Below are 56394 nucleotides of genomic sequence, written 5' to 3'. Positions count from 1 at the left end.
TCTATAGCACAAAACTATTTAAAATGTGAATAATATAATCGTTTTTCATAATCAACCAAAGGCCGGCTATCTGAAACATGAATATAGTTTACGGATTCGCTTGGAATTTTTTTAACCTAAATCATGTTTTGAACATAATCATCTTTATGTATTACGAGATTAGCCTGTGATATCTGAATCACTGCTAGAAAATCGTTGGGGATTAATTTAGATATACGAACTATCTCATGATAGGCAAAATATCCGAATGTTATATGTGAAAATAATGTTATTAGATTCGCCATGAAAACTGCTTAATTTTATGAATTTACTGCGTTCTTAATAATTTTTATGAGTACGTATATAATTACAAATACAATAAATAATGACCAAATATCTGCACCCAGTTATGTATGTATGTTTAAATCATGGATCGAAATGTATCTCTTTAACTCACCGTACTGTTCATGCATGTTCAAGTCATGGATTCAGATCTATCGTTTAGGTTCCGTTCTTCTTGTTGGATGAAGATTAAGATTTTTGTAGCAAGCTTTTCAAACTGCTAAACTGTACGTTTCGTGTGGAAACTTTCTATATGAAAGTTGTTCTAAAATATTATATTAATCTATTTTCAAGTTTGTTATAATTAAAACTCAATCAATCATATGCTAATATCACCTCGTTTTACGAAAAAAATTAATCTTCATCTTCATCTTTGGGAGAAAAGAATATAATCTTTTTGAAAAACAGCTCGGCACAGCAAATTTCTATTCGCTTTTGCATTTGTAAACCTTGGTTAGCATGTACCCATGTGTAGTAGTTTTGTATCTTAAATAGAATCCATGAAAAATATGCTTATAAGTAATTTCTAGCTGTTCTCAATCGATATCCACTAGAAATTATAGAGAAAAAAAAGGCAAAATAGAAGATGGATTTTAATCTCTCGCGAGAGAATGTGCATTTACACACCCATTTTTCTCTTCGATGCAGTACAAACAATGATGAAAGATTTCCTTAAAAAAATAACAATATAGTGTACAGTGATTATTTATCACTCAACAAAACTTATCTGAACATTGAGAAAAAGAACTAATAAATTCGTATGTACATGTACATTGTGCATGAACGTTTATATATATATGCTGGACTGCCCTTTTTTTTTTTGTCGATTTGCTAGTGAGCTTAACTTGAAAACTGATTTGTTGTTTTGGGGTTGGGGGGGGGGGGGGTGGAATACTGGAATATTACAATATATACATATATATATATACATATATATATCCTAATTAAAAGCTAAGTATTATCCTAATTGTGAACTAGTAGATGCGGTCTTCCCGGCTGAAGCGTCTCCGACATGGAAAGGGATTGAACATGGGTTGCAGTTGCTGAAGACAGGACTTATATGGCGAATTGGGGATGGGACCAAGGTCAGGATTTGGCGGGATAAATGGATTCCCCGAGCCTCCTCTCTCATGCTTATGGGAAGGAGCGGACGCTGCCGTCTTCGCTGGGTCTCGCAGCTGCTGAAACAAGGGGAAAAGAGCTGGGACGTTGATCTGATCAAGCACGTCTGTCACCCACTTGATGTGGAAGAGATCCTGAAAATCAATTTGTCGCCATACCAGGATGAGGATTTCCTAGCTTGGCACTACGAAAAATCAGGGATTTTCTCGGTGAGGTCTGCTTATCGTTTAGCGTGGCTGAACAAGTTCCATCCGGATGGAGAAGGCAGTAGTAGAGAAACGGACGGTGATCGCTCCATCTGGCGAAGAATTTGGAGTACACCTGTGCCACCAAAGGTCCGTATTTTCGCCTGGCGTCTAGCCCGAAATTATCTGGCTACCCAGAAGAACAGGTGTAAACGAAAGCTGCAAGCAGTTGCGACCTGTACTATCTGCGGCCAGGGGGAGGAAGACGAGTTTCACGCGGTGATTTCATGTACCCGGCCAAGGGCCCTCCGTGAAACTCTGCGGGCGAGCTGGAGGTTACCGGATAAGCGTTCCCTGTCGAAGCTAGGCCCAGGGTGGCTTCTTGGGGGACTCGATAAGCTGAGCGAAAACGAGCGGGCGCAGTTTCTCCTTGTCCTATGGCGAGCTTGGTACCTGCGTAATGACTGTGTCTTCGGTTCTGGGCAAGCGACGGTAAAGGGCTCTGCATCTTTCCTTCTGAATCTATGGAATTCCTTGTGCCCGTCTGGCAGTGCAACGCTGGAAAATGAGAAAGGAAAAATTGTGTCGGAGGGAAGACAAAGTGATGTGAATGGGTGCGGGGAAAGAACCCAAGTGGCAGGTGTGTGGCAGGCACCAGCTATGGGATGGGTGAAAATAAATTGGTAGCGTCGGCATTGTTATTCGGAACAGCGTGGGGAATGTTTTCACCAGCTATGGGATGGGTGAAAATAATCTATTTTAATAATCCAGCAAATAATTAAAAAAATAGAGCCCTTACTATATGTCACATATGCCAGATTACCTAATGGAACGTGTGCTCGTTAGAAGCTCACATGCCTTTAAGTTTCTAGTTCATTTCCGGTGTGTAAGCTAGGGATTTTTTTTAATTTTTTGAACCTTTTTAATTTTAAATTTTAAAAACAAACCCTTTCAAAATTATTTCTAAAATTTGAACCTTTTAGGCACACTAGCTCATCTAGTGTGACAAGATGACACTGGCACACCACCTGTAGCGGACGTGACGGTTTTATCCTGCCACGCGTGGCCAAATAACGCTGCCACACCAGTGAGTAGGGGTGGAATCATGAAAGCTTGGTGCAAGGGAACCTCGGCTTGGCTTGGCTCGCTACAAACAACGAGCTAAAACTGCAGCTCGGCTCGGCTCGTTTATGGGCTCGAGCCAGCTCGAGCTAGCTCGCGAGCCTGGCATCAAGTAAATCTCAAGCAGGACTAAGAGAAATTGAGCAATATTTTACCACATAGAATGTGTAATAAAGTGATATTTTTCTTTAATATGTCATCACAACATATAAATAGATAATATGACAATCAAAGTTATAATTTTCAACAAATAAATAGTTAGAAAAGGTGTAATTTTTTTTGCATATGACCCTATTGTACCGAGCCAAGCGAGCCTGGCATCAAGTAAATCTCAAGCAAGACTAGGAGAAATTGAGCAATATTTTACCACATAGAATGTGTAATAAAGCGATATTTTTCTTTAATATGTCATCACAACACATAAATAGATAATATGACAATCAAAGTTATAATTTTCAACAAATAAATAGTTAGAAAAGGTGTAATTTTTTTTTGCATATGACCCTATTGTACCAAGCCAAGCGAGCTCACGAGTGGCTCGTGAGCCAGCTCGGGCTTGGGTCGTTTCGGAAACGAGGTAGGAAGGAGGCTTGGGCTTGGCTCGTTTGGCTTTCGAGCCGAGCCGAGCTATGCGAGCCCAAGCCAAGCTTGAGCCGAGCTCACGAGCCCAAGCTTTTTTGTCCACCCCTACCAGTGAGGTCGGTCCCCGCCGGTGTGACCAGCGGGAGTGGCATGACGGTATTGTTTTGACACGCCAGTTTAGTTGGCGTGGTCAAATGTTCAAATCTTGAAAATAAGTTTTGGATGGATTTATTTTTAAAATTAAAAATGAAAAATGTTCATTTTTTTGGGTAAGCTAGGGTAGTAATAATAAAAAAATAGTAATAATAAGGTGGTTAATCTCTAGCTGGACTGACTCGCCTTGACTGAACCAAAGCTACATTTTTGTTTTGCTTGGGACAAGCAGGAGTTGAGGGGGAGAAACACCTGGCTGATGTTCTTATGTTTCCTCATTGCATCATCACTCATGCTATACAATTGTGCCATTCATTTTTGCTAAACTTGCTAATTATTCCCTATGCCCATGATGTATTTCCTCGTTGCGTTGTACAGAGAAGGACAAGAATTAATGGCTGGGGTGGTGTAGGGCCAAGCAGGGTTTACAAAACTGCGCGGCTATCACACGCGGTAACCTTTTTAGTTTTTGAAACCACGGTATGTCTCACGGTTACCACACGGTTTTTTGCGGTAACCATGTGGTAACCGCGTCAAAAACGGTAAGGGGAACCATGGGGCCAAGTGCTTGTTACATACGGTGAACTTGGTGAATGGTGATATAAGTGAGACAACCAGTGAGCATTTGTTCACCAACATAGATTTCTGGCAGTGCTTTTAATGTATTAAGTGATGTGCCTATATCATGCACTGTTTCACAATGTATATTCTTCATCTTCTTTTTCTAAAACACCATATCCTCTATTCTATATATGATCTCTTATATCCTTATCCTCCAATGTAATGCATGTGATGATACAACCTGTTAAAAGGTGCTTCCAGAGCAATACAATTGCATGAAATGCAAACATTAGTGTTGAAAGACAAATCTTTAAGTATTTATTGGTTATGCACTATTTGGAATTATTTGTTGTTCATTACGGATGTCTGACATGGCTTCAATTCAGTTATATGGGCTGTTGGGTTCACTAGCAATTCCTGCAGCTGCCATTGCAACCACTGCTATAGTGTATCAATTGTTGGGGATATAGTAATTGACATATGTGCTTCAAGTTTGTTCCTATTAGAATGAAAAGTTGGACTTGCTTAATACACTCCATTTGTATCTAATAGCCAAAGTAGCTTAGGATCAAATGCATGCACATAGTAATTGTAAAGTTCTTTGTGATGGTAATTAGCTATGATAATGCAACCTCATACATGAATGCTATTTAAATAGGTGATTTTATTTAGATTTATATGACATCAAGTTTCAACTGTCACGCATGATGATGCATGACTTTATTTTTAACATTTGAACCATTATACTATTACAATTCAGTACCAGACACCACCAACGGTGGGAATGCTCCTCGGAGCAATGTAGTAGTTAGGATAGATACCACATATGGATGGCAAGTTTAAGGCCAGCAAAGCTTGAGCTTGAGCTTGAGTCTGATCAAAGTAGACAACACCGACCTGCTGCAGCTGTAGTTGCTGCACAATCGCCTGAACGCTACTAATGGCCTGGTAGTGAGATTGTTGCGCTACCAGCCTGAGCTGTTGGCAACACTGTTGCTGCATGACTTGGTTGTTTATCAATTGAAACGTAGCTGGTTGCCAGAAGGGGGTTGCCACTATGCTATGCTGTTGCCTTACGAACTCACTGCATGGGCTGAGCACTTGTTGCTGTAGCAGGAGATGCGATTGTAGTTGATATTGTCTATAACTTTGACTAAGAGCATCAAACCGTGCAGAAGCGTTGCATGCAACAATAGCAAGGAGAGCAAATACGAAAATGATCTTCATTTTTGTAGGATTCTACTACTATGCTTCAACTATAATGTTTGAATTGTGTGAAGGATGAGGAGGGTTTTCATTATGCTTGTCTATTTATAGATGTTTCCCTATCGGTTGCTTTAGAGTGTTAGTTTTGCTTGATGCTATATTAGGATCTAAGTGAGTCATATTATTTGGATATTCTGTTAGGTGCACCTAAAAATGTTCTTTGATATCATCATCAAAGTAACTTTTATGCCCATCATATATACATGATGGTGAGCAAAAAAATAATGACATGACTCATCGCTCACTTTATGTGTCAATGTGATAAGGATTGCAACTTTTGAAACTAAGTTTGTTATGTTTTGTAAGCTATTATTTTGATAATGCACTACACGTGGAACTTTACGACTGTGTGGGTTTATGCTCTTTGAATTATATAATTTCAGTAAGAAAAAAAATTATAGTATGTTCAATGGTTTTCATTGTTCCATTAATACTCTTGTGAAAACTTGTTTGTGATACGAAATAAGTTAATGCAATAACTTTTAAATTAACTTTGCAGAGCTTTACAATAACTCACCAACTTACTCTAATTGTGGTTGGGGATTGATTTAATTCATACTTTTATAGACCAAATTGATATTGTGTTGCTAAATAAAAATTATAGTGGTGTTGCTACACCTACACAGACACAGAAGGAATCCTGATATCATCAGCTATCTACTGCTTCCTCCACATGGACTCAAGAAGCAGAAGCAAAAAAGAAGAAGGCATTTGCTCCAACAAAGTTTTCCGGTGAAAGGCAACACATTGTTCTGAACTTCCTGGCATGTATTATGTGAATCTAGCAAATTAACCAAACATTGACACAATGCGACACCTTGTAATGTAGCCGTGCCGAGAATTGTATATCTCACTTACCATTGTATATCACACGTGCCGAGAATAGGAGATTGATTTTTGCCAACCAAAACGCTCTAGGCAGACCAATTGGGCCACATCAAGGCCCATTTCAAGATTATTGTGGCTTGTTCGGTCTAACCGGGGACGGTTTAATGACCGGTTCATAGAAAAACCGACCGGTTCTGCCGGTTCAAAGCGGGTCATATGCATGTCCGGTCTTTCTTTTGAACTGAACGGGTTCTGGTTTTTTCCGGTTGAACTGTCGGCCCGTTCCGGTTTTTTCCACCATGTCCCCAACCCTCCATGTCACCTGGTTTCCATAGAATTAATTAGGCTGCCAACTAGACAAAAAGTTGATGTGGCAACGGAATAAAAGAAGAGAAAGAAGCAAAAACATAGAAACCAGGTCGCATGCGCGACACCGTTTCGGCGGCTGTTCCAAGGCACTGGAAACTAGCTAAATCCGCGTTGGGTTGGATGACTCGTTTCTCTCCCCCCACCCCACCCCCCCAAAAAAAAATCCTCGCATCTCGATCCGCTGCGCCCTACCCCGTCACCATGCCTGCTGCGCGCCTCCCCTCCCGCGTCTGCTTGCTTGCTTGCCACAGCTGACCCTCCTCTGTTAATGTTACATGCAAAGAGCTACTAATTTTTTTTTGCCTATGAAAACTGGTATATAAACGATGCAATGGGGAGGTAGTGTCCATATATGCATTTATTGATCTCTCACTGCTCTAGACACCACCCATGGACACCATGGGTTGGGGATGGCCTAATCGACCAAGGTGCTTTGTCGCTTCAAGTCCAACAAAAATTACTTCACACTTTAAATGTTGCACAGGTTCAACTAAATAGAAATTAATCTTGGTTGGCAGCATGCATGACATTGCACGATGCACATTTACTCTTTGCACAAATAAACAAAGAGACATTTTGTTAGATGATGATCATTTTGAGAAGACCCAATTTTCTTCTCTTTCCTAAGTTAATAAAATGGCACATCATGTTTTTTCCTACGTGGCATATCATTTAATGCTATGAAAAACCATTCTAAGTGAAGCGCTGGGATCACCCTAACGGCATATGTTTCTTTGAGAAAGAGAGTCATCATATTTGTTTGCAATTTGAATAATGCCAAATATATAAAAATTGGAGTTTAAAACATCCCCTGTGTGTTTCTGTGGTTGTCTTCTTTTGAATTACACTGTGCTAAATGTTAGCGCTGGATTGTTGGACTATTTCAAGGGTTTTAATAAATCTCATCTATTTTGTTACCTCAAATCCATCATGTCCTAATGACCATAACTTTTCGAAGAAAAACTTTCGTGATCTGTTCCAATCTAAAACATATGAGATATCGAAATTATCTCAATATTGGCATAATATACAAATGCTATGAAGCATTTTTAGTTTTTTTTATGAGAATATAATTACAACATATAATGATCAAATATCTGCGAATGTATGTTTAAATCATGGATCTATCTTTTTAACTCACGAGTGGGGTTACTGTTCATGCATGTTCAAGTCATGGACACCGATCTATATCTTACTGCATTACTTTAAAGTTGCATGTTCAAATCATGGATCCTGATCTATCGCTTATTACTTTGAAATTTAAATTATGAGAAATAAATGAGCGAACTGAAGTACCAAGAGAAATGACCTATATGGCAGTTCTTGATTAAGGAGTATTAATATTTTACTGGGAATAATGAAATGGCTACTCGAAGATGTTTATAGGGGCAAAGCAGTGCAAATGTGCAATTGCCAGCCAGTTAATTTTCTCCATGGAATTCAAAATTTGTTTTCCAAATTTTGGCCCATTCTGGAATGGTTTCTGATTGATGTTTCAATTTTTTAATCTTTGAAAACAGGTCGGCACAGCGAATTTCTATTTGTATTCGCATTCGTAAACCTTAAGAATTGCATGAGTTATATAGTGCCCATGAAAGGTGCTTAGTAAGTAATTTGTAGCTGTTCTCAATCAATAACCACTAGAAATTATAGAGAAAATGGGGCAAAATATATAGAAGTCGGATTTTAATAGAGGATATGCATTTACACGCCCTTTTTTTCTCTTCGATGCAGTGCACACAGTAATGAAAGATTCCCTAACAAAATGACAATATAGAGTACAATGACAATTTACTACTCAACGAAAAAACCAAGTTTAAATTGGATCTGAACATTGAGAAACAAAATAAATAAATTCGTATGTACATTGCACATGAACGTTTATATGCTGGACCTGTCCTTTTTTACTTGTCGATTTGCTACTGAGCTTAACTTGAAAATTAATTTGTGAGGGTGGAATATGTACACCACATAAATATTACGAAATTTCTTTACTATAACTATTTTCATGATGTTTAGAGAAATCCTAGGATGTCTCCTCTAGGATCAAAATAATTACCCTAAATAAAATACTTGACTTAGAATATGGAGCAAACATATATTTTAAAGCATGGAGCAAATAATCCATTTTAATAATCTGAAAAAAATAGAGCCTTACAATATATCATGTTACCTAGATGGAATGTGGGCTCGTTAGAAGCTCACATGCCTTTAAGATTTGAGTCCATTTCCGGTGTGTGAGCTAGGGCAGTAATCACAATAATAAGGGCGCTGGTTCATCTATAGCTGGACTGACTCCCCTTGACTTAACCAAAGCTACATTTTTGTCCTGCTTGTGTCAAGCAGGAGTTGATGGGAAGAAATGCCTTGAAGAAAGAGATAATGGCCAACACTGTGGCAGCTGGCGGTGCACACATGCATCCAGTTACTGATGTTCCTTCTTGTGTTCTATAGAAAAAAGCAAGAATGGATGGGGTGGTGCAGTGTAGAATGTTAGCTTGTTACATACCGCGAACTGATGATATTAGTGAGGCTAGTAGTAGTGCATTAGTTCCCCAGCATAAATTTTTTACAGCGCTTTTAATGTATCAAGTGATGTGCCTGCATCATGCACTGTTTCACAAAGTATTCTTGACATTATTAATCTTCTTTTTTCTAAAACATCATATCCTCTGTTCTATATATGATCACTTAAATCCTTCTCCTCCAATGTAATGTATGTGATAATACAACATCTGTTAAAGATGTGTTTCCAGAGCAATACAATAGCAGGCCATGCAAGCATTACAGTCGAAAGGCAAATGTTTGATTATTCATTGGATATGCACAATATAAAATTATTTGTTATTCATTACGGATATTTGACATGGTTTAAATTCAGGTATATGGTCTGCTCGACAGCGAATCCTCCAGCTGCGGCTACAACCGCTGCTATAGTGTATCAATTGTTAGGGGTATAGTAATTGACATCTGTGCTTCAAGTTCGTTCCTATTGGGAATGAAAGGTTGAACTTGCTTAATGCACTTCATTTATATCTAATAGCCAAAGCAGCTTAGGATCAAATGCATGCATATAGTAAAATTGTAAAGTCCCTGTGATGGTAATTAGCTACGATAATGTAATAGGATTTATCCTCATAGAGGAATGCTATTTAAATAGGTAAGATGATTTTATTTAGATTTATATGACCCTAAGTTTCAACAGTCACACATGATGATGTATGACTTTATTTTTAACATACGAACTATTATATTGTTACAATTCAGTACCAGACACCACCAACAGTGGCAATGCTCCTGGGAGCACTATAGTAGTTAGGGTAGATACCACATATGGATGGCAAGTTGAAGGTCAACAGAGTTTGGGCTTGAGCTTGAGTCTGATCAAAGTAGACACCACTAAATTGCTGCAGTTGTAGCTGTTGCACAATCGCTTGAACAATACTAATGGCCTGGTAGTGAGATTGTTGTGCTACCAGCCTGAGCTGTTGGCAACACTGCTGCTGCATGACTTGGTTGTTTATCAATTGAAACGTAGCTGGTTGCCAGAAGGGGGTTGCCACTATGCTATACTGTTGCCTTACGAACTCACTGCATGGGCTGAGCACTTGTTGCTGTAGTAGGAGATGCGACTGTAGTTGATATTGCCTATAACTTTGACTAAGAGGATCAAACCGCGCAGAGGCATTGCATGCAACAATAGCAAGGAGAGCAAATACGAAAATGATCTTCATTGTTGTTGGATTCTACTACTATGCTTCAACTATAATATTTGAATTGTGGTGAAGGATGATGAGGATTTTCATTGTGCTTGTCTATTTATAGATGCTTTCCCATCGGTTGCTTTAGAGTGTTAGTTTTACTTGATGCTCTATTATGATCTAAGTGAGTCATATTATTTGGATATTCTGTTAGGTGCACCTAAAAATGTTCTTTGATATCATCATCAAAGTAACTTTGTGGCTATCATATATACATGATGGGTAGCAAGAAAAATAATATTATGACTCATCACTCACTTTATGTGTCAATGTGATAAGGATTGCAATTTTTCAAACTAAGCTTGTCATGTTTTGTAAGCTATATATATTTTGGTAATGCACCACATGTAGAACTTTACGGCTATGTGGATTTATTCTCTTTGAATTATATAATTTCAATAATAAAAACAAAATTATAGTATGTCATATGGTTTTCATTGTTCCATTGACACTCTTGTTTGTAATATGAAATAAGTTAATGCAATAACTTTTAAATTAGCTTTGTAGAACTTTACAATAACTCACCAACTTGCTCTACTTGTGGTGAGGGACTGATCTATTTTATATTTTTGTAAAATAATAATAATAATAATAATAATAATAATAAAGTCGTGTTGCTACACCTAAGCCGATGTAGAAGGAATTCTCATATCATCAACTATTTGCTGCTTCCTCCAAACTGACTAAAGAAGCAGAAGCTGAAAGAAGGAGAAGGCATCTGTTGCCAACAAAATTTTCCAGAGAAGGGAAACATGTTGTTATGATCTTCCTTGTATGCTTTTGCGCTGGACTTGTGCCTAGGTATATGTATGCCTGGAGACAAGCCAAAACTCTGAACTCCACTCATGAATATATGTCACGTAGTATAACCATATACCCCACATGCTGCAAGTTCTTCCAATAACTTGTAAATAATCCTATCAACCATCCAAAAGTAGAATTTAATCAATTAGAAGAATATAATCATTTGTCAGTCTATATCCAAATTAAATAACCAACTTAAAACTATCGACTATTCATAGCATCAACAACATCTCCATGTCTGTCAACAAAACACCGTCCATTATCCAATTCCGCATTAGAATTAGGGTGATCATTTTAGACTAAAGCCATCATGTTATAGATTAGAAATAAATAATCTATGATTCTCACACATTCAAGCCATGAGCTAGAGGCCTGTTCTTGTGCCGCTGGTGATCTCTTGCTGCCTAGGTAGTGTACTTTGCTAGCTACCTCTTTGGTGGTCCCACATTGGGAACGGTATAATTGGTGGTTGAGCTCAGTTTGTAACAGTCCACCCTCTAGAACAACGTAGCCAGCCCATCTGACGGGTGGGCCTACTTATACATACTACCCATTTACACTTTCACCATCGCTTCATGTAAAAGGGATTATCCGGGAGTGATATGTTTGGAGGAACAAGTCGTTATAAGTTGGTTCCATTCTTGCTAAACTAGTGAGGTGGTATTAAACATGAGCACATAGCTCTCATGGGCCACAAATGCCTCATCCTAATTGAGCCAGGATGTCACAGTTCAACCTTAGTACAACCGTTCCTAGTTGATTTCTTTCTTTTAGTTTGAGAAAGAGTGGTGAAAGCCATTTTGTAAATAGGAAGCAAGTAAGCAACTAGGCAAAAGCAAAAAGAGAGACATGGAGAACGGAGGCTCAGAGCAGCTACACATAAAACTAATGATGATCTTGTTTGAGTTTCAAGTTGGTCGGTCTGCCACCACCAACTCCCTCAAACTATAACACGTGGAACTCACATGTCCATCCCTCTCGAAACCAAATACTTTTTAAGGGAGGAAGTTATGCATTAATGATTTAGTTGAGTCCATTTCAAATCTTTTATAGCTGAGATATAAAAAGATGAAAAAAAAACATATAATTTAATTCTAAATTAGGCTCTAAACTGAAAATAGATTTCTTTTTTTGCAATGTGGCGATGTGATTTTCTAAATTCTGTAACAACGTACATGCATTTTGCTAGCAACGAAAATAAAACAAGAACCAGCCAGCAACCAAACTTGGTGATGATTTCAGTTGACAACTTCAATTCTGTTCTCCTCTCATCGATCCCTCCAGCACATTGCACTTGTCCCTCCAGCCATGCTGAGAATTGTATATCTCACTTACCACTTGTCGTTCGAGCTTGATGTTCCTGTTTGAAATGCCGTACCAATTTCTCCTAAGATCCTCCAGGTAATGCGGTGCTGGTTTGTCTTCTTTTCCTCCATGCATCCCATTCTCACAAAACAAAACAAGATTGAACCCCAATGAAGCTCAGTTGAAGCTGTATCCACATTATCTACTCCTTATGTCTTGATTCCTCTCCCATTCTTTTGTAATGGTTCAACAGTTCAATTTCTGCATGGTATCTGCTTCAACTTTGGTGCTTGCAGGTGTAGAAAAAGGAAGAAAACAAGTGGTTGTGGTAAAAATCAAAGCGAAGTGTTTGGTTATTTATAACTGATGAAAAACTTTTTCCCCCCTGTAACTACTTCCCTTTCAATACATATATAAATGCTAGGGAACATATCATGTGCACAAAGTCTTTTCATGTACATACTATGCACACCAACTAACAAATTTTACCAAAAAAATCTAGAAAAATTTGTACAAGTACTTCCAATAATAATACACTTATGTGAAGTCTTAATCTCAAATTCATTATATTTTAGTCATAAAAAAAGATAAGAATTCTGAGTTTTGAGAGTATAAATCTGTTATAATAAATTTGAAGATGGGACTTAAGATATAAATTTAATACTATTAAAAGTACATGTATAATTTTTATAGAATTTTTGTTGATATTTTCTAGTTACTATGCATAGTGTATACATGAAAAGACTTGTGTGCATATGATACGTTCCCTAATTGCTAGGCATAAGCTATCATATTTTTTGTAAAGAAAGAGTCATGTGGTCACCTTCTACATTATATTCATATAAGTGGAAACCCTTATGGCACCTGTTCCTTTGATATAAAAGAGCTATAATATTAGTTTGCAGTTTTCATGCAAATAGAAAATTATTTAAAACTTACAGCTCTGTTCAAAACTTATGAAAATTAGGTGCATCCCTTGTGTGTTTCTGTGGTTGTGTGTCTTCTTTTGAATTACACTGAACTAAATGGTGATGATCATTGAACCCTTGCGCTTTCATTCTGACTTTATACAAAAGGATCAACCGGAAAGAGTTGTATAGTTAAAATGCATTGGTTAATATGCAGTCTCAAGCTATCTATGCAATCACTGCATCTGAGGAGACTAATCCATCAATACTCATTAGGCCGTGGTGTTAAATTGAGTCTCCTCTTATCCTTCTCGATGCATCTCATTCCTACACTACGACATTCACGTTAACTTCTATCCTCATGTGCTTTAAGCTGATGCAATGGTGTGCTACCACCTCTAGCTTCTGGTTGCACTATTAATGATGCATGGGAAGGAATACATAGTGGTTTAGACCATAGGAGTTTGCTAGCGATCTACTCCTTTATATGATATATATGTTGGTTGGAGTCTTGGAGCATTGTGCAAAGTTTCTATTGACAGATTTCCAACCAACCCAAGCATGCATCGATGAAATTGACAATGTAATCACTAAAGCCGTTGATGAAAGCTCACTAGTATAACAGCGCACTCCGTACGTATATCATCTAATTGGAGCACTGTATATGCCTTATGAAACCGAAGGCATTATTACTGACCATATTGATGAAAGATTTCTAGCTAATATATACTTTCTCTGTTTCAAAATGTAAGGATTTCTAGGATTTAAATTTTGTACCACGATGTAAGGAGATCCCTACACTGATTCCCACTATTCAAATAACTTCAATGGATGAATCCAGAGCCAACCAAATGCTTTGAAAGGGAATCTAATCCATTCAAAATTCAAAAAATAACAATTAAAGTAACTAAAGAGTAATCTTTTGGCCTAACCATAGTACTTGCTAAACAACCAAGAAATTCTTATATTTTGGAAAGGAGGGAGTATATGATAGTACAAACTTGTTATCATATCAATCACTTTCACTATTTTTTTAACCAATTATCATACATTTTTAAATTTTGTAAAACTTACTTTCGCTGTAGCATTGATCATACAACTATTCCAACATTTTTGTTCAACTAGCTAGGATTAGTGTACAACAATATCTGCTGGACAATTTATTCACATTGCTGATAATCCATGGCAAATGCAAGGAATTGCAAGTATGAACATACCCAGCATGCATGGTAGATTGGTAGTTGGATCCATCTAACCTGCAGAATGATCATGGGGCTGTCTGATCCCCTAATTTCCTCCCAAATGCATCCATGCAAATATTACTGGATCACAAAAATTATCTGCATCTCCCAGGATTCATCAGTCCTGTTAGTTTCTCCAAATCATATGAGGAGGCTGCTGGGGTTAAAATGTTGGGTGTAGAGATTTTTGCTGATTTTAAAATGATGTTCATCCCATGCAAATGTTGCATACATTTCCTGATTTCTCTGTAGCTTGTTCAGCACAACGGACAGATATCCTATACACACCGCCGCATTCGGTTTGTTGATCTATCATCAGGTGAGTTTGATCAACCATGCATTATGCTCACTTAGTCACTTGGATCCTCGTAGCAGAAAGCCAAAGCTTCTGCGTTGAGAAAAACCCCTATATCTTCTCCTAATGCATCCCATTCTAATTAAGATCACGAGATTGTGGTAACATTTGTGCTGCAGCCTGCAGCGTGAGGGGAAAAGAAATTGATTTGATAGTTGTGGTTTTTGAGATCCATGTGCACCTTATAAGCTTACATTATCTTGCACTGTGTTAGTCAATACTGCCAAATATGCACTCCTGCTTTTTGTACCGAGGCTCACCAGTGAGAGGGTAAGAAATCTGGAAATGGAGGTATTTTTGGCATATGAGAGCCTTAACTCCAGAAGCGATCCTCCAATACTCTCTACTGGTAGTACAAGTAGAAATGATGTAAACTATTTGATATTAAGGGTAAATTAGTAATTTACTAATACAATGAAGCTAGATCGATATTAAAATGACTAACTTTGTCTTTTTTTTTCCGGCTAGATTGATTTGTGGTCATTCATTATGCTGGCATCACTCATATATCCATCAAAAAAGCCAAAAAAGTAGGAAAACAAATGTTTAGTTACTGCTAATGACGATTATGCCCCTCAGCACCTATTATTTTGGAAAATATATGTCTCTCCATGTTTCTACTAACGCTAACTAGGATGGTAGTAAAAATAGATGCAAACCCTTCGATCAAATGAGATCAGTGATTCAGATTGCTTTCTACTACACCATAGTGGGCTATAACTCCAGCATTTTTTGGCAAGGTATGCAGTGAAATTGTAGCACTATCACTGTACCTCAAATGGATGTATTGAATTCCATCCATCGCTTGATAAAAACAAATTAAGGAACTACTCCTATACCATTGTGTTAAAATATTGAATATATGATGAGTAAACTGCATTTTACACATTGTACACTGCTTTGCACCATATTTAGCAGATTTAATTTCACTCTGCAGCAGAGTATGCCAAATTCAGTTTATTCTAGCGTACATCAACAATTGCCTATAGAAATCTCAATTGCAGCCAGCGCACTTTTTGTTTAAAGTAGGTGTAACATCAACCAAATTTATGGACCCACCAAACTTTTGGTTCAAAGAGCTCAAGCATAATTTCTGTTATGATACAATTATACCAAATGAGTCAACAATACCTCTTAATCACTATGCCTTTTACTTCATAGTTTTAATTAACGATGAAAATTGCTATGGAAATTCCTGACAGACCGAGCGTTCTTTCCTTGTAAGTTGTACCGTTTCCATTTTTTGCAATACATGAGATTTGATTTCTCTAATTTCTTTTAGCATTGTTTTGATATCAACAAGTTAAATTGATAAATACTAAAAATCATCGATCGGCCAAGCGTCCTTTCCAAAGAGATGTTACGATTCCAACCGTTCCCATCCTTATATAGTTACAATTAACCCTGGTCACTGTTAATACAAACTTTGGTAGTATTTGATGGATTACGTCAAGAGTACCTTAGTTTCTATTTTCAGATCTACAAGACTAGAAAGGAGAACTTGTGGTGATTCTACCAAGAGGCTGGTACGTAGTTCCCTTTCCAAATCACACATCACAATTTTATTGATAATTAAACATTGTCTCTGCTCCTTGGCGAACTAAGACGGCATCTTCTTTTTTTATTTTTTTTAGAATGGTTATTTTTATCCGATCTACTCAGATTATCACTGTAACCACGAGAATGCACGCCCTCTCATAACTAAGACGGTATACACCTTCATTTCGTTTGAACTAGAAACGAGGCTAGTTATCTTTTAGTGGCTCGTCGAGGAAGTCATCTAGAGCCCATGAAAATACTATTACAGCGGGCTAACCTATGGAGTCATCAAATAATGCTGTTCATGCGACATGGCCACAATTCTGCCGTGTCCTCGGCTGCTCGGCCATGGGTCTACCCTTGGAGCCAAGCTGCTATGCTCTTGTTCTACTGCAGTACTGCCTCTCTTGGAAAAACTCTTGCTTTCTGAATGCTTCCCATTCTTATAGAATTCAGCAGCACTTTGTTTTGCAATTTTGTGTATCGTAAACACAACAATTTTCGCGCATATAACTTTTGCTTAGTAAAGTGGTGTTGGATTGAGGATCAGGATAGAACATGAGATGCAGCGGGAGTTTTTATGGGTATGTGTCGCTATTTTATTCTGTGTGTGCTGGTGCTACCTAAAAGTATATTATTATTATTATTATTATTATTATTATTATTATTATTATTATTATATTGTTATTTCTTTTGGTTTTGTCATTAGGGAAAATTCCAGATTTCTTAATTAGTGTCTTACTTGGGTTTGCTTGACAAGAAGGGTGACATATCATATATCGGCAACCCTCCACAATGAAAAGCAGAAATGTGCATGCAACACCACGTGGATGTTGGCCACGTTGGTTCTAAATCCTAAGCATATCTTGGCATTGGTCTTTTTTTAGACTTACAAGTCAGTTTATGAGTTAAAATATCTAAGCCTAAATAAATAATAATTTTTTGTTTGTCTTTCCTAAAACCATAAGCCACTTTTATACTATTAAGCTAAAAGCTAGCTAGGTTGAAGAAGTTTTTTTTTACTTACAAGAGAAAGAAGTATGACTCCACTCTTAAAATTAGGACTTTAAATCCACCAGCTTATAAATTATATAAGCCAAAAAACTGATTTAAAAGGTTAAGTCAATAAGCCTAAACCTAAATAAAGAGGCCATGGCCAGCACTAAGGATATTAATTGCCAACCTAGATGTGTGTGCACTTGTACAAGCTAGTACTACCTTCATTTTGAAATGTATAATATTAACTTTTGGACATGACATTTGATTATTTATCTTATTAAAAAATTAGGTAAGTAATGTTGTAACTTGTTTAATCACTAAAGTTACTTAAATATAACTTATATTTTTACATATATGTACTAAAATTATTTTTAATAAGACGAATTGTCAAACATCAACTCCATAAATTAATAGTGTGATACTTTAAAAACAATGAGATTAATATTTGGAAACATATTTTTTCTACGATGTGAAGTTCCATGTTAATATACATTTTTCAACTTACTAATATTTTTTAATCCTTTTCACATTGCTGTCAAACATTTATTTATTTTTACCAAAACCTGTAACACGGCATTACACATGATCCAAAATATACCACCCAATGTAGGATAGTAGCGGCTAACGACACAATATTTATTTACTCTCTTGTGAAACCCTGTCGATCTTTAAATGTTGAAACAGTGATATATCTAGTCTCATCAGTGATTTGAAGGGCAAATCTTTAATGTTTCTTGCCGTTAGTGATATCTAGATCTCATCAGTGATTTGAACAGTTGTGTCATTGCCAATAAAAAAAAATCAGCCAGAACCTTCTTTCACATTTCCCATGCAAAGAAACCGGAAAAGAAACATATGCTGCTCCAAATTCGTCTTTCTCATTAACCTAGAGTGAGCTATGTTAGCTACCTCTTTGGTTGACGAGCTCATGAGTTGAACCTCACACAATGTTATGGGCATTGGGCCGTAGGTCAAGGTTTATAGGCAGCCCAAACCAATCAAGTTAGAGATAAGATTATTAGTTAGTTAGTAGTTAGAGATAAGATAGGATAAGATTAAGTTCTTACTTAGGGATCAAGTTTGTACCATCTATATAAGGATGGGATTGTATCTATTATCAATTAAGCAATGAATATCAATTAATCTAATCTCTCTCTCCCAGCAATGTTCTTCTCCTTAGCCTGAATCTACATCCCTTCTCCAGGAGCCGACGCTGCCCGGCTATCTTCCCGGCTGTAGTTATTCCGTCATGGTCTGAGGTCATGACATCTGTCCTAGTGTGAGATGCAAGTGTCGCACTTCATGCTGAAAGAAGGTCAGGAATCAGGACCGATCGATGCTGAAACACTCCCGGTATTATCGTTGTGCCTTTTCTTATCTTCCTCAATGCATCCCATCCCTACAACAGATCAGATAAATGAGGGTGTGAACCAATGAATTAAGCTCACAGTTGCATACCCATGCATTTTGTGGTAGAGATTACTCCTCGCTCTTTAACTGATGTGTGGCAACTGCTTCAAGTTTAGTTCTTGTAACTGTAGAAAGGAAGAAAACAACGAAGTGGCACTGATAAAAATGAAAGGCAGGTGTTTAGTTATTTATAACTGATATGAATAAGTGGTAGGTTGGTGAATGCTTTTTTTTCCCTGAGAGTTATGGTCACCTTTTACATTCACCACCTGTTGGTTTGAGAAATCATCAATCATATTTATAATTTACTCCTCTGTTCAATAACTTATGAAATTTGAGACATGTCCGTTGTGTGTTTCTGCAGTTCTGGTTTTTTTTTATTCACACGATTCGATGGTTTCAAGATTATAATTATTTGATACTATTTCGTACCAGGAATAAAAATTTGTTCCAGAAGACAAAAGACCTAGACATCAAACATGAATTGACCACGACATGATAAGTTGTTCTTATGTGTAAACCAAAATGTTCATATCTGTCCACTTCTCTGATTGAAAACATTCGCAATATTGATATACTTCGTCCATCCCAAAATAAATTAACTTTTGTATACAAATCTAGACATAGGTTATGTTCAAATTCATATATAAAAGTTGGTGTTAGATTTGACTAGTTCAAGGGGTCAATGATAATCACATATGCACATGTATTGCACACATTCCCTTTTTTTCTGAAATGATTATCATGTATTACCAACATTATTCCTCTTTTTCCGTCAAAATAAAAACATTATTCCTCTTTTCTGTTATCATGGCATCGTATTTTTTCCCCAAATTTTGTCACATCCTAATGACACCCCCCTCCCCTTATATTTTTTGAAGAGGAAGACTTTCATGATTGTTCTGTTCTAATATTAGTCTCTTCCTTGGGGGATCCTATGTGAGAAAATATAGATGTTTTACAATGGTTTCTCTTTCTAGTAGAATAAGAAACTCTATTAAACAAGGTGTGGAACAAGTTCAAATGAAGTGCTGTAGGTGCATGAGCATACTGTCCGGAAGTACTTGCTCATTTTGGTTTTGTGAGCTCACAGAGAATCTGATCATTTCTTCTTCATCACAAATGACAGAACTTACAGGCTCTTCACCTCTCTACTAAAGTTAGTGTCGGTGCTGCTATCTTAGTTTCTGAAAAGCCCACACCTCAGCTCTTTCGAGGAATTTATATACTTCTACTATTCTGGCTATATGTAAAAGAGTTAATCCATACAGAGTTAGAACGCACGGGTTTATGTGCTGGTGCTCAACCAATCTAAACTCTACATGTGGGACTATTATTGCTCGGCTGGGTTGTTACATTGAGTCTCCTCTAATCCTCCTCGATGTACCTCATTCCTACATTATGGCATTCATGTTCACTATTCACATTTTCACATCTCCTAGAGCCATTCCACCTTTGTGGTAAGCTGATGCACTACTGTATAAACTTCTAACCTCTGATTTCTTTCACTACTGATCGAGCATGTAATGGAATAAGAGATTTTTTACGGTCCTTGAGGGAAGGAGGTACCATATCCTGACCGTCAATTTCGTGCGATCCAACGGCCTGGATGGTATCGGTACCCGCGTCTCCCCGAGGGCGGTACCGAATGCATTTCATGGGTGGAAGGGTAAGGTGGTAATTTCGCAATAACACCCAACCCAGCGATCTCCCCGGCTCCTCGCCTCTCTCGAACGCCGATTTCCCCTTCTCTCTCACCGACAACCGCCTAAGAACAGATGCTGCCGGGCGCCGGCTTCCATCTCCTCCTTTCGCGTTCGAGCGCGGACGCCGATGCCGTTGGCTGCCGTCTCCTCCGCTCCTCCGCATCCTATGGCACCCTCCCCCTCCCCATCCCTAGCGCCTCCACTCCTGCCACCTCGTCGCCAGATCCGGCCGCCCCCGTGGTCAAGGGCGCCAGATGCCGACGAGCTCCGCAGGGAGGACCGGGGGGAGGGTAAGGGGTTGTGTTGGCCTCGGTTCGGTGATGCTGCTCCTCACCAACCATATCCTCAGCGCTACCGGGACTGTGCGATCCGATTGTCCGCCCCCTCGCCTTCCTAGGATGGTTGCGGTGCCCCCATGAGGCCCTGACCCACCGAGTTTCTTCCTCTGGTCATAGACTCTCCACGGCCGAGTTCATCATCTACGTTTTCCCTTCCTCTTCCTGTTAAGGTCACTAGGTCAGTAAAATTATCCCAATACCACAGCTGTAGACAAGACTGAACCATTGGGTCGATTCTATATGGGGACATTTCAAATTGAATGTGTAATAATTCTTGATAGTAAATGTTTTATGTGTTAAACGTATGTGCATTATAGTTGCATGTCGCATACTCACAAAACATGAAGAGATATATGGATTGTAGTTGTATTTATCATATCACAAGAGTAAATGGAAAATGTGGGTTAGATATAATCTTGATATATCTTCAGTTAGAATTTCATTTGCATATCTTCAGTTAGGGGACTATTATAGGACCTGAAAACAGGTAAGCAATTTGGCACTACACTTAATTAGTTAAGATTTTTCCAGCTGCTAATATATATCCTGTGTATAGATATGAATTACGAATTGCTAGCTATTCATTTGCATGTTTGCAGATGAACTGCACACTATTTGTCAATTCATGTGTGTGCATGGAAATTGTATCTTAGTTGAATAGAACTTCTCTTGTTTATTTTGCACTCAAGGCGTTCGACGGAATGCCCATGGTATAATTACTGACTGTCTTATAGGTATATAATTAACGGTCTCATCGTTTCTTGGCATTGTCAGAAACGACATGCTGGCCTCTCAAATTCTAGATTAGTTTCTGTTCTCTCAATAAAAATGTTTCAGCTATGTTTAGGCATGAGAAGTTTTATTTCTGACTTGTGCAGTTTTTTTCTCTCTCTGTTCAGCAGAAAAGGAAAGGCATGCAGACAATCCATTGTGGCACAGGCTCACAGCTGATCCTAGATGATCAAAATTGAAGAATATTTGCATGTGGCCAGTAACTCTCTTTTGTATGCTTATCTGAGGCTTAGGCCTGTCAGTATGTAACATTATGTAATTTGAAACTATGTAATCTCAGTACATAATTGATCTGTACTTGTCGTGTTGTTTAGTCTTGGAGTTGGTTGTGTTATTTTGTGTCTGGATGTGATTATGACTTTATGACTGATTGCTTATAAACTACCTGTCGTGAATGTTCACAAGTACTGGCGAGGTTCTGCCAAATTTTTTAATTAAAATTTGACAGCTTTTAACCGATCATATTAGGACCAACGTTAACTAACATAAGCGTTGATCGATGATCTTTCTTACCTAAGAAACACCGATATGAACTGATTATCTCCTTCTATTCAGTATTAAATTCCTATGCAGCATGGGCTGCTTGCATGCATTTATTTTATGGTCTGTTTAAAACGGTATTGTTCCATACATCTGATTTTATGGGCAAACTGGCAAAGTTAAAGCACCTTCGATACATCAAACTAGGAGAGATGTTAGAAGACTATCAGGTCCGACAAGCAAAAGGTTACACAGTAAGTGCCTCTGTAAACTAGTTATCAAGGACCTAGAGAATATTGAGAATGAAGAAGAAGCCAAGAATGCGAAGCTGGAGGAAAAACGGCATCTCGGCTCATTATCTCTAGAATGGTCAGAGGATGATGGCACCAACAGCAGAGAAGATTGTTCAATCATTCTTGATAACCTTGAGCCAAATTCTATTCTGAAGAACCTAAAGATTTCAGGTTATGTTGGTGCTAAAATCCCATACTGGATTGCAAAAGCCTCAGTGAATAATCTTATCAGCCTAGATTTGGGAGGTTGTAAAAATTGGAAGAAACTGCCATCTCTTGCAGAATTCCTACTGCTCAAGCATCTTCGATTGGACAACCTTCAGCTTCCTTCAGAATTCCTACTGCTCAACCAACTTCGCGCGACGGCGGCGGAGACGGCGGCGGCGGGCTCGATGCGCGACGGCAACCTTCAGAATTCCTACTGCTCAAGCATCTTCGCGCGACCGCGGCGGCAGGCTCGATGCGCGACGGCCCCGGTGGACGGCGGCGGCGCGACAACCTCGATGCGACGGCGGCGCGACGGCCTCGATGCGACGGCGGCACGATGGCCTCGATGGGCGGCGGCGCGACAACCTCGATGTGACGGCAGCGCGACGACCACGATGGGCGACGGCGGCGCGACGATCTTGATGGGTGACGGCGGCGCGACGGCCTCGATGCGACGATGGCACGGCGCAGACAGCCGGCATGGACGACCTGATACAGCAGAAGGAAGAGAGGAGAGCTTATTTTTGTTTGCCCGATCATACCCCTGTTAAACCAACGGTTAGATTAGATTGGTACCTTATGGTGCCTCGTACCTCATAGTACCTCGTGGTATCTCCTCAAGGATAGAAAAGATGCTCATGAAAGAAATATATGGTAGTCTGGATCACAGTAGTTTTCTAGTTATCTACTCTTGGATCTTATATATATGTTGGTAGGAGGTAAGGAGCATTGTGTGAAGTTCATTTCTGTCGACATATTTCAAGTCATAATACCGAAATATTTCAGTACAGAAAAAATAAAAAAAAAGCATATGGTCCATCCAGTCTAGGCATTGATGGATCTGACAATGAAATTACTAAAGATCGTTAATGAAAATTCATTAGTATAATATAATATTACACTTGGTATATCATCCAATGGTAGTAATCTCCCTTAAGAAACTGAAGACGTAACTAATAATTGTACTAATGAAAGTTTACTACTACCTCCATCCCATAATACACAGCTACCTCTATTCAAAAGCTACCTCTGCTATTCAAATTTAAATAGCATAGGTAGCTATAATAATATGGTAGTCATTATAATACCATCATTCCATCAAGCATTCTTACTATTGTTTTACCTATTCTTTGTACATTTTTCAATTTCAATTCATAGAATTTATTTTCATTATGACATTGATCATACAACTATTCCAACATTTTTATTAAACTAGCTAGCTGGTGCCACAATATCACTTGGTACAATTTAATCTAGTTACTGATAAATCCATGGAGTATATGAGAAATTGCAACTATGAACATACAGGTCGTTGCTACTCTTTCTGGTGTCTTACTGCATAAAAGGTTGTGTGAGGTCAGTCAATGCCACTACGCTCTATGGATTGCGAGTGATCGATGCAGTCTTTGTTTCACGTCCTTTTTCTCCTTCCCAAATGCATCCTACGCCTATATTTGTGATGCCACTGGCAGTTGATCTGCATCATCTTTAGGTAGTTTGAGCTCGATCTGATCCATGTTTGTGTGAGTTGCTACTAGCTTGTAAATAAATTGGTATATATACACCCTAGATAGAGTCGGAATAACCATCAGATATAGATGGACTTGTGACTTTAGATATGAGTATTTGATTAAATAGTGCTGGAATCTGGATGTGTGGAAGGTATATATAGGTATATAGGTGCCCTCCATTGGACCACTAGTCTACCATAATATTAGAATTTTGAATGCCAACATACCGAAAAATTTTGATACTTCAAAATTAATCAACATGCTGTCAGCATTTTCTTACTCAAAATTATTAATTAAGGCTCATACTTCACCTAAGCAGTGAGCAACAGTGTTCATGTTTCTCCTCAGTTGGATGTCTATATATACAACGTAGCCAGTGCTATCTAGTTTATACTACGACTGCTTCTGATGCTGAATTGCTCGTGCTGTTTTTCTCTTTGGTTTCTCTCTTTTCCTCAACATATGTGTATCATTCCATTCCCATGGCACAACATCATCATTGTGGTTAACATGTTCATGCCAAATACTTGCTAGCACACCTATTCTCTGGGGTCGTTGCTCCTGGAAATGATTGTAATCTTCGATCTGAACCAAAGTTTATATTAAGTGGAATACATTCCATGTCTACTAAATGCCCCTGCTCCCTAGTAAAGATCATCGTCATTTGGCTACCCCGTTTCCCTATGCATGCATACATTCCAATACGGGCTATAACATATCATTGTTGATATCTGTATTTCCTTAAATCAACACTCTCCCTCTGTTTCATGAATTTCATCTGTTCATGTAGAAACAGCAAGTGAAAAGGTTGAAGGAGTGCAGTGGTGATGTTTCTAATTGTTCAGGAGATGTCTAAAGAGGTAATGCAAATTGATATAAAAGAGTATGGTACCTCCTCTAGAATAATAAAATCATCGGTAGAACAAATTATGTCCCTCCATTCTTGTCAGGACGTTGCTGGTTGATGTTGACTTTTAGATGTCATTCATCCCATGCAAATGATGCACAGACTTTCCATGTTGTTGAGCTCAAGGACGGAAAAGTTACAGACACACACCATTGTTAGGAAGCGATAGGCAAACAAACGATAAAGAACAATAGATCAATCACAGAAGACATGAGATTTAACGTGGAAAACCCTCCCAAACCAGGAGAGAAAAAACCACGGATGCCAGCCAGCAAAAAAATCTTTACTATATCGAGGGTGAGGTTACAACGCCGCACGGCGGCTTACGAGAGGTATATATATGAGGTGGAACCCTAAAAGGTATTACGATCTGTACCGCGGGGCCTCCGCCCCCGCACCCCCGGGCGTCCCCAGGTGCACAACCCAATGGGCCAACTTCAGCCTCCGCTTCACTAGGGCAGAAGCTGGCTTTTATTAAGTGCAAATGAATTTGGATCACAACTCAACAACCATCACGTTAGGTTCTTTGATATCTTAGAAGTGGATCTTGTTCAACCATGCAAGGTACTAACTTGGATCCTTGGACCAGCAAGCCAGCCAAATCTTCGTTGGCCTCTAGAGAGGCAAGAATAGAGGGAACAACCCATGCATGTATCTTCTCCCAGTGCGTTCAATTCCAAGGTCACAAGATTGTGGTAAAATTTGTCATGCAAAGAGAGGGGATAAGCACTTGACTGGATATATAGTTGTGGTTCCAGAGATCCATGTACACCTTATAAGCTGCACATTTTGCCTTCCACTTTGCTAGTGAATGCAGCTATACTTTCAATTAACATTCACTAAGTCGGTTGTATTGTCACGTGGTGTGGAGTGGCCCTCTAGTGAGAGGGTAGAAAATGGAGGTACGGTGTTAGAGACTGTTGACGTCGAATCGCGCCTTCACACATTGAGCACATTATGTGCAACCCGCAGTGGCACACCCGGAGACGAGCCGCCTCAAGGAGCGGTGGATGCTCAAAAGAACACCCAGGAGGGACCCCGTTAGGGTGAACACGCGCCAGTTTGTCCTAGACTCCGGCAGGCCAGTTAGGACGTCCTCTAAGCCGTAGAGACGAGGATGACAAGCAATTGGGGAATTTGAGTAGAATAGACTTTGGGATAGGTAGCAAGAAGGAGGAAGATGTAGAATATAGAGGGTTTGGGTAATAAATTGATTTTGATAATTAATTTATTGTTGTTTCAATCGGTTTTGACCCCTTATATTTGTAGGAGGGGTGGACTTGTTTCTCAGGGTCATTTTCATGTCCAATTCGGCTTAGAAATCAACTAAGATTCGAGAAATCCTAGTCTCAAAAAAGGAAACACGAGAAATACTTAATTGGACTCGGACTTTGTGTTGAAGGTCTGACCACGCGGACACCTAAGGTCTGACTGCAGTTCATTGTCCGGTTTGACCGGCCACACAACGGAAGTCAGACCGATCTGTTTGCACTCTGTTTTCCTTCTTAATCAAATTCCAGCAGAGCTCCTGCCGTCGTTTTCCTAAAAAAAACAATGGAAGTCAGACCGGCCTTCGCGGGAAAGACTCGATAGTTTCCAAATTTGGCAAGTTGCTATAAATCCAAACTAGTACCAAATTTGAGTATCAACGGAGACTCCACACCACCAAGTGCCAATAATTATGGTCTTCCAAATGTAAATGGATAGTGATGACTAATGAGAGCCTTCACTCCAGAACTTCTATTGGCAGGGGACGTGGTGAAATTGCAGCATTATGACTGTACTTCAAACAGAGTTATTGGTTCATACAGGTGGATAGGAGCAGTTCCTTTCCTTGCATCAAGTTTCAGGGATGCTAATAATTATTTTGTAAAATGATCTTTTTTTTCTATTTGTAAATCTAGATAAGAACTTGTGAATAAAAGTGATATAACGAGCATGCATGTCCAATCTCCAGTCCCATGTTGGCAACTTTTCTCAGGTCTACGTGAATTAATCTATTTAATCCAGAATATGTGATGGGTTACCATGTGTATGTGCAGAAGGTTCTTTCTTCTTTGATTTGTTTCATCTGATCAGCTTCCTGTTAATTCTAGGATACTGAACTTTAGATATCTTACATGATCAGGTAGGCAACAACATTTCAATGATCATATAAGTATATAACTGCTACGTAGGGACATAATCTTATAGAGGGTCCTCCCTTCATGTTTGTTTATCTATTACCGGTGGAGGCTATTTTTAGTTGTTAATCATGCATGGTGCTCACTTAGATCCCTATACCAACAATCCCGAGCTTCTACGACCTCTTGAGCAGCATGAATGGGGAGAACTACCCTTTTATCTTCTCCAAATGCATCCCATTCCGAGATAATGAGATATTGTGGTAGAAAGAGGGGAAAGGAAACTGATTGGGTAATTGTGGTTTCAGAGATCCATGTACTCATTATAAGCTTGCATTGCCTTCCACTTTGTTAGTAATTAAATGCGGCTATGCCATTTAATATGCACTACTGCTAGTTGTACTTGTGGCTCTCTAGTGAGAGGGTAGAAAATGGAGGTGTGGTGTTCATGAGAGACTTGTTCACTACTGAGTGTCCATAAGTTCATGCTAATGTGAATGGTACTCCCTCCGTCCCATAATATAAGGAATAATGGGTGAATGTGACACATCATAGTCCAGATTCATTGCACTATGATGTGTCACATCTACCCATTATCCCTTACATTATGGGATGGATGGAGTAGTGATGATTGTGTAAGATCAAAGTGTGTTTTGTTCCTTATTCTGTGATGAACAATTGGCATCTGTGATTATTGGTTTTGATATTTGGAGATTATCGTCGAAGTGGTTTTGGAGATAATCAATTTTCAGGTGATGATCGGATTCTGTTATTTTATGTGTCCGGTCCGACCGGGCGGAGGTTGCCGGTCAGACCGGCGCTATGTGTGCGGTCAGACCGGCCAGGCCCGCGGTCTGACCGGCTAACGCTGAGTCGGTTTCGGTTTCGGATTGGTTCTTTGGATATCCATGATTGTTTCATGGTTATGGCTTCTAGATGGATACTATACGTATGTAATACTGTTGTTTGCTAACAATGAGTCAAGTTGAGGATAGCTTGGTCTCGGAATATGGTTTCTTTGTTTGTTTCATGTGTAGGTGACTCGATGCCTCGGCAGAGTATTTGCGGTGATGGACCGGGAGTCGGCTTGGTGGTAAAACGATGTCCGTGGTGGTCAGATATCATGCGGGATACTAAGGCTAGAGTTGATGCACGTGGTTGGTGAAGATTCCATATGGCATACGGTGGAAGTATTGTGTGTGTATGGGATGCGGAGTCGAATTTGGAAGGAGTCCAAATTTGGTACGATTGGTTATGTTAAGTTTGTGTCTTGTACTAGAGGGTTTCCTAAGGTGTTTAGGACTCTTAGTATGAGTTTGGTTCGTGGTTTTAGGCTGCCTACCTCATGTATAAATAGAGGGGGAGCGTGAGGCTTCCCAGTATCGCTTTTTGGTATCACTTTGGAGAGCAATTGAGTTGCTAGTTTAGTTAGGGTTTCGAGTTTAGTCGAAATTTTTGTAAGGAGTGATGTTGATGCACTTTGTGAACACATAGAGAATCAATAAAGTCGTCATCTACTTTAAGAGTTCTTCGATTTATGTTTCACCGGGTTTCGGCAGTCTAACTGGCAACTCACCGGCGGTCAGACCGGCGGCAAGCGGCGGTCAGACCGGCGGGAGCACGGCAGTCAGACCGGCGGCGGCAACAGGCGCAGCAGGCGACATCGGCGGTCAGACCGGGTGATCTATACCGGTCAGACCGGCGGCATCCACTCGGTCAGACTGGCAGATCAATCTCGGTCAGACCGACTTCTGTCGAATTCGAGGGTAACTTTTATTTCCGCTAAAAGTTTTCGGTTCTTGGGTATACCAACCATTCACCCCCCTCTGGTTGGCTTAGTTCTTGTGATTCGATCCTACAGACTGATGAGTGGCCTTCATGCTAGTTTTCTGGGAAGGGGGTGTAGGTGAAATCAAAGCATATATACTATATATGTGCCTTTAAAATGGTGTAGTAAATCCCATCCATCCCTTTTTTTTAAAGTTAACCCAGATGAACTAGCTAGAACTGGCATTACTGCAAAAAGTTTATACGCTGGTCCTCAACCTATCTAAACTCAACTCTACATGTGGGATATTAATGCCCAACGCTATGCTATTTGCCACATTGAGGGCTTATTTGGTTCACAGCATTTTCAAAACGTAGAAATAGAATAAACGTAGAAATACTATATGAATACATGTGCAGACCTATGGATTAAAAAATACAAGAATTTTTCCTATGTTGTTGAGCAAGCCAACCAAAGGAATGCAAATATTAGGTTAGAGTGGATTGTTTTTTCCTATGCTTTTCCTTCAAAAATGGAGGAATGGAAAACTTTCCTATAGTTTTCCTATGGTTCATTCCTATGAAACGAATGGTAGTTTAAAACCCATTTTTATCCCTATGCTTTTCCTTTGCAATTCCTTTGAAACGAATAAGCCCTGAGTCTCCTCTAATCCTTCTCGATGTTTCTCATTCCTACACTATGGTATTCATGTTTACTTTTCACAGTTTCACATCTCCTGGAGCCACATCACCTTTGCTGTAAGCTGATGCACTGCTTAACTAAAACTTCAAGCCTCAGGTTTTCTGTTGAACTACTGAATATGTAAGGGAAGAAATAGATGGCAGTCTGGATCACTGGAGTTTGCTGGTTATCTACTCTTGGGTCTAATATATACTCCCTCCGTCCCATTTTAAGCACGGCCATGAGTAACTTTAATTGTCCATCTTATTTAAAAAAATGAAAATATTGAAAAACATAAGTCACGCATAAAATACTAATCATAAAAAAATTCAAATAAGACGGATGATGAAAGTTGAAAAAAAAAACTCATAGCAGCGCTTAAAATGGGATGGAGGGAGTAAGTTCGTAGGAGCTTGGAGCAGTCATGGAGGAATTTGCTCTAAGAGTATGGACGAACTAGTATAACCTACAAAAACCTGTCTTCTATATTCTACTTTCTTTTTCAAATTTTGAAGTGTAATTTCAATCGATATTTGGGCCTAGGAGTAGCTGCCCTACTCCTATATCTGCCCAAGTCATAATACCATCAGTATATCTTTCAGTACAGAAAAAGAAAATGCAGAAGTTCCATCCAATCCAGGCATTGATGGAACTGGCATGTGGTTCAAGTACAGAGAGAAAATGTTGAGTAATCAGTTGGTTCAAGTGGAGGCATGTGGCTGTCCCCTAATTTCTTCCCAGATGCATACATGCAAATATTACTTATTTTTAAGATAATGGAATAGAATATCCCAGCCTTTACTCAAAACGAGTTACAACCAATTATTATAAAGTTACACTCAAAAAAGAGTGTAGTTCAACAAAACATTGAGAACACGCACTTAAAATAAAAAATAATCCATCTAAGATAAGGAGAACACATTATTGAAATCTATTTGTGAATCTCCAACCATAATTGGCAAAAAGTTGCATAACTATTGTCTCAAGCCTACGGCATGCAACCTTCATAAACTCGTCATCTTCATCATAACTTTGTAGCTGAGCCCAACACCGAAGCCAATTTGTTGCCTTGAAAATTACATGTATATATGTAATAGATGGTGATTTGTCAAAAACCAAATCATTCCTACTCAACCACAGAGCCCAACATATTGCAGAGACCCCCACAAGTATAAGCTTACTCCATATAAGCTTACTCATTTTCTTGTCCACCACCAAAAGCTAACCATAAAAAATATATGATATACTACTAGGAGGGCATAGACCAAAAGAATATTGTATTGCTCTCCATATAAACCTTGCATAATGGCAATCCATGAAAAGATGTTGAATATTCTCATTTTTCATATAAAAACAACATCTTAAACTACCATTCTAATTCTGTCTTGCTAAATTGTCTTTGGTTAACACAACCCCTTTAAGTAAGTACCACATGAAGATCTTAATCTTAAGCGGTATCTTAAGCTTCCAAATCATTTTATTTCTCTCGATATAGCCATTATTAATTAAAGCAAGATGGAATATTACTTGATCAAGATATTCAGTCATCTCCATTCTTGTGCAGGAGGCTGTTGGTTAATGTAGACTTTTAGATATCATTCATCCCATGCAAACGATGCACAGATTTTTCATATTGTTGAGGTCAAGGGTGTTGTTGAGCTCAAGGGACAGAAAGGTTATAGATAGACACCTTCACCTTATGTTCGTTGATGTGTTAGCAATGGAGCATGTTCAATCATGCAAGGTACTAACTTAACTGGATCGTCAGAGCAGCATGCATGCCAAAGCTTCTTTGGACTCTAGAGCGGCATCCAATGAGAGAACAACCGATGTATCTTCTCCTGATGCATCCCATGCCTAGATCACAAGATCGTGGTAAAAATATGTGCTGCTGTGAGAGGGGAAAAGCAATTGATTTGATAGTTGTGGTTTTAGAGATGATCCATGTATACACCTTATAAGCTGCACATTGCCTTCCACTGTTGCTAGTAAATGCAGCTTTATACTGTCAATTGTCATTCACTGCTGCCAGTTGTACTGTGGCTCTCTAGTGAGAGGGTACAAAATGCAGGTATGGTGTTGAGACTTCACACTACCGAATGCCAGCAATTAAGGTCTTCCTAATGTGAATGGATAGTAATGACTAATGAGAGCCCTCACTCCAGCAATTTTTAACAGGGGATGCAGTGAAATTGTAGCACTGTCACTGTACCTCGTGAAAGAAATTGATGTTGTGAATTCCATCCATCGCTGACATTTATGAGTGTACTGCATTTTACGCCATGTACAGTGCACTTTTTTTAATATATATTTTTGCACCTTATTTAGCACACATTTTCACTTCGCAACAGAGCGTGCAAAATCAAATTTCACCTTATACTACGGTACATCATCAAATCCGTAGAAATCTATAGAGCAGTAACCGGAGTTATTTTAAAACAAAATAGGTTTAACATCAACCAAATTTATAGACTGGCCAGACTTTAGGTTCAAATGGCTCAAGCATAATTTCTCTTATGAAACAAATGAACCAAATGAGTCAATAATTAATACCTCTTACTCACTACTTTTTTATTCATTGTTTTAATTAATCCTGATCATTGTTAGTACAAGCTTTCATGGGATTTCATGGATTACATCTAGAGTATAAGACTAGTAGGAAGAGGCGAAGAGCTTGTGGTGATTCTACCAAGGGAATGGTAGTTACCCATCATAGTTTTCTTGACAGATTAAGCATTGGCTCTGCTCCTCAGCAAACTTGGACGGCCTACAACTTCATCATTTAAAACCCTGTCAGTTGTAAATCGTTCAACTATGATTAACTCAGTGGCAGTAGTATACTCCCTCCAATTCATATTATAAGTCGTTTGATTTTTTTTATTAGTTAAACTTCTTTAAATTTGATCATATTCGTAGAAAAATACAGTAATATTTGTAACCCAAAACAAACATATTATCGAAATATATTCAATATTAAATTTAGTGAAACAAATTTAGTGTCGTGGATGTTACTAATTTTTTTTCTTGGACGATATTCATATTCACGACAGATAGAGATTCGTGTACTTTGCAAGTAAAAAAACAAGTATTTACAGTTCGTAGTAATGAACCATTATAAATTTCATTAATTTTGGGCAGATCATGCATATTAAACAAAGGCATAGAGGTTAGGCAAGAAAAATAAAAACAAGTATTGGGGAAAAAAACATGTCCTCTAGGACCTCTACTAGGCATGTGCATAGTACTCCGGCATCACAAATCAAAGTCTATTTATTTTACAAGAACATGTTACAAATGCATAAAAGGATCGATCTCATCATCAGGGATTTGTTCCTAGCTTACTTGTGACAATTATGGGGAACTGAAATATAAAGTGAGTTTCACCGTCAATATCACCATTCAACAATCAATTGGTTGAAGTGGATGAATGCCATCACTTCCCAAATGCATCGCATGCGAATGTGTTTCACGGAAATTACTTGCGTTTCACAGGATTCAGTTAAAATTCCGGCGAGATTGCTGGTTAATGTTGCTTGCTATGTTCCCAAAAGTGGGAAAATGAAATAAAGTTGCTTCTTCAAACAGAATTTTCTTGGTTCACACTGTAAATTGCTGAATGGGAGATAGGTGGATAAGGGGAACTGTTTCCTTGCATCAAGTTTCAGGGATGCTTTTAATTATTTATGTACATCCATAGGTGATAAATGATCTTGTTTTCTATTTGTAAATCTAGACGAGAACATTTTGTTAATCAAAGTTATATAGTGAGTGCGTGTGTTTCCAATCCCTTGTCGGTAACTTTTCTCAGGGCTATGTGAAATCAATTTATGAAATCCAGAACAGATGATGGATTAGGACTATCATGTATCTGCACAGGGTTCTTTCATCCTTAATTTGTTTCAGATGATCAGCTAACTGTTAATGCAGGGATACAAAACTGTTAATGTTAATGTTGGGAGCGTAGTGGGGCTCCGCCGGCACCCTCCTTTCTATAGGAGCAACGTGTCTCTTTCGTACTTTTTTACTCTAGCAGTCTTTCTTTCTGTTTCTTTCTCTTTTTTTTTCCTTGTCCCCAAGCAATAGCCGTCTGGCCGGTTGCGCTGTATAAGAGTATAAAAGATTTTTTTTTCTAATATACTGACATGTAATCATTTTTGCACGTTCGAAAAAAATGCAGGGATACAAGTATTTGTATGAACTTTAGATATATATCTTACATGGTCAGGTAGCTGATCAGCGTTGGCATGATCATATAACTGCTGCATTTTCACTGAATTATAAGCTATAGGACTATCATGTATCTGCATAGGGTTTACGATTCCGAGATGACCTTCTATTCCGGGCTTTGGCGGTATGATAGTTTTCGCAAAATCAGGTTGAAAACCGGTAGATTTTGAACAAATTTCATAAACTAAAATTTGAATACAAATTCCCTAAGTTTACCAGTATGCTCGCAAAAACCAGTCAGCTTTAGCGAAATTCCGAGCGAAATCAGGTGTAGAACTACATCCCCTCTCTATTCTATTATCTGGGCTAAATACTAAGTGGGCTTACTGCATGGAATTCGGCCCAGGAAAGTGTTTTCCTTTTTTTTAAATTGTTATTCTTTTTCTTTCCTACTATAAAGTTTAAGAAATACACCGAATACACCAATTTTTTGAAAAATTTATACCCAAATAGGTTCTATAAATATCATACTATTTATAGGGTTTTATTTTTTTTCCTTTTTATCAATTCAAATTTAAATTTGGATGAAACCCATCAAAATTCTAAACGGCTTCTACTTTCGGGCTACGTCAAAACCTCGGTTTTTCGTGGAATTCGACTGGTTTTTGTTAAAATTGTGAACCCTTATAAAAAATATTATAGAGGATTCTCCCTTACAGTTTATTTATCTATCTGTTACCCATGTAGGCTATTTTTAGTTGTTAATCATGCATGGTACGAATAAGCAAGTTTAATAGTACAGCCAACGGCTAGCTTCAAGTCATCTATAATCGATTTAACAGCCAATTCATACAATAGCTACCTATAAACATATACTATATTACTATTAATATCTGGTCACACTTATCATACACATATTGTGTCTTGGAGTCCGTACTGCGGCTGGCTATAAATCTATAGTCCGCTGTTCTCTCTCTCTCATCTTTTTATCTTCACAAAATATTCTTATATCTAGCTTATAGCATGTTATTGTACCTGCTCTTAGATTCTAGTACCAACAATCCGGAGCTTCGGTGGCCTTCTATAGGGGAATGAGTGGGGAGAACAATATACATATCTTCATGGTAGAAGTTACTACCACATCTAATTTCATACATGACATATACTATTAAATTAATTAAGAGGTAACATGTGTAATAGGTTGCCTCTACCACACAATCTCCAATATCTCTAACACTCTCACATATTTATTAAAGTTTGTGTAGGGGTTGCTCCTTGCATAAGAGCAAGTTTAATAGTATAGCCAAATGTTAGCTCCAAATTATCTATAGCTAATCTAATAATCCATTCATATAATAGTTACCTATAAAAACATACTACACCATTAATACCCGGTCTCACCTCTCATACGCACACAACAACTTAGAGTCTGTGTTGCACCTGGCTACAAATCTGTAGCCCACTTTCTTCTCTCTCTCTTCTCTTTTCTTCTCGATATGTGGTTATAGCTCGCTTATAGCCTGCTATTATACTTGCTCTGAGAAGTGAATATTTCGCTCTTATCTTTCTTATCTCCTCCACCTCATCATTTAGTACTACTATGTATTTCCTCCGTCCCAAATTATAAGGCCTATATATTTTATACATTCTTCAATGACATACTTTGACCATCAATTTATCCCATGTTATGTTTCCGATAAATATAAAATTAGTATCACGTGAAAGTACTTTAAAACATAAATATAAATCTAGTGATATAATATACATAATATTTATTAGTCAAAAGTTATCAGGTTTAATTTTTCTTAAAAAGAAGGTGCTATACAAATTAGGACGGAGCCAGTAGCATCTTGTGGCTCGTACTTGGATGGCTATAGTACCTGCCGTATTCCGAGATCACTATGATTGTACAAACACCGGCATGCACCCACCTGGCATTTGCTGGCGCAACGGAGGTCATGCAGGTGCAGGCGCCTCGAGTTCCGGCGCCCACTTCGCCCGCACCAATGGCGGCCACCCCCCATTCCTCGCCCAAGGCCATGCGCGCCCGCCGTGCCACAGCCTCCCTCCTCTCTCCCTCCCTCCCACCCCCGCGTCTCCTCTCCTCCCCACCCGCCCCGCATCTCTCCATCGGCCGGATCGGCAGGAGAGCGCGGCCGTACGCACGTACGCCGTCCCCGCGGTTTCTTCCCCCCCGGCGCCCAGCCCGCCCGCCGGGCGGCGGCCTCTCCTAGCAACGTAACCTCCTTTGCCCTCCTCCATCGATCGATCTATCGATCTCCTTCCATAGCGTTTTAATTAAATTATGTTTGATTGGTCGAGAGATTGGGGTTCGAACCATTGCTTCTGTTGTTGCAGGTTGCCGCTCGATTTTTTTTTGTTTTTCTTTTCTTAAAGTGCCTGCATTATACATTTGCTAAGTTTTATATTGATATAATATGAAAAATAATTTTTACAAGATTGCAGCCATGGAAGGCTGTAACCATGAAAGAAAAACAAACAAACACGCAACCTAGGAGAAGGTCTAGCACCAAGCCAGCCGCCGCTAAGCGAGATCGAACGCCGCTAGAATTTTTTTTGTTTTCGTTTTGATTTGATTTCCGTTAGAAATGGCATTCCCCCCAAAATTTATGAATTTCGCCTGCTCGGTTTTAACTTGCCAACAACAATTATTAATGTATCTTGCTTTGGAGAAAATTCGTAGCTAGATAGTGCATATTGGAGGTGGAATCCCTTGATTTGATCGCCATTGTTGTGTTTGCAATTATTCTAATTAGCTTTTTTTTTTGTTTTTTGCTCTGCTAAATCAATTCTGCTTACAGTAGTAGGGGATGGGCGTGATATCTCGGAAGGTCCTGCCGGCGTGCGGGAGCCTCTGCTATTTCTGCCCCGGGTTGAGGGCAAGATCAAGGCAGCCTGTTAAGAGGTACAAGTCGATCCTTGCTGAGATCTTCCCCAAAACGCAGGTAGGTTGGGCCCCTTGCTGCATCCCCCATCTCTGTCTTGTTTGTTTGTTCTGTTCATGTGTGGAAGCCGCATTATCGGACTAATCGATGCTCCGCAGCTTAGCTAATTTACTTGTTGTTGCTGCTCGTATGTTATCATGATGTAGGATGAAGAACCGAATGAGAGAAGGATCGGGAAGTTGTGCGAGTATTGCTCGAGGAACCCTCTCCGAGTGCCCAAGGTTCACGCCCTCTACCTTCTTGTGGAGCTAAAAATGTTTCTGTCAATAGTCAGATTGTTCCTGTCATGCTCTTGTTGTTGTTAGTCATGTATTGATTGACACAAATTCACCTCAATCTTTTCTCAAGAAAATTTCAAGCTCAGTTGACTCCATTTTTTTTTCCAAATTGATGTATGAGCAGATCACGGTTTCCTTGGAGCAAAGGATCTACAAGGAATTGAGAAGTGAACAGTATGGCTTTGCAAAAGTGGTGATGCTAATATACCGTAGATTGTTGGTTTCTTGTAAAGAGCAGATGTGAGAGTCTTCTTTTTCCCCTTGTTTTGCCCTTTTCCTTTAACGAGTTGTAACATGCTGGTTCTATTCATCAGATGTTAATACTATCATTTGGTTTGCTCAATGCAGGCCACTATTTGCAAGTAGCTTATTAAGTATTGTACACACTCTTTTAGATCAAAAGAGGCAGGATGATATGCGCATCATAGGATGTGAAACCTTGTTTGACTTTGCAGTTAATCAGGTATTTCCGTTGCCTGGTGATCAGTGATACCATTCCTCACCAGCAGAATTCTTTTGAAAGACATGATGTATCTGGTTCATGCTTTTATTTCCGTCTATTTTAGGTGGATGGTACATATCAGTTCAATTTGGAAGGGCTAGTCCCAAGACTATGTGAGCTATCTCAAGAAGTAGGAGAGGATGAGCAGACCATTGCCCTACGCGCTGCAGCCCTGCAAGCCCTTTCAGCTATGGTAAACTTTACTGTTAAGCCATATCAAACTTTCGTCATATGCTTCAACCTATTGTTAAAATGAAGAACGAATGAGTAGGAAGGAAAACAAAAGTATGGGAATACTGTTACCAGAAGAGATTCAAATCATACTTCACATATAACATGTCTAGCACTGATTGCAAAAATGGTGAAGAAGTGACTAGGAAGGTAAAAAATGTCCAACTACTGTGTCAGAAGAGATTCAAATTACACTTCACTTCTAAGCAAACACTAACACGTATGCTGCAAAACACATTAGTTTGCATCTGAGGTTTCTTGCATTCCTACGTGACGAATGGGAGCTCATAATCATTAAGCATTAAGTACTAACTACATATATTATTACTATCAACTTACTTCCAGGAACTATTTTGCAACATAACTTCTAGATTGATACATTTTGTTCCCACCATATTTTTTTTTTCGTAAAACTAATCTGCAACAGTATAGTGCTTTATTGCTTTACTGTAAATTATCTTTCACAATAATGATGTAAATGGATGCTTTGTTCTCTTTTTTGTCTACTTTATTTCGCTTCAAATGTATGCACCAACTATTCTAAACATTTATAACTTAGCGAACCAAATATTTTTGACAGTGATTATATCATTTAGTTTCTTATGCTGTGCAGATTTGGTTCATGGGAGAGCTCTCACATATTTCATCGGAATTCGATAATGTAAGTTATATCTGATTAGTAGTTCATTTCCTTAGTTTTGTGCTTATGTATTTCATAATCATCAGATAGCATCTTACTTTAAATTGCATACGACTCAAAAATGGAATATATGTAATTAAACCTTTTAGATAGCTGGATCTGGATAATCTGTGGACTTGGACTGCCATAATAGTTAGGACTGTCCCCTTGAGGTGGACTATCTAAATCCTACACCAGCTACTATGGTTTTTTAAATCTTATTTATTTATGCATATTTAGCCAAACATCAACTAGTTGTTGCTCATAAGATGATCAGAAATATTATTGAAATAATTATGTAACTGGGTGATGCATACAGTTTTCTTTCTGCTCTCCATTTTGGCTAATTTCAGGTAGTAGGTTGCTAGCACAAGCATATTACAGTTCCAAATGTTCCATCATGGTTTTTTCTTTGTTATTTTCATTCTTAGGTGGTTCAAGTAGTACTTGAAAACTACCGACCTCAGAAGATGCAAAATGATGGTCAAGTTACCAAGGATTCAAGCGACCAGTTGGAGCAAGAAGCCCCCAAAACGGAGGACTCCAAAGCAGAGGACTCCAAAACGGAGGACTCTTCCCCCTTTGTCATCTCTGCTGTCCCCTTGTGGGAGAACATAGTTAATGTTAAGGGTGGAGTTAACCTTACTGTGTAATATTATCTCTTTCTACTCTGTTGATTTGGTTTGTCAATTCTTCTTTTTCAGTAGGTGGTTTCTGAACATACTTGTGTGATGTGCAGGGAGGAAGCAAAGGATCCTAAGTTTTGGTCCAGAATATGTGTGCACAATATGGCTAGGCTTTCCAGGGAGGCAACAACATTCCGTCGTATCCTGGAGTCTTTGTTTCGGTACTTCGGCAACAACAGTTCATGGTCACCTGAAAATGGACTTGCTCTGTGTGTATTGTTGGACATGCAACTGTTAGTGGAAAACGCAGGTGCTTCATTTGCATCTTTTCCACACAGATACTAACATTATCATATGCAAAGAACCTAGATATTTATTTTTGATAAAATACTTCCTACAGGACAAAACATGCACTTAATGTTGTCTCTACTGATAAAGCATATTGAACACAAGACCATGGTGAAGCAACAGGAGATGCAGCTTAGTATCGTGGAGGTAGCAGCCACCCTAGCAGAACAATCCATCGCTCAGGCTTCAGCAGCAACTATAGGTGCCATAAGTGATCTTGTCAGGCATTTGAAAAGGACATTTCATATTACTCTCGGCAGCAAAGATTCGGAGCTAGTAAAATGGAATGAAAAGTTCCGAAAGGCTATAGATGATTGTCTAGGACAGCTGGCAAAGAAGGTATGTTCTTTTTCTCTCCCTCTGCGAACTTCTATGTTTTCCTATACCTGTTACATCACCATCATATTGTTTATATAAATGTGATTGATTCAATTGATGCCCCTCAGCAACCTGTTTTCTGTTCTGTGCAATGCTATGATTAGTTTCAGAAGATCTATCCACAATGCACAGAAGGTTTATCAAGGGTATTTTGTTGAACAGGTAACTGATGCTGGACCAGTTCTGGACATGATGGCCGTGATGCTAGAAAATATTGCTAGCACTCCTGTTGTAGCTAGATCAACTGCAGCTGCTGTTTATCGTACAGCTCAAATAATTGCTTCTGTTCCAAATATTACCTATCAGAATAAGGTATACTGTCAAAACTAGAAGATAGAAGACTATCTCCTTGCTGCAGTACTTTCTTCTGTTTTGAAGACTTATCTTCTTGTGTATGATGTCAGGTGTTTCCAGAAGCTCTGTTTCATCAGTTGCTCTTAACGATGATCCACCCTGATCATGAAGCTCGAGTAGCTGCGCACCGCATTTTCGCTATTGTCTTGGTCCCCTCTTCCGTTGCCCCCTCGATTCAAGCAAGTGTATCAGGTCAGGCTAAGAAACATGACATGCAGAGGACACTCTCTAGGGCTGTCTCGGTGTTTTCATCTTCAGCTGCCATCTTTGACAAGTTGAAAAAGGACAAGCACTCAGACAACTCACAAGGTGATAGCAGTGGCTTGCATAGTATCAGTGAAGAGTCTAGTAATGCCAAACGTTCGAACCTACCTGTGTCTCAAAGTCGCCGACGTAGCATGAAAATTCCTAATTTTTCCATGAAGAGGGGTCCTTCAATGGCTATGAGAGCTCCTTCAGTAGCCCTGAGAGCCCCTTCCATATCTCTCAGAGTTACTTCGATGTCTTTGAGAGCACCTTCCATGTCTATAAAGGCAGACCATGGTTCCTCAAGCCATCCAGAAGATGAAATGGTACCTTAATCAAATATGGCTTGTTCTTAAACTCTATATGTATTAACTAAAATCACATAATTGTTTCTGCATTATCTTGAATGCACTCAGGAATCAGTTTTGCTGAAGCTGAGCAGTCGCCAGATCACACTTTTGCTTTCATCCATTTGGGCTCAAGCAACATCTCCTGAAAATACTCCAGCAAACTATGAAGCCATTGCTCACACTTATAGTTTGCTTCTATTGTTCTCTGGAGCCAAGGTAATCCTCCTTATTATTACATCTATGATCTATCATACGCGTTATTGATGATCATCCTAACTAAACCCTACTATCAGGGGCTAGTATTGATTAATTTTTGCCAAGCTTAAGGATATCTATCATGATTTCCTATTTTCTTATTCTCCCTTCTTTTGCTCTTCCAGGCATCAGTTTTTGAGGCTCTTACTCAGAGTTTTCAGGTTGCATTTTCACTGAGGGGCTATTCACTGACTGAACCAGGTAGCCAAGTTGCCTTGAAGTAGCACTAATAGTAAATTGAAATGCAGTGTTCCATGCGTCATGAAAACTTGGTCCCATGTTGTAAATGAATGAGGATGCCTAACTTTTCTTTTTGTAAGTCTTGCAGATTCATTACCACCATGTCGGCGCCGTTCCTTGTTTACTCTTGCTACAGCTATGATCATTTTCTCTTCAAGAACTTTCAACGTGTTACCTCTTATTCCAATATGTAAACAAATGCTGAATGAGAGAACAGTATGTATATTCAAAATATTGTCCAGTGCATTTTTTTTCCTTCTATAGTGTAACCTCCTAAACAAAGACAATTTTGCAAACTGAGATGTTTACCTATTTGAAGTGGTAAGAATACATGTTAGTATCAAGTTGATGGACCTAATTTACTCTTTAGTATTAAGCTTGTTATGTTGCATTAGTTTAATCTTTTTATCCATCCCTTTTTTTATGTTATCCTTGTTATGCTATATATACTTTTCTTTGTAAGTATGGTAAGAGTACATTGATAATAATATCACAGCGGGCTTGAAACCACGATTTAAAATCATATCCCCAAATTTGTGTAATGCATATATCAAAGTTGGGTTTCAATTGCATCTATATTTAGCCCCCCTTTGAATCAAAGGATCTGTGTAGGAATTTTGTAGGAAATTTTTCCTATTTGGCCCTTTGAAACGTAGGGTTGAAGCTTTCTAAATCCTATGAAATTCCTAAGGAATGGTTCAATGCATGCAGATTTTTTAGTAAAGTTTGCAAGAGCTCTAACCTCTTAGAAAACTTCCTTTTGAGTCTATCTCTCATCTGATTTCTATATTTTTCCTACGGTCTATTCAAACGATCATTTGTTTTGTACTTACGTTCCTGTCAAAATCCTATGATTTTCTTATTCCTCTGTTTTCTCTATCTTGCATTTGAAAGGAACCCTTAGTCTGGAGATAAGCAAACCACAATTAATCATCTTATTGTTATTAGAGGCATTTTTGCGGCATCTTGACTTCATGAATAGCATAGTCCTTATTTTGACATGTGTGTCCTGTTCTGTCTAGGGTGATCCATTCCTCCGTTTGGTGGATGAGTGCAAGCTTCAGGCTGTGAAAGATTCCGTGGATGATCCGTCGAAAATCTACGGATCACCAGAGGATAATACTAACGCACTGAAGTCCCTTTCAGCGATAGAACTATCAGAGAGTCAATCCCGAGAATGCATTGTCTCCACAATCATGAACAACATAACAAATATGCTAGAGGTAATGTTCATCTTCTCAATGGTCTCCTAAATTCATTGTTTGAACATGAGCTCAATGAAACTGCTGTATTCGCTAAAAAGTGCAACCGCTGATGACTTCTCTGTTTCTGCAGGCGGAGTTGAATAGTGTGAAGAATCAACTGCTAAGCGATTTCTCTCCCGATGACATGTGTCCAACAAGCACTCATTTTTTTGAAGCAACTGGTGATAACTCATCACCAGGATCTCATGATAATGATCACCATCCAGAGGTATTTTGAGGCTCGCAAATATATTTTGTGTCCTACTTAAAATGCTAAAGTTGTGTTTTTTTTCAATAGGCTGTGCTGATCGACCTGGGAAATGACCACGATATCTTTGGGGAAGCTTCAGAAAGTACAGCTGCTTCTGCAAATGCTGTGCCTGTAACAGATCTTCTGAGTATCGATCAGCTTCTTGAAACAGTATGCCTTGCTCTCTTAAACTCATTTTCTATGTTCTTGTTGTACTCTTCTGATGAGGTAACCTGGCATGAATAAAGTTACTATTGTGTGTGATATTCTGCATTCTAGGATACCTAGGAAAACACCCACCAAGTTTTCAGCAGGTATACAGTAGTAGTTTGAAAGTTACAAGATCTCAGCAGAATGGCGAGGATTCCCATTTGCAAAATTCAACCAAGACCTGCACCAATGTGATACATCAAAGTCAATGTTCCTATCATTGGGAGAAAACAAATGATCCATGCCTGAAATGCTATATTGTCTAACCATATGTCAAATTAACCTATTTGTTTCATCAACGTCCTAATTAAAGAACAACACCTGTTTGAAAAGTAAAGAATGCTAGATCTATAAGTTCGTTTCACTTGGCATGATAACCGATTTGACTTATGTTTTCATCCTCTGGCATTTTCACAGGTTGTCACAGACCCGGCACCTCATACAGAACGAGTGTCTGTATCAACAGACATGCCATTCAAGGAGATGAGTAGCCAATGCGAAGCCCTCACTGTCAGGAAACATCAGAAAATGGCCTCCTTCATGAGCTTCTCGCAGGATATGACAATGGATCCCATGGCAACCAATCAGCCGTTCCAGACGGATTTGTCCCTTTTCCATGACCCATATCCGCCTCAGGTAGATCGAATCGCACAGCAAACAATTTCAACTCTAAATGCCATTCTTCTTTTACCATGTCAATCCACTGACAAAAGCATATACATATACTGCATTTTCATATATATAATAAATTAAGGCCAATAATTTGATTCTGAGCAGGTTGGGGTGCCGAACACGAATCCGTTCGTCGACGATAACCTGTATGGTTACCCCCAGTACATGAACATGAACGAAGCCAATCCACAGCCAACTTATGAGCAAGCCCAGCAACATTTCCTGAGGTTGCCGGCATCAAGTCCATACGACAATTTTCGCAGGGCTGCTGGTTGTTAGAGGTTGAGCCTGCAGCAGCAAGTCTATCATGCCACCAAGTTCTTCACATAGATGAGCAAAGAAAAGAAATCTCAAGCCGATAATAAACCGAATGATGTGGCAATTTTCCGTTTATTTTGAAAGAGGAATATATGCATATCCGTGTGCATGGTCTTAGAGGGTCAACCGGATTCAACACCCACTCGATTCGTTCTTTATGTATAGCGGTATATACATATATATAGGTTAATTCTTTTTTGTTTGTTTTTGCCATTGCAACGTGTAGAGAAGAAACTGTGGGGAGCAGTGCCTCTATCACGAGCTATACATGTATGTGTGTATGTAACTTGTGTCAAATGCTGCAAATTGGAGAGTATATCATCACGGAATTGGTGTGGTCTATGAGAAAAAGAGGTGTCTTTCTTGAACCAGAAAGAGAAGCCTCCCTGTTGACAACTTCAAATGTAATTATCATTATGTAAATGGGAGCACCATCTTTGTCCATGCATGTAATGGTCTCTTTGGGCCTGTTTGGGGGAGCTTAAAATTATGAGAAGCAGCTGATTGGTAGTCAGCTTCTAGCTTTTAGTTCATTTTCTAAATTCTACAACTATAGCTTCTTAGACTCTGGACCAAAAGCTGTACTGTTTGGGGAGCTTCTGATTATGGGAGAAGCTGCAGCAGCTAGAAGCTCCCCCAACAGACCCTTTATCCCCCTTACAAGCAACTGACATACATACACGGTGTAAAGCACTGTGACCTGACATGATACCAAGATTTGTTGATTACTCGTGTATCTGGATTGTGACAACGACTGTCTAGTAGTACCTACTATCTCCATCTCAAAATATAGCTATTTCTAACATCACCTACCTCCCCCTCTCAACCAACCACAACCATTCTCTTTCACCTATTTTCTCTTTTCAACCAATCACGCATTTCATTCAATCATTCTCATCTAATTTCTTAATACTTGTGCTAACCTCAAAACTATCTGCATTTTGGGACGGAGGAAGTACTGTCTGATCAGTGCAATTCCTTAAAGGGTTGTTTGGTTTAATACTTTAACTTGCCATACCACAGTTTAGGTTACCATATCCCCTTAGTCTTGTGTTTGGTTTATTGCCGTAGTTGTGGTAAGCCACACTTTTTAACACCTTACCCTACATTTCATAGGCTTTGTCTCACTTTGCCACAAGTGTGGCTTACAATTTGTAGGCCAAAAAAGTATGGCAAGCCACACTTGCCTAATGTGAGTTAAGACAATGTTAGTTAAGAACCAAACAACCCCTCAGCATGAAGATTGGTGAAAAAGCAGGTTGGTGAACTCACGCGTGGCGCTTGCTGCTTGCGGTGCCTTTGGAGGGAGATTGTGCCAACTTCCTAAAATCTCCCATCTTCCCCAAACGGTCTTGGTTATAACTTACTCCATAACTTAGATTCTGAGAATTTGTTACCGTATAATTTAACAAATAAACTAGAATCAGAAGCTAGTAATCCCAGCCTTTTCATATTCTAACTACTTAGAATCTCCAGCTCTCTCAAAGAGAGTCCTAACCAGTTTTTGAATTTTGACATTTTTACTCCTAGGAATGCTATATTTTGAGTGTTTAAATTTTAAAACTTCATTTTAAATTATTATGCATGAATTTTCACCATTTTCTTTTTCAGTTTTGGTTTTTAAACCACTAAGGGTATAAACAATAGTATGGTGAAATATAAAGATTACCATCTGTTGACGCCATTTTCGACGCCATTTTCGGTCACACCACCGCACATGATCGGGATTCACCTAAAGCCTTACGGGGTTGAACGAAGCGTCAATCAACTCGACCTTGATAAAACTCCTGATCAAGATGGGTTTAGAAATCAAAACCGGCTACTGGAGCTGTTTTAGATAAACTAAGATAAAAATCCGCCTTGTGGGCAAAATGAAAGGTTTTTAGGATAAACCTATAGGAGGATCTATATTCTCGCGACAAAGACAGATGGCTTACAGGGCAAATCAAGAAGATGGACGAAGTAGGCTAAAAACTAGGTAAAAGGTATTTGTGATTTTAAAATAATGATTTAATTGGCTAATAGCATTGATTGTAGATCAGTTCGTCAATTGAACCAGCCATATCCCTTATAAAAGAGTTGGTCATGTCTGCTACAAGACCCTCTCCACGTCATATTAGGTTTAAAAACTAATTAAGACTCGAGATATCTCAAGTCCACGCAAGGAAACCCAAGAAACACCAAATTGAATTCGGGAGTCGGACTCCGCCAGCCTGGCCGGCCACATGCCGTCGGTCGATCACCCACCCATGCATCGTTTATCGGACCAGCCCTGCGCAACAAAACAAGAGTGAGTTCTTTCCTAACAAAATCTGGCCAAGTTTTTCTATTATCTTTCTTTCTTGAGGGCTGCTACCCCACGGGATTCCGTGGGAACGGGATGCCCTTCGCATTGCTCGGGGCGACAGCCTAACGCCGCATATATCCCCGAAGTCGCGCACCTCACCCCCACATGCAAGCTTCCAACAAAGCTGCGCAGCCACACGACTCTTCCTAACGTGCGTCGGCTGCCACTTCGAGCTGCTCGTCGAGGACGTCGCCCACATCAAGTTTGTCCATGTTCCCTTCCCTACTGCAATACACTGCCGTCATGTATAACCACACTACATACCTCACCGCCGCTGCCGCCGGCCATCTCGATGACGAAAGGTATCAGGCCTAATACTCACATGTACCAAGTATGGTACCTAGGTACTCGTGATACCTGATACCTGGTAGTCTGGAGGACGAGGAGGAGGAGAGAGAGGATAAGGCAGACGCGTGGTGGAGCATGGAGGCAAGACGACGGTAGCGCGGCACCTGGACCACACCTTCGAGAAAGCTCGCGTCGGCACACCTCCCCGCTCGTGGCGGCGGCGTCGCTGGTGGACGCGTTGCGCGCATCGCTTGCCGAGCCGCTCGTGCTCCCCGACCCCACCCACCGCCTCCCGCTCCAGCTCCACCGTCAAGGCGTCGTCGGAGCACCGAGGCGAAGTCGTCGTCTGCCGACGAGACGTGGAGAAGATGAACAGCTCGTGCGGGGCGTCGTCGGAGCGCGGAGACAGAGTCGTCGTCGCCGCCGCTGGCCATGTCGGTGGGGAGCTGAGTTGACGAGGCCTCAAAATTATCTGAAAAGAGAGCGACAAATAGATGGGGCTCGGGTCGATGAGCGCTATCCCGTCCCCACGGGATACCGTGGTTTAGTTTATAGATGCCAAATTTATTTTATAGATGTTATAATAACAACAACCGCTTATCGTTTGGGCCCAAGCCTGGCCCAGTCCAGCCCGGGCCGGCCCGTCAATGACGAGTGGCGGCCCAGTTGTGCCACATCACATCACAAAGCAAGCCGGGGTTCTCTCTCTACTCTCTAGCCTCCAATCCCTCCCTCCCTTATCATATCATCGTCGTCGTCCCCACTTTCCGCTCCAATGGCGATCGAAGCCGCGCGCCTCTCCCCGTCCCTCGCCGCCGCCGCCATCCTCGGCCGCCGCGGCGCTCCTCCCGCCGCCCTCCCCCTCCGCCGCGCCCTCCCGCTCCTGCTCCCCCCGCGCCGCCGCCGCCTCTGCTTCCTCGCCGCCGCGGGCGGGGACGGCCGCGCCGTCGCCCTCCCCTCGTCGGAGCTCCGCAAGCGCCGGGGCGGCGCATCATCCTCCTCCTCCGCTGCTCCTGGTGGTGGTGAGGACGAGAAGCTCCGCTCGCTCCGCCGCCTCCTCGCGCGGCCCGACGTCGCCATCGACGCCTACATCGTCCCCTCCCAGGACGCCCACCAGGTCTATTAGTACACCCTGCCTTGCTCCCAATTATTCGATCATTCCGTACGGAGAATCGATGATACACTAATGGAGACAACAGAAAGTAGTGCAGAAATGGTGAGCAATGGTGATTATGGTGCAGTTGCAGATTGACTGTTTCGATCGTGCGTTGATATTAGTGGAAACAACTACTGATGCGTATGTATGCTTTTTGTATCTGGCAAGTAGTCATGTTCTATGGCCTGATTTTGATGTCAGGGCCTTTCAGTAAACCATCGTTAGCTAGCTATCTGAAACAAGGATTCATGTATGCATGGGAGCACATGATATATAGTGTCTACACTGTTTGTTTGTGAAGCTATTGATGCTCCATGATACTAGGAAGTAGAAAAACCTCAATGCATTCTTGATCTCATGAAACTACATGCCCCTCTCCCACTTACCTGCTTTTGTTAATATCTTATTCTCAGAGCGAGTTCATCGCAGAATGCTTCATGAGGCGTGCTTACCTGACTGGGTTCACTGGTAGTGCTGGTACGGCTGTGGTCACAAAAGATAAAGCTGCTCTCTGGACTGATGGCCGGTACTTTCTCCAGGTACTCAATTCCCACACGGCAAATTAATTTCTTAGCAACCATGGTTTTATGTGGCTATTGGCTAATCATTCATCTGTTCTTCTGTTGAGTAGGCTGAGAAAGAACTGAGCCATGATTGGACACTCATGCGCAGTGGAAATCAAGGTGTTCCTACCACTAGCGAATGGTTGAACGAGGTGTTACCATCTGGTTGCCGAGTTGGCATTGACCCGGTGAGATCTTGTTTTATCATCAACCAAACTAAAAATGGATTATTTTGCTAATATGCCTTTTCTCATGCCATTATCATGTGATAAATAATTATCTTTTCTTTTAGTTGGGCTTCTTTTCATGCAGTTTTTGTACTTCAAATTCTTACATGCCCATGAAATGACAAACTAGTGTATGGATGTTAGAAGTAAAGAATAGATTGATGTTTAAATTAAATTGCAAAATCGTATCCTGAAACTGCTTTGTGGCACACATGCATCTTAAAATTTGAGATCTTATTTTTTTATCTAAATTTTATATCTCCCTCACAAGAAGTTAACCGTTTTATGAATGTGTACTGTTGGTAAAATTTACAGTCATTTGAAACCTTCTTGTGTTTACTTTGTAAATGTTACATTCTGACCAAGAACTTTATTCCATTTAGTCTTCCTACTAAGTTTCAGATAAATGTGCATTCTGAAAAATTGTTTATGTTTTGATATTTTTGTTTCATTTTATTCTTGTCCTAATACTTTATTTCTTACTTTGTTTGAAGGATGCAGTTTCTTTTCTCATTTGATGCAGCTGAAGAACTAAAAGATGCTATTTCCGAGAAGAACCATGAGTTAGTTTTGATCAAGGATTTGAATCTAGTTGATGAAATATGGGGAGAATCAAGGCCAGAGCCCCCAAAAGAACAAACTAGAGTGCATGGAATCAAATATGCTGGCGTTGACGTGCCATCAAAATTGTCCTTTGTTAGATCACAGCTTGCTGAAAATGGGTGTAATGCTGTGGTCATTTCGTTGCTTGATGAAGTTGCATGGTTGTTAAACATGGTACTAATATTTTGGCTCTCACAGTTACTTATATCGTTTCTTATGACTTGACACCTATGTTTATTGCTATATTCCTTTTTTATGGATTCTCAACTATCTGTAGCTCAAGATTAATATTTACCAAAGTTTGTTTTTACCAAACTTTCTGCTTAGCACTTAGTACTTTCTTTTCATAATTTGAAGGATGTTTTATGTTTTGTGCTTTTATGGTTGTAAACTTGTTTTCTGCTTATCGGATACATTTCTGTACTATTGTCTTATTGTGCAAATTATGAAGGTCATTAATCCATAATTGGGAGGTGGCATGATATATTAGCACTTTTCACACTTGATAATTCGTGTTCAGAGTTTGTTTTTTTTTCTACTATGTTGAGCATGCTTGCACTTTGGTTTATTATGGTTAAGCTAGTCAGTTTGTCACATTTTGGTATGCAGAGAGGAAGTGATGTTCCAAATTCACCTGTATTTTATAGCTACCTTATTGTGGAGGATACCGCTGCTACATTATTTGTGGATAACAACAAAGTATCTGAAGATGTTTTAGAGCACCTCGAAAAGGCTGGAGTAAAACTAAAACCATATGAAGCGATTTTGTCCGATGTTGAGAGGTAATTCTTCAGAAAAGCAATTATTGTTTCTGATATTGATGTCATATCATCTCCCTTTATATTTGGAATTAGATAAGAACCACCTTTAATTAATTTGGTAGTTGAGCGTGCTTATTAGTCTTAGCCAATCGGATATACAATTCTGATCATAAATTTTGTGAGTTGATAACCTGTTGAAACCAGTGACCCATTACGTCATTTCCGTGTTCAACAGCTTTTATCTAAATTCTTCTCTGCCCTGGAAGTGGTAGGATTTCCTGTTCTTCCTGTCACATATTGATTTTATGTTCATCTGTGAACTTAAAATCATGTACATGATTTTGAAAGAAATACATAATGATTATGTCGCATTATTGCACGTATACCTCACAAAAGGACTTGAGCTTGTTACTGATTGAACACCAAACATGTTTTTGAGATCCCAAAATTTGTAAAGGGCATTTAGCCATGGTATTTGATTATAATAATGTGCCAACTTTACCAGTCCTTGGTCTGGTTCAGTACTTGTGTGCTGTTCCAGTCAGTATTCTTGAACCAATTTCTATTAAATTTTATAATTGTATTTTAGTAGCTCTAACTTAAAATGTGATTATATGAAAGAGACTAATTTAAATTGTCAATGTTCACCTCTTAAACTCCTCCATGATTATCTTAGTCTGGAAATTGTTTCCCTTTTCCTTTTCTAGATTGGCAGAGAATGGTGCAAAGCTTTGGCTGGATTCTTCAAGTATAAATGCTGCCATAGTTAATGTGTTTAGATCAAGCTGTGAGAGATACGTGAAAAAGAGAGGAAAAGCAGGGAGACAAATTGGAAAAGAATCATCTCAAGGTGACCCAGCTACTGGAAGCTCTGGTGTTCAGAATGGAACTGTAAATGCTCTATACAAAGTTTCACCAGCCACCCTAGCCAAAGCAGTTAAGAATGAAGCAGAAGTTGAGGGTATGAAGAGTTCACACCTAAGGTATCGTTTTTAAAAAATGTTTTTGAATTCTTTGTTTTTTCGTCAGTTGAAAAATGCCTGAAGAGTGAAGACAGAACCTTGATTTCCTGGAATTGAAAGAACCATACCTGAGGCAACCATATAGTCTGGTTATTGCATTGTAGCAACAATATAAATGTGATTTTCCCTGTACGGATTGTTCACTTCAATTATTCTTTTTCTTTATACTTGCCCAGTAAGCTCTATAATTATTTATACATGTAAAAAATGTCTAATGATATGACAATTTCACTCATGGAAAAATGTCTAATAATCTTTCCCCTTACTCCGACAAATCCGATACTAGTGTACTGATGTACAATAAATGATATTGCTTCTAATATATCTCATATCAGTTTCCCACTATATACGACTAGGTCACAAAATTTGCAATGGAAACACAGTGCCTGCTTACCTATTCATCGTGCACAAATAGATATCCTAAATATGGATATGGATATCACGTGCCAAATTCTCATGTAGTGAGCAACTCATAGTAGAGATCAAATACAAAGCTCCATCCATAGACATGTACTTAGATGATGTCATTCTCCACAGAAAATGGAGATCCTTAACCTACTACCATTGTTACTATTTTTTTTCATTAGCAATGGGTTTTTATTCATCATCACTTTCAGCATTCATCATCTTCTTGTTGTTTGGCTTTCTGCACTTACCAGTGCAGCGGCTGGGTGTTTTTTTTTTTTTTTCATTTTGTAAAGGAAGCATCTTCTTTTTTTTTTTCCTTTTTCTGTTAATGTGGCCTTTGGGTCCAGCTGACCACTGCATTGTCTATACTGGCACATAAATACATTTACAGAGATGCTGCTGCTTTAGCAGAATTCTGGTGCTGGCTAGAAGGGCAAGTTCGTGAAAGTGTACCACTTACAGAAGTGCAAGTTGCTGAAAAGCTTCTTGAATTTCGTCAAAAGCAAGATGGCTTTATAGATACAAGCTTTGACACTATCAGTGGTATATTTCAACTTTTCCCTGCAATATTAAAATCCCTGAGAACTGTTTTACATGGCCAGTATCTTGAGTTTCAAATGTTAATATTTGTTTGTTATTGCTATCTATTATCTGGATTGATTGTTTGTAGTTGGTAGAGTGTCTTTAGGTATTTATTATGGTGCCTTTCTCAAACCTCTTTATTACAGCGTAATTTGATAGGGAGGGGTGTAACATGTTTCACTCAGCTTGAGCCTACTGCATTTTTTCATTGTATATATTAGGGAATAATTATGCATACATTAATGGTTAGTCATGATCTGGGTCGAAGGCAGCTCCTTGACCAGGAATGTCCTGGGAACACGTGGACATTTTCGTACCACCTTGTAAACACCTCTTGCAAGTAGCATATCACGTTCCTCGAACCAATCGATCTGGAACTTTGTTACTATTCTCAAGCAGTTTATCTAAGCCTTTTCATTATTTAGTTTTGCTAGCTAAATGTCCATGTGTTGCTACGAATGAAAATGGATCTACATGTGCTAATATTGTTTGAATAAATTGCGTGATTTTTTTCATTGAACTCACCCACCATGTTTTTGTTACTTCTGTTGAAGGGAACACTTAGACAACTTTTTGCATTACTCTATTTGTAAATTAGCATTTATACTATATATGTGACAATTTTTGTCACCATAAACCTTTCCATGAATTTAGAGATGGAATAAGATACTAACAATATTAACAAACTTAAGAAGTACTTGGTACAAATGTACTGCAGAGTTGGTGTGCTGGCAGATTCAGTGCCACAACTGCCTTGTTTCTTTTAAAACGAGTATTGATATATGGTAGGAGTACAATGCATGTTATGGTTTAGACTTATCTCAATTTTCATGCTGAGCATCATGGGAATGTTTAATGTGACATTGGACTACTGCTGTTTGCAAATGCCGTGTGATGTCTGCAGTTCTTGACTTCTAATATGTAGTCAAATTTTCCACTCAGGTTATGGTGCAAATGGTGCTATAATACACTACAGACCAACTCCAGAGAGCTGCAGCTCTGTCGGAAGCGACAATCTCTTTCTGTTAGATAGTGGTGCTCAATATATTGATGGAACTACTGACATAACAAGGACTGTTCACTTTGGTGAGCCAACCCCAAGGCAAAAGGAATGCTTCACAAGGGTTTTGCAGGTAATGTTTAATTTTGTTTAGACCTGTAACAGTTATTTTTTACTCAATTGTAACAGTTATTTAGTATGTCTTGCCTTCAGTGTGCTATGATACTTGTCTCACTCAACACTTGATTTTTGTTTCATACTTTATTCGAGTCATAAAGTTTTATTGTTTCAGGGACATATAGCTCTCGATCAGGCGGTATTTCCAGAGAGAACTCCTGGCTTTGTATTAGATGTTCTTGCACGCTCTTCTCTGTGGAAGATTGGGCTGGATTACAGACATGGTACATTTTCTAAGCACACAAAAATCTCTGAATGCTGGAAGTTATGGCATGTGATGCTACGTAAATTGATGATCAATTTTTCTCTTGTTCCAGGCACAGGTCATGGAGTTGGAGCTGCACTAAATGTCCATGAGGGCCCTCAGAGCATAAGCTATCGATATGGAAATTTGACAGCTTTACAGAAGGGCATGATCGTAAGCAATGAGCCTGGTTATTACGAAGACAATTCCTTTGGCATTCGTATAGAGGTAGGTTTCCCCACTCTTTGCTCATGTCAGTCTCCTAAATTTTTAGGACTAAATTGAGCAATTGTGCAGATAGTACATTGAATAGCCATTTCTCATTATTTTTTCTTGAATATTGCAGAATCTTCTTCTGGTCAAAGAGGTTAATTTGCCAAATTCGTTTGGTGGCGTCTCGTACCTTGGTTTTGAAAAATTAACTTTTGTTCCAATTCAGGTATACCATCAACTCGATTTGATACTATTTTTTGTGGAAACATATTGCAATAATGGCATTGATCCACATATTACTTTCTTACTAATGAGTAATCAAGTCTGAGTAATTTAACGTTGGCCTATGAAATTAATAACTTACCACAGAATTATTTTAAGGACTGGTAACCTGAGTCTTTGTGTGCTGTTCTATATGTACACTTCTTTTTATTATCATCCACCTTGTACATTTAATTTTCGTTTCTTTGGTAACTTCAGAGCAAGCTTGTTGATTTGTCCTTACTATCACCTTCGGAGATCAATTGGATCAATGAATACCATGACGAAGTCTGGGAAAAGGTGAGTCATATGTCATTGAGGCAAAATTATTTTTTGAACAATTGATATCCAAATCTGTTTCTAAGCCTGCATTAGGTGTGGCTATTTAAATAAGAAAGAGCACTTTTTTTATTTTTAAATGTCAATTGTTGCGCAATATTTAGGACATACTGTTGCATGCAGCACATGCGCATGGTTTTGATTGTCATGTACTAGCTTTTTTCCCAATGTATTATGTCACTATTCAGTACTACCTCCGTCCCAATATAAGTACAGTTGTGGGTTTCCGTATACAACATTTAACCGTTCGTCTTATTTAAAAAAATTATGAAAAAAATAAAAAAAATTAGTCACACATAAATTCATGTTTTATCATGTAATAGCAACAAAAATACTAATCATAAATATTTTTTTAAATAAGACGGACAGTTACATGTTGGACACGGAAACCTACATCTGCACTTATATCGGGACGGAGGTAGTATTCACTAGGATGCGAATCGTCGACTGTTTCTTGGGAAGCAAAATTATTCCTCGTATACATCATTCCAAGATCATATGAACCATTGCGTTGCTTAACCACAATCATTTTCACTTTCAGGTTTCCCCTTTGTTGAGTGGCCATTCTCTCGACTGGCTCCGGAAGAACACAAGACCTCTTTAGATCCCTCTATTTTGGTTGTAGGACTCATGGGAATATATGAGCTCAATACGTGACATGGTGATAACACAGCAACCATTGGAAGTGGTAGTCAATAGATATCGCTAACTGCAACATCTGACTACTATCTACTCTTCATCGCATTATCAGCAAACAGTGGCAAAGATGGTGCCAAGGACAGATGGCAATCAGAACTGCTGTCTGCTGCATCAACTGAAGCTGATTTATTTGGCGTTCGCTCAACTTGGCACGATATTCAGTTCAGAGGGGTTAAACTCTGCGTACATATTCTCTTACCATGGGTTAAATTCGCTAGGCAGCTAAGTTCAATAAATAAATAAATTCGCTAGACAGCTCGTAAGGCGTTAAACTGTGCCTCCCTCCATCCACTACTACAATTGCTTCCTTAGCTTATAGCCTTGCATTATGCTTCAATGCTATTACTATGGTTACATGTCGTATTTTTCCGTAACTTCGTTGTGCCCTAAGCCCAAGTGGGTTTGTTGTGTGCGCGCGCACGCTCTTTTTTTTTATTTCTATTTTGTCATTCTTTTTACTTATATATGGGTCAATTTGCACTAACCCAAGTTTTCGGCCCGTGCCCAATTTGGGCTGGGTATCGTTTTTTTTTCCTTCTGTTTTTTTTCGGTCTATTTGGATCTGGTTTGTATTTTTTGGGCAGGATGAAACAAATAAATAATTCCCAGCCCAAATCGGGCCAAACCGAAAAGGCTACACGAACAGATTGGACCCAAATATGTAGGATCAAGATCCATTAAAGTAGAAATCAGGAATTTTCATATTTATATATTCTTTTTGAAAAATTTACAAAAGTATAATTCTGTTTTAAAGTTTACAAATCTATACCCCTACCATCCTCTTGAGGATTTTCTATATGTACATGACTACAAAGCGACCGGTCGCCCGTTTGCTTAGAGCAGCAACCACTTTATCCTAGATTTTGAATAGAGTAAATTGCATTGGTGTTACACAAACTTGTTAGATGGGTGCAATTTAGTACATAAACTTGTAAAATGCTCGTTTCGGTACACGAACTTGTCTAGCTCGTGCGAACGGGGACCAAAATAGCTTGCAATGCTAATTTTACAAAGCTGATGTTGACTATGTGACGTGCATGTGTAATGAGTATGCATAAAGCATATAATATTTATAATTTTGGTCTATACTTTTTCCTTCATCGTGTAAATGATGAATGTCATATATCTCTAACCCTTATATCATTGCTCATTTTTTCATATATTTTTCTGCGTTCACTATAGCCCATTCTATATTTTTATTGAAGAGGTGTATGGCTAATAGCAACCTTCTCAAATATATGTTTATATAGTATCATAATCAGCCCTTAAATCAATAAGATTATCCATTTAATGTTCTTTTCACCTTTTTTTGCACGCACCAAACAAGCTCATGCACCAAAACGATCATTTTACAAGTTCGTGTATCTTGAATGCAATTTACTCTTGTCGAAAAATTCTTTCAAGCAGCTATAAGAAGAAAAAAAACTACCAAGAAAGCCCAAAAGAAGCACAGAAAAGAGGGGCAAACTTTTCTGAATTAGAGAATGCACAACTTGTCAAATCAATCCAGCTCAAAATCTTAACAAATGCGGCTACACCACTAAACCAAAATT

The 56394-nt window shown here is 39.1% G+C and overlaps 4 protein-coding genes and 1 long non-coding RNA gene across 8 annotated transcripts; 3 read left to right on the top strand and 2 right to left on the bottom strand.

Annotated features, from left to right (window-relative positions):
• Positions 1–4686: 4686 nt before the first annotated feature.
• On the bottom strand, positions 4687–5329 carry LOC4342688 (13 kDa prolamin C). Its single transcript, NM_001403031.1, has one exon. The coding sequence runs from the start codon at positions 5271–5273 to the stop codon at positions 4803–4805; it is 471 nt and encodes a 156-aa protein (NP_001389960.1). The 5' UTR covers positions 5274–5329; the 3' UTR covers positions 4687–4802.
• Positions 5330–9660: 4331 nt separating this feature from the next.
• LOC136357264 (13 kDa prolamin C) lies at positions 9661–10323 on the bottom strand. Its single transcript, XM_066312270.1, has one exon. It carries the CDS (start codon positions 10241–10243, stop codon positions 9773–9775), a length of 471 nt encoding a protein of 156 aa, XP_066168367.1. The 5' UTR covers positions 10244–10323; the 3' UTR covers positions 9661–9772.
• Positions 10324–20553: 10230 nt separating this feature from the next.
• On the top strand, positions 20554–21980 carry LOC9268206 (uncharacterized). 2 transcript variants are annotated; one of them, XR_001547339.3, is made up of 2 exons: positions 20554–21053; positions 21778–21980. It is a non-coding gene; the product is annotated as an uncharacterized lncRNA (long non-coding RNA). The 2 variants fall into 2 exon arrangements; XR_010742506.1 differs by having other exon boundaries at positions 21775–21980.
• Positions 21981–35845: 13865 nt separating this feature from the next.
• On the top strand, positions 35846–44399 carry LOC4342686 (protein SEMI-ROLLED LEAF 2-like). The gene is made up of 20 exons (XM_015790155.3): positions 35846–36042; positions 36627–36770; positions 36917–36991; positions 37173–37288; positions 37397–37511; positions 37615–37743; positions 38395–38442; positions 38892–39109; positions 39200–39396; positions 39487–39773; positions 39975–40124; positions 40217–40738; positions 40829–40978; positions 41143–41218; positions 41346–41473; positions 42280–42480; positions 42593–42730; positions 42800–42922; positions 43379–43597; positions 43739–44399. The coding sequence occupies exons 2-20, from the start codon at positions 36636–36638 to the stop codon at positions 43910–43912; spliced, it is 3201 nt and encodes a 1066-aa protein (XP_015645641.1). The 5' UTR covers positions 35846–36042; positions 36627–36635; the 3' UTR covers positions 43913–44399.
• A 2903-nt stretch (positions 44400–47302) lies between these two features.
• On the top strand, positions 47303–55325 carry LOC4342685 (aminopeptidase P2). 3 transcript variants are annotated; one of them, XM_015792459.3, is made up of 13 exons: positions 47303–47703; positions 48156–48281; positions 48374–48493; positions 49034–49309; positions 49745–49917; positions 50604–50879; positions 51718–51869; positions 52851–53041; positions 53201–53309; positions 53403–53557; positions 53676–53768; positions 54023–54103; positions 54684–55325. In XM_015792459.3, exons 1-13 carry the CDS (start codon positions 47362–47364, stop codon positions 54744–54746), a joined length of 2157 nt encoding a protein of 718 aa, XP_015647945.1. In that variant the 5' UTR covers positions 47303–47361; the 3' UTR covers positions 54747–55325. The 3 variants fall into 3 exon arrangements, with proteins under 3 accessions (XP_015647945.1, XP_025882868.1, XP_025882870.1); XM_026027083.2 differs by having other exon boundaries at positions 54504–55325; XM_026027085.2 differs by lacking the exon at positions 47303–47703 and adding an exon at positions 47733–47883 and having other exon boundaries at positions 54504–55325.
• The last annotated feature ends 1069 nt before the right edge of the window (positions 55326–56394 follow it).

The sequence above is a fragment of the Oryza sativa genome, chromosome 7, assembly GCF_034140825.1.
Source record: "Oryza sativa Japonica Group chromosome 7, ASM3414082v1".
Lineage (NCBI taxonomy): Eukaryota > Viridiplantae > Streptophyta > Magnoliopsida > Poales > Poaceae > Oryza > Oryza sativa.
This window is presented reverse-complemented; position numbering and strand designations above follow the sequence as displayed.

Excerpts from the sequence above, each read along its gene's own strand:
- LOC4342688 (NM_001403031.1), bottom strand. The coding sequence starts at position 5,273 with ATGAAGATCATTTTCGTATTTGCTCTCCTTGCTATTGTTGCATGCAAC.
- LOC136357264 (XM_066312270.1), bottom strand. The coding sequence starts at position 10,243 with ATGAAGATCATTTTCGTATTTGCTCTCCTTGCTATTGTTGCATGCAAT.
- LOC4342686 (XM_015790155.3), top strand. The coding sequence starts at position 36,636 with ATGGGCGTGATATCTCGGAAGGTCCTGCCGGCGTGCGGGAGCCTCTGC. Across the intron at positions 40,739-40,828 it reads GCCATCCAGAAGATGAAATG|GAATCAGTTTTGCTGAAGCT; the intron begins GTACCTTAATCA and ends GAATGCACTCAG. Across the intron at positions 41,474-42,279 it reads AAATGCTGAATGAGAGAACA|GGTGATCCATTCCTCCGTTT; the intron begins GTATGTATATTC and ends TGTTCTGTCTAG.
- LOC4342685 (XM_026027083.2), top strand. The coding sequence starts at position 47,362 with ATGGCGATCGAAGCCGCGCGCCTCTCCCCGTCCCTCGCCGCCGCCGCC. Across the intron at positions 49,310-49,744 it reads TTGCATGGTTGTTAAACATG|AGAGGAAGTGATGTTCCAAA; the intron begins GTACTAATATTT and ends TTTGGTATGCAG. Across the intron at positions 51,870-52,850 it reads AAGCTTTGACACTATCAGTG|GTTATGGTGCAAATGGTGCT; the intron begins GTATATTTCAAC and ends TTTTCCACTCAG.